Below are 69,440 nucleotides of genomic sequence, written 5' to 3' on the forward strand. Positions count from 1 at the left end.
CCAGCACTAACGCAGATTAAAGAACGTGACGACACGTCTCATACATCTGCTGCAGTGCGCAGGGAGCCTCCCAAGTTTCACTTTCATACTTTCACTTTCATTCATGACACAACGGTTTCTTAATGCACCAGTACACTGGATACCAACCGCTGTAAAACAATAATAATAGCTACGAAGAAGAAGACACAATGACTTCGGGTTTACTGAAGAGAAAGAACATAACACTATGTTTCAAATTCTGCGTTTATTTTTTAGAAAACCTAATGAAAACGAAGCTTCTCTTTATGTCGCCCTTATTGTTCTGCTGTTTACTCAACCATGGTAAGAGATTTATGCTTAATATCTTTCATTCTGTTTTCTAACGATTTGTGCTAACCGAAATTTTGGCTTTTTTGCTTAATTCAACCAGATAAATAATTATTCTCTTATGATTGTTCTTTTATATAAATTGTAAATAATTATTTTATTTCAAACGTTGCAGTCATGTTTCAGGTGACAACTTTTTTTTCCCCCATTTAAATTAATTTCTACTAATAAGTGATCTGATGTCAGCCACTGAAACATGATTAGAAGATGATTAAGATGAAGATGATTAAACTCCAAAACAGCATTACCTTCACTTATTACTAACCAGATTGACTTTATTTATTTTATCAGTTGTTTCTGAGAATTAACAGAGGTTTAGCTCTAGTAATAATTTTTTTTTTTTTTTTTTTTTTTACCTCACCTACCATCAGCTGAGCAGGAGCAGAGTTTGGGTCTGCGAAACCAAAACCAACTCAACCAACCCGTTACGGTCAAATATAGTGCTGCTAGTGTCGCATCCTGATAGGTAGCATATAGACCTATTGTAAGAACAGAGGTGTTGTGCCGAAATGTGTGACCTGGTGAAAAATGTGACATGGGATTACTCTTCAGCAAATGTTCATGAAGGACTGCACAGACATAAAGGAGACGCTGAAGTGGAATAGAGCAATATAGCACTGCTGTAAAACACTTCCAGACAAGCTAGATATTGTAACGATTATCTGAATGCTTGTAAACAGAAGAAATAAAACATCCATGCTTTGTAGGATGTCAGTGGGTTTCACTATTGTGATTTAGGTAAAAAAAAAAAATAATAATAATTAAGCAAAACAATTGGTGCTCCTGCCAGGGCTTTGATACTGCTAAAAAATTCTGACCTTTCATGTGCCTTTTATTCTTCTAACAGTTAAAGCATTTCTTTATATTTCTCAAGTGAACACAATAACATACATGTCTTGCACAACTACATGATAAATTGAATGCTGACAGGAAAATTATTTTTAATTCAAGCTTTATTTATCAATTTATTTCATAAAAAACCTATTGTTTTGCTACATGAGACATAAATCGATTAGGGTGTGCATGCTTTTGGACCCTAAAAAAGATTGCAGCACCATTTGTGTTACAATTATGGACTTCTGTTCCTTTTGTGTTCTCCTTATTTGGTCATGTTCCGTTCCTCGTTTTGTTAATTGATTACTCCCCACCTGTTTCCATTCCTCTGATTACGTTCCTTGAGTTTAAATACCCCGTCTGTTTAGTTCCAGTTTGTCTGCTATCGTTTGATGTTTGGTGATGTTGTTTTATGCTACGATGAGCTGTGTTTGGTTGTCTCCTGTGGATCATTAAAGTACCCTTTTCTTTATCTCCTTCATCGAGTGTTTTACTAGCACACCAGCCCATGTAACAGAATAGCGGACCAAAACAGTTTAGCAGCGTTTTTCTTTTTGTTTTTTTTTTTTTTTGTTTTCCCCCCTCTCGGAATGGATATCCCAGCAGTCCAACTCCTGTGCCTGGAGCTACTGGACCGTTCGCTGGAGGACCATACCAGGGACTTTTTCGATCTGGCGTGTCTTACGGACTTCCCTGACTGCTTGCTCTGTGCGTTCTACTATGCTGGCCTGAGCGAGCGGTGTAAGCCACGCCTCCCAGTGAACGGTCCCAGAGAGGATTTCGCCGCTTTCGTGGAGTGGGTGCTGGAGAAAAATGGATCCCTATTTACCATCTGCACCGCCGAAGAGGATCTCTCTATCTCCCACTCCCGAACCAGAGACCAGCCAGCCACCATCCCACTGCACGGAGCTAGAGCCCACCGCAGCCGCAGAGCACCAACATATAACAGAAACTCAACAACAACACTGACCAGGTGTGTGACACGTTAACAACCCGGCAACACCGTGGGACGATTGGTGGAGATCGAGGGTGTGGAGGAAAGCCCTGCCCACACTCCTGTGACTGAGGGTGAGCAGCATTTGGTTTCTGGGAAATATAGAGAGGAATTAATGGACCTGATAGACTGGTTTGGGGAGGCTATTCCCGATCCTCCTGTTTCTCCGCTGGTTCCGCCCAGCCCTGACCCTCCTGTTTCCCCCCTGGTCCCTCTCCCACACTCCTCCTAGACCTGTCCTCTGCCTCTTCCGCTGGTTCCGTCCAGCCCTGACCCTCCCTCTCCCACTGGTTCCGTCCAGCCTCCCCCTGACCTCCTGTCTCCGTTCCGTCCAGCTCCCTCTTTTCTCCGCTGGTTCCGTCCAGCCCTGACCCTCCTGTTTCTCCGCTGGTTCCGCCCAGCCCTGACCCTCCTGTTTCTCCGCTGGTTCCGTCCAGCCCTGACCCGTTCCCTTCTTCTCCGCTGGTTCCGTCCAGCCCTGATTCTCCTGTTTTTCTGCTGGTTCCGTCCAGCCCTGACCCTTCTGTTTCTCCGCTGGTTCCGTCCAGCCCTGACCCTTCTGTTTCTCCGCTGGTTCCGTCCAGCTCTGACCCTCCTGTTTTTCCGCTGGTTCCGTCCAGCCCTGATCCTTCTGTCTTTCCTCCCATCCTCCCTCTCTCATCTCCTCCTAGACCAGCCAGTTCCTCGACCTCATCTCCGCTGGTGCCAGTCAGTCCCGCAGCTCACCCTCAGTCCGCGCCATCTGGACGCGATGGTTCGCCGCAGGACTTCCAGTCTCCAGGTCCGCCTTGGCGTGTGGATTCCCTATCTCTGCCTCCAGCCTCCGACCCCTGGACTCCTCCTCGGTCCCTCGTCCCTCCGGCTCCCCCTTGGTCAGTCGTCGACCATCCGCCGCCTCGGGACTCCATTCCTCTGGCTTTGCCTCGTCACTCCATCCCTTCGGCTCTGTCAGGCTCCTCCTTCCCTTCGGCTCCACCTCCATCCTCAGTCACTCCGGCTCCGCAGTGGTCTTCCGGTGCCCCGCCTCCACCTTGGTTGCCTGAGCCTTCTACCCACCCTTGCACCCCCAGACACTCGGCCACACCCTGTCTCCGCCTCCTCCCTCCTCCATCTTGGGCTCCTCGTCCATCGGCTGAGTCTCCGTCAGTCGGCCCCCTGGTGTTGTCGGCTCCTCCTCCACCATGGCTCATCCCACCGTCGACTCCACCATGGGCCGCTATCCTGGCTGGCCTCTGGATGTCCATCTGGCTCCTGGCTCCTCCCTCCATCCACTCCACCCTGGTTCTATGCTCTTTCTTCTCCATTGCCTGCCCCTCGCCCACCTCCTGAACCCCCACCCTCCCTCCTCTGGACTATCTCTGTCGGTGCGAGGACGCACCGTTCCAGGAGGGGGCGAACTGTTACAATTATGGACTTCTGTTCCTTTTGTATTCTCCTTATTTGGTCATGTTCCGTTCCTCGTTTTGTTAATTGATTACTCCCCACCTGTTTCCATTCCTCTGATTACGTTCCTTGTGTTTAAATACCCCGTTTGTTTAGTTCCAGTTCGTCCGCTATCGTTTGATGACATTGTTTTATGCTACGATGATCTGTGTTTGGTTGTGCACCGGTTCTCCTGTGGATCATTAAAGTACCATTTTCTTTATCTCCTTCTAGCGTTTTACTAGCACACCAGCCCCTGTAACAATTTGTATTGTATGCATCTACAGATGTCAAATTTCTTTCTAGAAATGTTTGTGTCCTGCTGAAAAAAGGCAGTTGTTCAACTCTGGGATAGCATCAGGGTTTATTATTATTTATTTGAATCAATTAAATGATTTGTTAAAGCAATTTTCCTTTTTTCAGTTTGGGTCAGTCTCAACTAATTTTTCAATTTTTCAATTTTTTTTTTTTTTTTTTTTTTTTTTTCCTGTGTTTTACTAATAGCAAATGATGTAATATAATCTGTTTCTCCTTTTTATTTTCTCTCCATCTAGTGAACAAATTGTTTGACTTGTTTGTGTATTTATTACATATTCTAGAGATGTTAATTATATATTGTACATGTAATTTATAATTGTATTATAAAAAGTGGGAAATTGTATTGAAATGGTAAAATTACTGTAAATGGCTGGAACCATTACTGCCAGTATGTTACTGTGAAATTATTACTGTCCTATAGTATAAAACTATTATTTACTTGATTATTACTGAATGTTTTCACCTAGTGTAATATTTGTCTGAGTATTTCAGTTGTCTTCAGTATGAAGATGGATTTCAAAATCATATAGTCACTGGAAAGGGTTCAAATGTGCAGGAGATGCTGGAAAAATGTGTTTAACTGATCAGGACAAACAACACTCTTAAAAATAAATGTGCTTCACAATGCCATAGAATAACCTTTTTGTCTAAATAGTGCCATATAGAAGCATTAACATCTTAAGAACCTTTCTGTTACACAAAAGGTTCTTTGTGGTGAAAGAAGGTTATTCAGATTGTAAAAATGTAAGAAAGAGATGGTTCATTAAAGAACCTTTGACTGAATGTTTTTTTTTTTATGGAACCAAAAATGAAGAACCTTTTGAAGCTTCTTTATTTTTAAGAGTGAAGGGCCTCATGAACAATCATCACAAACATAACAGATTTTGATCTTGGTAGCGTCACCGTATTAAGAATCAATGTAAACTTGGTTCATTTGTGTATTATTATGGTACTTTTTTTAAGGGGAAGTATTTGATGTCTCAAACACATCTAATGCGGTTGCCATTAATGCAGAGGAATATAGCAGTTTTATTTCATAGAATCTGCATTCATTGGGAAGAAATGGGGAGTTGATTAAAATTATGATTATTTTTTTCTTCAGGTGCCTCTGGTGTTGATACAGACATAAAGTCAGTGTCTGTGATGGAGGGAGATTCAGTCACTCTACACACTGGTGTTGAAACAAACCAACAAGACAGAATTAGATGGTATTTCAATTACACTCGCATCGCTCAAATCACTGGAGATCTCAGTAAGACCTGTACAGATGTTCAGTGTAATAAAGGTACTGAGAGATTCAGAGACAGACTGAAGCTGGACAATCAGACTGGATCTCTGACCATCATGAACATCACAAACACAGACTCTGGACTTTATAAAGCACGCATGAGCAATGGCATCATTAAGAAATTCAATGTTACTGTCACTGGTGAGTATCATTTTAGTCATTCAGTGTTTTTTTTTTTTACTTGAACATGTTTCGAAAACTGATATAAATTGACCCAGTAAATGTTTTAATTGTGGCCTGTTTGAAGAAGTGAGCTTTGACTCAATATTACATTATTATTTAGATCAAAGCTATCATCTTTACATGCACATCAAACTGAAAGACAAATGACACACTGAGTCTTTGTCATTTTATGGATTTTTTGAACTTTTGAAAAAAAAAAACTGAAAAAAAAAAATATATAATAGTCATACAACTTTCTACTAAATGTCAGTCAAAAGTACTGGTAAAGTTGTTTATCATTCCATCTGTAGTAATAATGAGGGTCTGACTTTAGCTGTTTCAGATTCAACTGTTGCTGTTGCTGCTTCTGCTGTTGGTGCTGCTGTTCTGCTGGTTGCAGCTGCTTGTATGATTTGCTGTTGCTGCAGGAGATATACACAAGCAAGAAAACAAGGCAAGTAGTGCATATAGTTGATTTGACAAGCTGGAATAATGAGATTTATCAAAAAAAAAAAATTTCACTCATAAAATCTAACTTGCCAAAATCGTTTCGTTTTTTCATATATATATATCAAAATATGTTCAAATATGTATATTTACTGTATTTGACCAAAGTAAAATTCTATTGTTTTGTTCAAACAGGAAAAAACGACAAGGCACAATGATCCTGAACCGGTGAGATACTATGTACACAAAATCTGACTATGATTTAATTTTAAACCAAATTAGACCAAAACTATATATATATATATATATATATATATATATATATATATATATATATATATATATAATATATATATATATATATATATATATATATATATATATATATATATATATATATATATATATAGTGCTGCTATATAAAAAAGTCCTGAAAGTAGACAAAGAGGGGTATTGTGTTGTGTCCAGAATGAAGAACAGAGATCTTTACATTCAGCATATATCTGAGGGAAAACACATTTGTTTGACTATATTTTTCTTTTTCTTTCATAATTATGTTTTTTATCTTCTGGTGAAGTAATTTAAAGAGTTATTAACTATAATTTTGCCAGAAAAAGTTTTCGAATTTTTATCATATGTTAATGTAAAACATTTTATGTAATGTATCTTGTGTTTGTTTGTTTGCTGGTTTTTATTGTATTTGTTATACTTGTATATTTTCTTTTATTGTTTTTGCCATGAAAATAGCTTAAGATGCTGTCATGATATTAATATATATATATATATATATATATATATATATATATATATATATATATATATATATATATATATATATATATATATATACTATTCTACTTTATCTTCTGGAAATATGTTTTCTTTCTTTCAGGAGAAAGGTGCAGAAGCATCGCCCCTTATTCAGGCTGAAACTCTGCAGAAGGATGTTGCTGAAGGGCCATCCGTCGATCAGGTTGAGACCCTGCAGACGGGTGTTGCTAAAGGTCCACGCTGTAATCAGGCTGAGACCCCGCAGACGGGTGTTTCTAAAGGGGCACAGGGTAATCAGGCTGAGACCCCGCAGATGGGTGTTGCTAAAGTAAAACTCCGTAATCAGGCTGAGACCCCGCAGATGGGTGTTTCTAAAAGTCCACGCGGTAATCAGGCTGAGACCCCACAGACGGGTGTTTCTAAAGAGGCATGCGGTAATCAGGCTGAGACCCCGCAGACAGGTGTTTCTAAAAGTCCACGCTGTAATCAGGCTGAGACCCCACAGACGGGTGTTTCTAAAGAGGCACGCGGTAATCAGGCTGAGACCCCGCAGATGGGTGTTGCTAAAGGGGCACGCCCTAATCAGGGTGAGACCCCGCAGACGGGTGATGCTAAAGGGGCACGCCCTAATCAGGCTGAGACCCCGCAGACGGGTGTTGCTAAAGGTCCACACAATAATCAGGCTGAGACAGGGTGTTACTTGCAGTAAAACCTTGCAGGAGTCCTTAACAATTTTTAGTATGTAAAGGTTGATGGATTATTACAGCTGCAAAAAGGATCCAGAAAGGAACTGTATGTTTGCACTATTGATGTTTTTTAACCCATGCATGAAAGTTTCACCAATATAAATATTATATATTCGGGTCTTTAGTGATTTGGAACTATATATCTAACACGGATGGATCTCTATATGCTGTAACAGCATAAAAACTATCCTGATATTTTAAGAGTACAGCTTGAACAGATGATTTTACTTTCACTGTCATTATAAGAGTGTATTTAATCAGCACATTCAGTACCATATTCACAATCTCAACCATATACTCAAAACTATAATTTTCGGCGTCTTCAAAATCAATACTTTGATAATTGTCAATTTATTCTCCTGACATTGACACTTAATTTCCAGCGATATCGTTGACTTGATTGCAAAGATACTATTAAAACTGAACTGAGCTGGATGATGACATCACTGAATTCATTAATGAACTGCCTTTACTATTGTCCTTTTGCATTATTGACACACTACTGTATCTTCTTATTTAATACTGTAAAGCTGCTTTGACACCATCTGTATTGTTAAAAGCACTATATCAATTAAGGTGATTTGACTTGACAGAGCGGTGCAGCATAAGCTGCCAAATTCAAATCTGCAATCAAGCTTTGGCACTGAGCCTGAGACAGATTCTTTTTTTACGGCTATGCCCATTATAACCAATCTCACACGATTCTGTTGAGCCTATGAATGCAATGGCCAATCAGAGGCTTTCAGATGTGTCATTGCTGAAACACTGGTGTTTTGTTCAGTGTGCACGCTGACTGACTGAATTCTGCTCTCAGGTGAATTCTTTCATCAGAAACAACAAAGTGCAGATGTGCATACAGTGTAAATAGGGTATTTATTTCACAGTGTATCATGAATTATCTTGAGTCTCAAATATAAGTTAATGCATTTTGCACATTTATTAATATACAGTGGGTACGGAAAGTATTCAAACCCCCTTACATTTTTCACTCTTTGTTATATTGCAGCCATTTGCTAAAATCATTTAAGTTCTTTTTTTTTTTTTCCTCATTAATGTACAAACAGCACCCAATATTGACAGAAAAACACAGAATTGTTGACATTTTTGCAGATTTATTAAAAAAGAAAAAAACTGAAATATCACATGGTCCTAAGTATTCAGACCCTTTGCTCAGTATTTAGTAGAAGCACCCTTTTGATCTAATACAGCCATGATCCCCATAGATACAAAAGAAGCTGGATTTGGGATCCTGAATTCATTCCTCCTTGCAGATCCTCTCCAGTTCTGTCAGGTTGGATGGTAAACGTTGGTGGACAGCCATTTTCAGGTCTCTCCAGAGATGCTCAATTGGGTTTAAGGCAGGGCTCTGGCTGGGCCATTCAAGAACAGTCACGGAGTTGTTGTGAAGCCACCCCTTCGTTATTTTAGCTGTGTGCTTTGGGTCATTGTCTTGTTGGAAGGTGAACCAGTCCTGAGCACTCTGGAGAAGGTTTTCGTCCAGGATATCCCTGTACTTGGCCGCTTCATCTTTCCCTCGATTGCAACCAGTCGTCCTGTCCCTGCAGCTGAAAAACACCCCCCCAGCATGATGCTGCCACCACCATGCTTCACTGTTGGGACTGTATTGGACAGGTGATGAGCAGTGCCTGGTTTTCTCCACACATACCGCTTAGAACTTTTTGGCCTTAATTCTATCTTGGTCTCATCAGACCAGAGAATCTTATTTCTCTGTTTTTAAGCAAACTCCATGCGGGCTTTCATGTGTCTTGCACTGAGGAGAGGCTTCTGTCTGGCCACTCTGCCATAAAGCCCCGACTGGTGGAGGGCTGCAGTGATGGTTGACTTTCTACAACTTTCTCCCATCTCCTGACTGCATCTCTGGAGCTCAGCCACAGTGATCTTTGGGTTCTTCTTTACCTCTCTCACCAAGGCTCTTCTCCCCCGATAGCTCAGTTTGGCCGGACGGCCAGCTCTAGAAAGGGTTCTGGTCGTCACCAAACATCTTCCATTTAAGGATTATGGAGGCCACTGTGCTCTTAGGAACCTTAAGTGCAACAGATTTTTTTTGTAACCTTGGCCAGATCTGTGCCTTGCCACAATTCTGTCTCTGAGCTCTTCGGGCAGTTCCTTTGACCTCATGATTCTCATTTGCTCTGACATGCACTGTGAGCTGTAAGGTCTTATATAGACAGGTGTGTGGCTTTCCTAATCAAGTCCAATCAGTATAATCAAATACAGCTGGACTCAAATGAAGGTGTAGAACCATCTCAAGGATGATCAGAAGAAATGGACAGCACCTGAGTTAATATATATGTGTGTCACAGCAAAGGGTCTGAATACTTAGGACCATGTGATATTTCAGTTTTTCTTTTTTAATAAATCTGCAAAAATGTCAACATTTCTGTGTTTTTCTGTCAATATGGGGTGCTGTGTGTACATTAATGAGGAAAAAAATGAACTTAAATGATTTTAGCAAATGGCTGCAATATAACAAAGAGTGAAATTTAAGGGGGTCTGAATACTTTCTGTACCCACTGTATAATGGGCAATGGGCAAGTAGCCTAATGTTAGTGTAATCTATTAAAGTGGTCATATGATGTGATTTCAATTTTTCCTTTCTCTTTGGAGTGTTACAAGCTCTTGACGCATAAAGAAGATCTGTAAAGTTGCAAAGACTAAAGTCTCAAACCCAAAGAGATATTCTTTATAAAAGTTAAGGGTCAACCACACCCCTTAAAATGGCTCGTTTTACGACGCCCCCACACCTCTAAGTCACTATGTGGGAAGATTTGCATAACGACACCCAAATGTTCATGCAAAGAAAGAAGGCGTAACTTTTATTCTCTCTGTTGCTGCAACTTCCATGTTGTGGAGATGCTGTGTGTTTCATTGTGAAAGCAAAACTACTTTGTTTATTCTTCCAAAAGAGGACACGTCTAGAAATCAGTGGTTAAGTTGTATTTCAACACTGTTCCAGAACATTCCATTCCCAATTATTCCGATGTGTGCTGCACATTTTATAGAGGATGAGGACTGTTTCCTGAACCAGTAACTTGCAATGTGTCTGTGGCACAACGGCTGTTTCTATAAAGTTGGGCAGTTCAAACTTTGCAAGGACAGTCTGGTGCTTCTGACTCACAGCCTGTAGGTACGTTTTTTTTAATATTTTAATAGTTTGAGTTTTTAGCAGTAGAGTAGGCTTGTTGTTTCTCAGATCACAAATGCAGTCATTGTTTTATGTTTACACAGCGCGATACACAACGCAACGTGTAAAAAGACAGTATAAATCATTATAATCAGTAATTATGTCCCCAGTGGAAGCAACAAATGCCTCGTTTGTAAGGGGGCTTATTGGTTTTGTCTCGTCTAGTGATGTCCGGATCACGAACAAATCTTTCTATTTAACTGGATCTTCTTAGTGAACCGGTCGAACCAGTTCACCAAATCGAACTGAATCGTTTGAAACGGTTTGCGTCTCCACTACGCACTAATCCACAAATAACTTAAATTATTTGGTTTATAAACGTGCATTACATTCCCTCTGACGTGAAATAAACCAATATCCCGAGTTATTCAGTTACTCCTAACAGTACATTGACTGAACTGCTAAAAGAGAAACAATGATGGGATGTGCACGAGCAGAGCAGCTGAACTGAGTATCATGCTGCTGGCCTGGGAGACGGCATCACAGTAAGGGGCTTAACATTTCCGTCACACGCTTGAGGCATTCGGCCAATCACAACGAACTGAATAGCTGGCCAATCAGAGCACACCTCGCTTTTCAGACCGATGAGCTTTGTAAAAATCAATGCGCTTCAGAAGGCGGGGCATAGAGGAGAAACAATAATGTACATTATATGGAAAATAATGTTTTTTTTGTTGTTGTTGTTGTTGTTTTTTTTTTTTTTTTACCTTATACAACATAAACACATTTCATTACACCAAATACACAAAATAATGTTCTTTTTAGCAGCATCATATGACCCCTTTAACTATGCAAAAAAAAAAAAAAAAAAAATCTGTACCAGATATGGGTGTCATGTCATAAAATATTTTAATACAACTGTTGCATTTAACGTGAATTTAATAAAAATACATTGTAAGTTACTAATAACACTTTCATTGTACAGAAACTGAGCAAAGAATATTTACATGGTCAAAGAACATTTTCATTGACTTCAGTCTAAAGTTCAGGAACTCTCAGCAACCCCCATTATAATCAATGAAGTTGTTTACACTGTAAAATAAATACCCTATTTACACTGTATGCACACCTGCACTTTGTTGTTTCTGATGAAAGAATTCACCTGAGAGCAGAATTCAGTCAGTCAGCGTGCACACTGAACAAAACACCAGCGTTTCAGCGATGACTCATCTGAAAGCCTCTGATTGGCCATTGCATTCATAAGCTCAGCAGAATAGCGTGTTTGGTTATAATGCGCAGCGCTGTAAAATCAAATCTGTCTCAGGCTCAGTGCCAGCCAAAGTGTGGATGCAGATTTGAATTTGGCAGATTATGTTGCGCCGAACCAGCAGATTCAAAATCCACTTGATCCATCTGCTTAAAAATCCGAGGTGGCACAGTTGAAATCGCATTCCGGGAGGAATGGGATTTCAGCTGGGCCTCCTTCTGGTCTTGTATCCTGATGACTCAATGTCATAATAGTATAATAGTTTAAGTATATGTTTCTTGCTTAACAATAATTAAATACCTGATGACTCAATAACTGCAATTCATTGATACACAATGACATGATGTTTCAGTGATTATTACCACAGACATAAAACAAAAGAATATCATCAGCAAAACTTTAAATGGCTTGAATGGCTTTAGTGCAGAGCAATTACAGTGTGTAATACATGCAAGTGTCACTGTCATTTGATATTTGATGTGGTGAATAAACTGACAATTATCAAAGTATTGATTTTGAAGATGCCGAAAATTATAGTTTTGAGAATATGGTTGAGATTGCGAATAGGTTACTGAACGTGCTGGTTAAATACACTAGAGCATATAGAGATCCATCCGTGTTAGATATATAGTTCCAAATCACTAAAGACCCGAATATATAATAATCATATAGGTGAAACATTCATGCATGGGTTAAAAAACATCAATAGTGGAAACACACAGTTATTTTCTGGATCCTTTCCGTGCGAATAACAAAATTCTGCTTTATAATTGAATCGTTAAGCTCTGAATTGTAATTGAATCATGAGGCAAGTGAAGATTTGAACCTCCAGTATATACACTATAATACACCGGGAAGCCTCACTTGTTTAGTCAATTATAAACTGGTGTTTTCAAAATTCCACAGCCAATATTTAAACTTTGTGTTTTGGTTTGTGTGTTGTGCATGTATGTATTGTGGTGGAATGAATGAGGACACATTCCAAAACCAATTTGCAGTGCACACGTCCCCAGAGGGTGTTTACTGAACATAAAAGAAAATCATAAAGTGGGAAGTACTGTGCTTCGGGACTGATGAAGTGCTGAAGGTGCAGAGTTGATCTGAGGCTTTCCAGTGTTGGAAGAGCAGTGCTGATCGGTCAATCCTCACTTGAATCCGAAGAAACCGAGACAAAAAGAAAACACACAATAATAGTTTCCCCCACAGAAAAAAAATATCACAGCCTTTCCTTCTTTTGCTCTGTTTATATTATCTCTTCTTAACAAAGCACAGGTGGGGCCGATCAGCATCTGCTTCTGCCTGCTAATTGAATGATGAGAAGTAATTACAGGGCGACGGTGAAGCACACTCACAAAGCTCATCACAGGATGTACTCTATGTACTCTATGTATGTATTTATTTATTTATGTGTGTGTGTCAAAGATTTGTGTTCAAACAAATGTTGAAAGTTCATATTCTGCTCATTTGTATATTGTACATATTCACTGTGTGAATGACTGTTAAATAAATTAGAGTTTCAGTCTATACCTCCACCTCCTGTTTAATCCAATTTTTCTCACAGTTCTCATGGTTTCTCACAGACTCAACAAAATTATTATTATTATGAGGGGCTCTTTGTAGGGAGTGCAAACTTTCCTCAAACACTAACTAGTTGGATGGAATTTTTCATGTTAGCTAGAATACGTATTATACTGTATATTGGCTGCTACTCTTATATTTACACTTACACTACTTCAGCTATTTATATCGTACTCTTTGCACTATTGTCACTATTAAACAGAACTGTGTACTGGTTGGCTCTGCACTAGGCCTTACTGTACCAATTGTCTGTCCTAGTAGTCATTGTACTGCCTTGTGCTGTCTGCACGTTTATCTAGTCCCTTATAGTTAGTTGTTGTGCTGTGTGGTCCCGGAGAAACAGTGTTCTATGTACTTGTATATGGTTGAAATTACTTGACTTGACTTGACTAGTGAATCTTAGTGTTTAGGCTGTCGACAACTACAATAAATATGTTGTGTGTTTTTGAGAGTATACTAGACAATAAACATTATCCTGGCTAGTATACACTAGAACATAAAATATCAAATATCATTAGAGTATCAAAAGAATATCATTGTTTTTATGTATTTATTTATTTGAAGATAGTTTTGTTTAAATATTATTTCTATAGCTCTGGTGTGAATGCAGAAAGATGCTAATTGCATATTATACACAGTCAGAGTCTGTAAACACTTGGATGCTTGTCTTTTTCTCTTCTTAATTTCTGTCACCATAGAAAACTGGGATAAAGGTTTAGGCCAAAATCAAGTCCTCAATTATACAAATGTATATCAATTATATACATTTGACAAACAGTATAACTGTCTTAATAATCAGGGCATGCAGTGCTCTCTTACTCTCTTTTTTGTGTCTGTGAAAGCTATATAATGTTTGAATTCACACAGATAATTAATGTCTGTCACCAAAATAATAAAACGCCAAAACAAAATAAATAAAAATAAAGTAAATTAAAGTAAGGTTCAATTTTTAGACAAAACCAATTATTATGTACTAACACTATCAAGTTAAATTTTTGTAAACCATGCACTAACACTATCAAACAGCAAACAGCACACACACAGCACTTTACAACCAGCACTAATAGAGATTAAAGAACATGACGACACGTCTCATACATCTGCTGCAGTGCGCAGGGATCCTCCCAAGTTATAGTTTTACTTTCATTCGTGACACAACGGTTTCTTAAAGCACCAGTACACTGGATACCAGCCGCTGTGAAACAATAATAATAGCTAAGAAGTAGAAGACGCAATGGCTTCGGGTTTACTGAAGAGAAAGAACTTAGCACTTTGTTTCAAAATCTGCATTTATTTTTTAGAAAACCTAATGAAAAGGAAGCTGCTCTTTGGTTCGCCATTATTGTTCTGCTGTTTGCTCGACCATGGTAAGACATTTAGGCTTAATAGCTTTCTTTCGGTGTTCTAACGATTTGTGGTAACTGAAATTTGCGGTTAAAATGGTGTTTTCAGTAAACAGTAGACTACAAACATGCGATTCGTGGGCACAACAGAAGCTATCATAAAAACCTAATTTACAACTGCGTCAGGGATTAAATTGTAAATCATAACGGGTAACATCATGCAGGAGCAACAGGCCTTCGGTTTGTCTTCTGCTTTAACAGTATCCTGTAAACTGCATTGACGAGTTAAATTGGAAAACATTGTGACAAAAACTTAATTCAGCACCATCCAAGAAGTAATTTACCTGGCTGTTACTAATACTGTGGAAAAGAAATATATGTATTATAAATGTTACAATTAGGCTATTTTACTCAGTAAATATTGATAAAATACACCTTTATGGCATTCCATAGTTTATTATTATTATTATTACTATTTCTATAGCCCTGGCAATAAGGAGCATGATTTGGCATTATTATATTATTATTATTATTATTATTATTATTATTATTATCATTATTATTATTATTATTACTATTTCTATAGCCCTAGCAAAAAGGAAAATAACTACCCAACAACAACACAATTTAATTTAAAAACAAAACATACTTTATGTGAAAATAACTAATAAAGAAGGTGCTACCAGCAATGAGCAGGGTTGCCAGGTCTGCAAAGGCAAACCAGCCAAATTCTTATATTTGACAGTAATGCATATAATTTGTATTTTGCAGTAATTTATGTATTTATTTATTTTGTATTTTATTTTATTTTTTGCACAACCATGTCAAGGAATTTATGGCGATATTTTTGTCTGTAGTACACCTCAAAACATTGTTCAGACGTTTTATTTCATGACATTTGTCTGTTTTTCTTTTTGTTTGTTTGTTTGTTTTTTTGTCCTTAAAACACTCTTTTGTGTAATTATTTCTTACACATCTCATCCCAAGCATCTCATCTTTAAGAGGAAGTATTTGATGTGTCAAACACACCTAATGCTTTTGCCAATAATACAGAGGAACAGAGCAGTTTTATTTCATAGAATCAGCATTCATTGGGAAGAAATGGTGAATTGATTAAAATTATGATTAATTTCTTCTTCAGGTGCCTCTGGTGTTGATACAGACATAATGTCAGTGTCTGTGATGGAGGGAGATTCAGTCACTCTACACACTGGTGTTGAAACAAACCAACAAGACAGAATAAGATGGTATTTCAATTACACTCGCATCGCTCAAATCACTGGAGATCTCAGTTTTATCTGTACAGATGTTCAGTGTAATGAAGGTACTGAGAGATTCAGAGACAGACTGAAGCTGAATCATCAGACTGGATCTCTGACCATCCTAAAAACACAAACCACTGACTCTGGAGTTTATAAAGTACAGATGAGCAATGACATCATAAAGAAATTCAAAGTTACTGTCACTGGTGAGTATCATTTTAGTCAATTATTATTATTATTATTATTACCACAATTATTAAAAATAATCAAATATTATCACCAATTCACTTGAATATATTTAGAAAAATGATATAAATGGACCCAGTAAAGGTTTTGTGTAATTATTTCTTACACATCTCATCCCAAGCCTCTGTTGTTAATTCCAAATAATCAAATAAAAACAACACATTAAAAAAAACAACTAATTCCGACTGGTCCACCTCTGATGATTGTGCCAGGGTAGTTTTACACATTTTAGACATTTTCATTCACATTTTAGAAAACTGCAATCAGTGATTGTATGCACATTTTAGAAAACATAAAAAAAAAAAAAAGAATATATAATTAAAATAACTTTTCCAAAATACAAGTTGTGTATGATGTGTTAGAAGTGTTACTGAATATATTACATGTGCCATAAAGAAAATGTGGGAGTACAATGTAATATCAATGTAACAATTTATAATGAATATCCCATTTACAGCTTAAAATCATGTTTCCACACTTAATTCACATCTTTACATTTTATTTGCATGATGAATTCCATGTGTTCAAATCTTTTTTATTATTATTTTTTCACACTTTGAGAAAGTCCCTTAATTTGCTCTGCGAATGTCTAACGTAATTCCAACATAAAACCAACTTTACCTCACCTACCATCAGCCAGCAGGATCAGAGTCTGGATCTGCGAAAACAAAACCAACCCTACCAACCCGTTACGGTCAAATATAGTGCTGCTAGTATTGCATCCTGATAGGTAGCATATAGGCCTATTGTAAGAACAGAGGTGTTGTGCCGAAATGTGTGACCTGGTGAAAAATGTGACCAGGGGTTGCTTTTCAGCAAATGTTCACAAAGGAGTGACAGACATAGAGGAGACGCTGAAGTGGAATAGAGCAATATAGCACTGCTGTTAAACACTTCCAGACAAGCTAGATATTGTAACGATTATCTGAATGCTTGTAAACAGAACACATAAAACATTCATGCTTTGTAGGATGTCAGTGGGTTTCACTATTGTGATTTAGGTAAAAAAATAATCATTAAGTAAGACAAGATCAACTTGAAATTAGTGCTCCTGCCAGGGCGTTACGGTTCAAAAATGTCAGAACTTCCATGCGACATTTATTGTTCTATTACAGTTAAAGCACCACTTTATATTTCTCAAGTGAACACACTAACATACCTATCTTTCACAACTACATGACAAATTGAGTTTATTTATCAATTTATTTAAAAGCCAAACCTATTGTTTTGCTACACAAGACATTAATTGATAAAAAGTTGCATGCATGACATTTGGACCCTCCAAAAGATTGCAGCACCATTTGAATTGAATGCATCTACAGATGTCAAATTTATTTCTAAAAATGTTTGTGGTCTGCTGAAGAAAGGCAATGTACACATTTGGCATAGCATTTAATAATAATTGTTTTATTATTATTAATTTAATTTTTTTTTTTTTTTTTTTTTAGCATACTGAATGTTTTTTTCCAGCGTTCAAATCTTCAGTTGTCTTCAGTATGAAGATGGATCTCAAAATTATACAGTCACTGGAAAGCGTTCAAATATTCAATACAGGGAGATGCACTGGAAAACTGCTCAGTTATCACAAACATATTTTGATCTCGGTAGCAACACAGTATTAAGAATCAAGGTTCAAACTTTTGAACTGGTTCATTTGTGTATTATTGTAGTATTCTCATTAAGGCAAAGTGGATGACATCTCAAACACACCTAATGGTGTTGCCATTAATGCAGAGGAACAGAGCAGTTTTATTTCATATAATCCGCATTCATTGGGAAGAAATGGGGAATCGATTCAGAAATGTGATTCATTTCTTCTTCAGGTGCCTCTGGTGATGATACAGACAGAGTTTCAGTATCAGTGATGGAAGGAGATTCAGTCACTCTACACACTGGTGTTGAAACAAACCAACAAGACAGAATTAGATGGTATTTCGGTGACACTCGCATCGCTCAAATCAGTGGATATCTCAGTAAGATCTGTACAGATGTTCAGTGTAATGAAGATACTGAGAGATTCAGAGACAGACTGAAGCTGGATCATCAGACTGGATCTCTGACCATCATGAACACCGGCATCACAGACTCTGGAGTTTATAAACTACTGATGAGCAACGATATTATAAAGACATTCAGTGTTACTGTCACTGGTGAGTATCATTTTAGTTATTCAGTGCTTTTTCTTTTTAACCATTTTAGAAAACTTTTAGATTGTCCCAGTATTTGTTTTCACTGTAGCCTGTTTGAAGAAGTGAGTTTTTGACTCAATATTACATTATAATTTAGACCAAATCTGTCATGTTTTTACATGCACATCAAACTGACAATTAACACACTGAGTCTTTGTCACCTTATGGATTTTAAACTTTTAAAGTTTGCTGTTAACAGAAAAAAAAAAGTTATAGTATTAGTCAGTTTTCTTGTAAACACTGCTGTTTCTGTTGCGGTTTAAGCTGCTGTTCCTTACAAAACAACATCATACAACTTTCTACTAAATGTCAGTCAAAAGTACTGGTAAAGTTGTTAATCATACCATCTCTAGAAATAATGAGTGTCTGACTTTAGCTGTTTCAGATTCAACTGCTGCTGCTTCTGCTGTTGGTGCTGCTGTTCTGCTGGTTGCAGCTGCTTGTATGATGTAATGTTGCCGCTGGAGATCTACACAAGCAAGATGCAAAGAAAGCAAGTATTGCATACAGCTGATTCAACATGCTGGAATAATGAGATTTACTGTGTGAAAGAACAAACAAAAAAAAACATATTATTTAACAAAAAACAAAATAAAAACAATCAAATTATTTAACAAACTTTTTGTTAAAACAGAAGAAATGACACAGGAGATGGATCCTGACCTGGTGAGACACTATGTACACAAAATCTGACTGTGATATTTGTGACAGGAGTTTGTTTTGGGAGTTTGAAACAGCTTGCTTTGAACTACCATTGTTCTGTGATGATTCTGATATAGGTGGGTTTGAGCCTGTCCTCCAACAAAAAACGACCATATAGGTCTTTTGTGCAAGCACCTTATTACGACCTATATTTACGTTTTAAAGTTAAGCGGCCTCTAGCGGGTGTAAAAATAATAACAGTATCGCATTGTGTCTGTCGTCATGATGAAATGACATATAACGTCATTACCAATCAAAACGCACGTTTATTTAAATGCAATTTGTGGATTTTTTACACCGATCTCACAGTAATTCGTACATATTTTACTAGGTGGCTTATTCGTTCGAATGACCACACCTAACCCCTCCCCCTAAACCTAACCCTCACAGAAATCATGCTAAATTATGATTTATTGAGCATATACATTTTACGTGCACGTCCGGTCTCTGGGATCGAACCCATGATAGCATGATTGCATATCAAGGTATAACACAATAATCTACCAACTGAGCTACACGAAACGCAAATCACAGTGCAAATAAAAGAGTACAAAACATTAATATGAAAACGACCTTTTGCTGATAGGTGGCGCAATTGTAGTATACGCTCTGATGGGTCGTATTTCAGGGATTTGGACAAACGACCTATACGAGCGTATTAGTTGGAGGACAGGTTGGTGGGTTTGACTCTGGGGCTTCTTTGACATCAAAATCGTCTTCAGTACATTTATTCTGTTCAGTCCCTCATGGTCAGACATCCGTGAATTAAAACATGAATACCCTGGAGAGCTGCTTTTTAGAAATTGAAGATGTCATTCTGTCAAACTGAAAGTGACACTGACACTGTTTTTAATGTTCAATAGTGTAAAGCTGCTTGCTTTAAAGCTCTTTTGTACAAATTGCTATATAAATGCCAAATTGCAGCCTGTCCAAACATATCCACATCGCTATGATAAGATGCTTTCTCAGCCCTTTCTCTCAGCCCAAACATATCCACATCGCTATGATAACACACCACATAAACACATATCAACCAAACATATCCACATCGCTATGATAAGATGCTTTCTTAACTGCTGTTTTCTCAGCATACCCATAAACAAAGAATGATTAAAATGATATTAAAGGAAAGTGCACAGCACATATTTACATATTAATGTAAATGCCACTCTCAGCAGCGCAGGCGGCATCAGAATGTTTGCAAATAGTATATCGCTGGTCACATATTTCAAACTTATTTTTACTCCTAAAGTGAATAAGGAAAAGAACTTAAGTATATTGGGGCATATTGGTTTCTGAATGAATGTATGTTTGCTTTAATTTAAAATCATCATATAGAAAAACTAATAATACTTTACTTCTTTAAGAGAGCAGATCAATAACAATGTACTATACCCCCCACACCCAAACATTTGTTTTACCTTCTGTAAATCTGTTTTCTTTCTTTCAGGAGATTGGTGGAGAACCAATGACCCTTATTCATGGTGAGAGTCTACAGATGGTTGTTGTTGAGAGGACATCCCTTGATCAGATTGATACAATGAAGATGGGTGCTGCTGAAGGGGCATCCACTGATCAGATTGAGAATATTTAGACGAATGCTGCTGGAGAGGTATCTGTTGATAAGAATGAGACCAGACTGAGGGGTTCTGCTTGAGGGGCATCAGCTGATCAGACTGAGACCCCATGGATTAGTGTTGCTGAAGGGGCACATGATAATAAGGCTGAGACAAGGTGTTACCTGCAGTAAAACCATGGTAAAGGGATTATTACAGCCATCAAGACAGGAACAGTGTGTTTCCAGTACTGCTGATCTTTAACTCTTAAATGCATGAATGTTTTATAAGGAGTGAAATTATTTCCTCACAAATCCAAAATGTCAGGAACTCGCACAAAACAGATGCTGTGCAACAAAACAATGAGACTAATCTTGAGAAGAGATCTCCAAAGAGAGCCAACAACATCACCCCCCTTGCTCATTTATGACCCCCTTCTCCCCCCTGCCCTCTCTGCCTCTCCCTCTCACTCTTTTCCCCCAAAATGTTTCATTACCACATATCATGTATCTTGGGAATCTGTTGTTTTTTTCCCCTTCATGTTTGGTATCGTTCTAAAGGTCTCTGTGTAGTTTGTAAAATGGTCTCAGTCACTTATATACTTATTATATTCATATATAGAAAGATTGAAAATATATATATATTTATATTCTGTTATATTACACGTCCCTTTGAATGAGGGGTGTGGCACAGACATATATAGTATATTGCTATTTGATTTGATATATATATATATATCAGATATATATATAAAACTGTTTTGTCTGCACGAGCAACATGACATTTTCATCATAGTTGTGTTTAGGGGATATGCATGAGCAACATGACATGTTTAAATTAATCTACACCCCACCTCCAGCAGCACGGGGGTGTTGGAATATTTGAGCCTTTTAAACTTCTTTTTGCCCAAATTGAAGAACGAAAACGAACTTCGCTTTGAAGTATATCAGCCTTTTCAAGTGTGTGCATTTGAACACAGAACTGTTGCAGTGTTTGGCCCCAAATTGAAGGTTTTCGTTTCCACGAAAACGAAAACTTCATGTTGTTTGAAGTATCATCAGGGCCTTAATTAGTGAAGAGGATATGTGTATCCTGATTAAAGCTTTAATATAGTACATCAAACTCACACACTCATACTTTTAGATACGCTGTTCTTTGTAAATGCTACTGCTTCTGTCAGCTTTTAATTGCTTTTATCCTGATTAAAGCTTTAATATAATACAGCAAACGCACACATGTCCATGTTTAGCGCTTGTTAAAATAAGTGTCTTATGTGAAAATAAGTGTATAAATGGAACAGTTCATTGTTGGAGCTGATAATCTGAATGAGAGAGAGAGAGAGAGAGAGATGCAGAGCAGAGTGTGTGTAGAGCAGGGGGACAGGGATGAGAACAGCTGCTTCAGAACATTGATTATGAAACTTGGATCCATTAGAATCGTTAGATGACAGAATCGCAATTCATATATGAATAGATTTTTACATGCACCCCTAGATTTCTTCCTCTCCTCTAAAGCAGCACAGCATGGCCTCGCCCCCTTTGTTGCATGTTCCCAAGGGGCGGGGTTTGTCTGGGTTTGTAATGTCACAAACCTGGGAAGTAACTCATTGTAAAAGACGATATCTCGGTTTGCATTGAACTTTCAGCGCCGCAACTTTGCAGACATTGTTTATGCTCAAACATCAACATTACACACTAACTAACTTTAAAAAAGTGAAATTGTAATCAACCACCCCTTTAAGAGTCTGTACAATCATGGCTGTCTCCTGCATTTTTCAGAAGTTAATTCAGTTGAACAGTGCAGTTGTCATTCAAGTACAGAACACCGGTCTGCCATGACTGATGGCATCTTTGACACTAGTTACCAGCAGCTACTGGCTGAACTATGCAAAACTGTTTCACTCAATAAGGTTCTCTACACCATTCTAAGAAGTTTCTATTGAAGCCCTGCATATTGTAAAAAATATTGCTCATGGATCCTGTTTCACATAATTATATGTAAGAGCTAAGGAAGATTTTTTTATTTTTTTTTTTTTGATGATGATTTTAATGCAAATTCCAAAATGGCAAAAAAAAAAAAAAATCTAAAAAGACCAATCTTGTGATTTTTAGCCAAACTGTTCAGAAGTTAAGATCTAAAATGTCTATTTTTATATGTTTGACCACTAGATGGCACTGTGCTGAAACTGCGCATATATCCTCAGGCCATGAGTGGTATAACACAGTCCAAATTTGGTTGAATACGCTAAAGCATTGCAAAAATATAGCCTCTTGACCATTTTGCCACAGTTTTCGTTACATTTGTTGATGTGCTTTACAAGAACATCTTTTAAAATAAAAAAAATCAATATCCCATCATCAACATAAAATGAACATAACCCAAACCCATAAAAATAAAAAAAAAAAAAAAAATAAAATAAATCAATAAAAAAAAAATCTCATTTGTTTTCATTTTTGTTTTTTGCATTTTCTGTAATCATTGATTCAACTCATTGCTTATTTTATTAATATAACATTTTATTGTCATTCTTATGACACAATTTTTAAATTGACAGATAATAGATCCCAGCAGATGGCACCATTTATCATTTAAATCTGTACTAACTGCTAGAAAGGTTTGAATATATTAATATTATCATCAATATATTAGAATCTATTGTGTGCATCTCAGACACATAATTTTCACTTGCTGGATGATAATATGTATGTGAACCGTTACACACCAGTGTATAATGGTACGCGTATCGTGTACCATACGGTTCACAGGCAAATTCCAAATGGAAGGAATCATCCCTATCACCATGGAGTGGGGACTAGTTTAGAGTGAGCAGGGCATGTGTGTGCCATTATGTAGTCGTTTGGAATGCACTTGTACCTCATTATCTTCAGCTACCACATTACCCACAACAATGAAGCACGGTGTCCATAGTTCCCGTGAGAACACAACATCTCATAAAATCAGTATATATCATAAATGCAAATAAACATACATTGTTGTTTTATATGTTGAAAAGTGTTATACGTTTGAAAAGTTTATATATATATATATACGGCAAGGGTATATATATATATAATATATATATATATATATATATATATATATATTTATAAACTAATATGTATAAAACTTTTTAAAATATAAAATGTCTATTTTTTTATGCCGGTGTCCATCAGCGAATCTGATGACGGGAACAGTCAGGGCATTTTATTTTTATTTTTTTAATAGAACTCCAACTGTATTTGTCTATTAGAAGAAAGTCATATACACCCAGGATGTATTGAGGGTAAGTAAATAATGCTGCAAATTAAATTTTTGGGTGAACTTTCCCTTTAAGGTGGGCTCTTTTGACCGGTAAATGAGCACTCATCGGATATCCCTTTTCCACATGTTGATATGATTCTTTATGGTCTTAATGAAATGTCTATAACATACTTTGGTTAATATTTCTCAATGGTAGTATAAAACAACACCTTTTTTTTTTACCTTGCTAAATACAGCTCTGCACACAGCAAGCCATTTTAGTGAATCCATATTCTAATGACAATTAATTTCACCCACCCTTACCCCCATTTACTTGCAGAACATGATAACATTCTCTTGAGACTGTTTATTTCAGCCACATTTAGCTGCATTTAGCCACAGAAATTGCTAACTGTCATGTTATTAGGAAAGGCAATTTGCAAAGATTCATAAAATAAACTTATACTCACTTCTGTAGGTGAAGCTGGATCACAAATGATTCACTTGAACATAGAAACATTAAGGTACAATCCCTTCAAAAACAAACATAATCCACTGTACCTTCAGCGGCTCAGATGTCGGGAGTAAATAATGCACATGGATATAGCCATGTTCATTGCTATATCCAACAACAAAACACTTAATTCAGTTAGGCAGAGCCGATCTTGCCTAAATGCAAAACAGAAAAAACACAAAACATGAATGTTTTTTGAATTTGGCCAGTGGTTATGAAAACATGAATGATCATTTATTTTAATGTGGTGCGCTGTCGCCCTTTATATGTAAAAATCAGACAAATCATGTAATGTGAATGTCCTACAATCTTGCTCGAGTGAACTTGCCATAACCTTCTGTCACCAATCCATCCTGCAATCTGAACAAAGCAGCAATTGAATGTTACCCCAGATAGTGATCCGACGACTTCAAAAAATTTTAAAAATTGTGTAGTGTGAACTTGGCATTACTGCTCAGGAGTTGTTTTACCAGCAACGGCAAAACACAGTATAAATGAAAGTGAGTAAAATTGGTTTAAGAAACTGTATTTCTATTGAATTTTGGTGTATTTGTTTCGTGTTTTGCCTTTGGACATCAGCGGTGTTATGCTACTGAAGAAATTAATTTTGATAGCAGTGTTTCTCCTTTAAGTAAGTTAGCTGACTCCCCAAAAACTGATAAAACCTTTAAATATTTCAATTATTATTATTAACCACACATTTGCATAATACCATATATTTTACAACAGTGAATCGTACATTGAATGTATTCTTAAAATGATTCTAAGGCATTGTCAGACAAAGAAAAAGGATCTTTATAAAATAGGATGTGATATAGACAAGAATAGGTCTTCTGCAAACTCTGCTAATGCTGGAACTGAAACCTGCACTGCGTGAGAATGTATTAGACTCAAACTTCAAAGTTCGTCAAAAGAGTTTCCTATTAAAAATGATCAAATTAAAACATACTTAAAAAAGATTGAAGTTTAATCACTCATGCTGACAGGCGCAAACAAAAAAAAAAAATCATAACATTCAACAAACAAAAAAAAAAAAAGTATAAGATATAATAAATCATTTAAAATAAAGAACATACTGTATATGTATAGGAAAACTGAAAATGCAGACATAACAGGAATATGGCCAATAATATATTAATATTAGCATGAAGTGAATAATTTCCTGAATGAATTTATGGCATAGAGTAGTTTGATTCTTTTTCTTTCTCCCTTTAAACGTTCATTTATTGTCATTTCTGTTTATGGTTAGTTGTATTTTATTCATTTCAGATTAATTCTTACCCACAGATACACAATTAAAATTAAAATCACTTAACAGTAAAATTGCTTCTTCTGGAACTACATTGAAAAAGTTTTTTGCACACTGACATGCATCTGACATTGCTGAAACGATAAAGAGACACACAACATGATCTTACCAACTTATGGGCATTTCTTTTGTAGAACGTTGGCTCATGTATCATGACAACATGAGTGATCTCATCTTCACAAATCTGAACTGTTTGAACAAAAGGTGGTTGGATTAATGGATTAGAAAATCATTAATATATATACACACAGTTTGTTATTTTATGTCTGCCAAGCTGAATCATTGATGCACACAATTAATTAGAGATATTTAATAAAGCAATTTTAAAATTCCAATGACATGAATACATAAAATTTTAACACCATCCAAGTAAAACACTATTTAGAAACTGCATGAATAAAGAGAGCTGCTCAGGGCAGATCATTGCAAAAACCAATAACCACACATACTGTACTATTTAGAAACTGAATGGTATCACATTAATGAATTATATTTAATTATAATGAATTATCAATTGATGAAAATCAGTAGGTTATATTTGCCTTCTTGGCCAGTTTTTCTACATTTCCAGCAGATGCAGAAGATCCCAAATCCAGCGATAATCAACAGAGATCCAGCAGCAGCAACAGCAGCAGAGATCAACACTGTCAGATAAATTGATGTAAGTTATTGAGTCTGATCCACAAAAATAGACAGAGGTCAGCCCAAAGAATTAACTTTAATATCAGCACTCCCATACCTGCACATGTGTGACAGAGTTGACTGATGTCCAGATGTTGAGTCTGGTTGCTGATGGGATTGTTGATCACACAGCTGTAGCTGTTTTTATCCTGATATTCCACCTCCAGAGGTAGAGAGAGACTGATGCTGAGATCAGACACACTGATGCTGGACAATAAACTGTTTCCTTTGTACCAGGAGAGAGTCACATGACTCACATTCACCACTGAACACACCAATGAACAATATGATGATGATGAACAGTGATGATGAAGAACATTGTGAAGAGTTACTGGTGATTACAGGAACAGGCAGCTGAGCTGAAAACATAAGACAATAAACAGAAATATGGATACAAATAAACAACTTTTTTTATGGTTTAGTTTGTTTTTATACAATCTGTCCCCTCTAACTAGTTTTATACATGAATATGTGTATGGCATGACAAATGATCTCTACTTACCGTAGACAGAAACACTGAATGTTTTTGATGACAGTTTCGCTCTACGTATCTGTTGTTCATAGACTCCAGCGTGTTTAGTCGTGGTGTTTGTGATGGTCAGAGATCCAGTCTGATGATCCACCTTCAGTCTGTCTCTGAATCTCTCATCAGGAACATCATATGTTGAAAAGTTTTGTTTCTCATTGCTGATTTTAACTATGAGAGACTTTTCAGCTCCATATTTCCATGTAATGTCATCACCTCCATGTAATTCAGTAACATTAGTTTTTAAAGTGACAGAATCTCCCCTCCATCACTGACACAGACTGTATTTCATTTGTTTCTGCACCAAACACACCTGATGAACATGAAGAGGTTTTGTCACAGATTAAAGTTCCTGTTGGTTTACAAATCCTGAAATAAGATGTTATTATAATTTACAGATGAACTAAAGAACATTACAGCAGCATCAGAGGGACAAAATGAAAGGTGAGACATACTCTATCAAAAATAGGTTTGTGTTACCCATGGAATTTTAAATTGTTTAAAAGTTATTTGCTGTGGAGCAAAATCAAAGTGTAAACTTACACAGTTTAATTGTGCTGAATATTTTTAATCTGTAGTAAATTAGACACTTAGTATAATGTCAGTTTAAAAAAAAAAAGTAACAAATTTGAATGATGGTTTATTTGGTACAGACAGTAGCAGATGACAATTGCTGCAGCTCAAAAAAACATAAGCTATAAAAATGTTTTTATAACTTACCAATCTGACAGCACCAGCACAGACAGAACAAAGCAAATATGTCAAACATTTTCTTCAACGGTTCAGTTTCTGATCTAAGAAGACTATCCTCTTAAAACACTCAAGCTATTTGTGAATCCTCCCACTTCTGTGTGGGAACCTCCTCGTTCACACTCTGCATTTGTGTATGATATAATGTTATATGGCCCTTAGGAGTTGAACTGTTCTTAATGGGTAAAAATATTTTTATCATTTAAAATAAGCCTACTTTTTTAAGGTAGTTGCTTTACTGTGTTAAATGGCTAAAAGTATTAGAATATTGTGTGAGCTGTGGATAAACTTCATTTCATGGTAAAACTGAACAAAAGTCTTGTGATTTTTAAATGGTTGTGTATATTATACAGTTCTTAATGTTAGTGAATGGAAAAAATCAAAAATACAAAGTTAAAGCTGTCTGACCTCACACACTTTTGCTTTCACTGATGTTCATCTTCTGAGTCAAACTGAGAGCTGCTATCTTTAAAATGGACATGTGTGAGTCCATTAAATGCATGAACCAGACACTGATATCATTCACATAATAATGGGCGAGTCAAACTGTAAATGTAAAAAAAAAAAAAAAAAAAAAAAAAACGGTAATGCATTAAGATTCTATACAAATGTGGCTGTCACATGCATATTTCAAAAGCTCATTCAGTTGGATAGTTTTTATTTGACTATGCCATTTTTAGACACTGTAATCTATCTTTAATTGAGTTGTTATTGTTCAAAGAGGCACCAGGGGGCAGCACAATGATCAAGCAGACCTGTGTCTTTATTTTGTGCATTCATTATGTATTTATAGCGCACCCTATCGGTAAGAGTAGTGCTATTATTAGAGATGTGTTTTTCTGCTTTTGCTTACAACAGACTAAATCGTGTGAGATACTATACAGTGCACTCGATATTCCTTTATATTTTGTAAAAAGAATAAAACTGGAACAGTAAATGACAGGTAAATGACAAAAGGTGTGATTAATATTTAATAATGAGCGTTAGGTAAATTTCCATGTCATAAGCTAAAGAAAGAAAATTTTACTTGAGTTTCTGAAAAAACAAAAATATGATACAGACAAAACAGTGGAATCAAAAAATAAAATAAAATCCAATAAAAACTCTAACTACAAAAAAACACTAGATAAAAACCTCCAGTATGAGCTCTAATGGCAAAAATCCAGTAGATACAGTCTTTTTGATCATCGCTTTTTGGGGACATTTTCATACACAGCGTCAGTCTTTGATTTCTGCAAGGAAACACAAAATCAATCAATCAGGAAACTTGCTGATGTAACAGAACTACTTTATAACTGACTTCAGTAGGACTACTTGTAAAATTCTCAGTAGAGCATCATTTTTCCAACAATTTTAGTTGATCTTGTTCGTTAAGATGATTTTTAATGTGCAACAACATAAGCTAACATAGACCAGCAACAGGATATGACGTCAAAAATCTTCATCACAAATTCTGAAGGTTTCTTACAAAAGCGAAATGGCTTTGAATGATTGTCTTTCACACAAATGCAACACCAAAGATACTTGCTGCAGCTCGGCTACAGATCAACCAATGACTGCTAAAGCTGCATTTGACCTCAGATGATCATGAACCGCAGAGCAGCTGCAGCTCGTGGTCAAAGCACAGATTAACAGCTTTGTGTTCTTCTTTCCTTACTGTGCAAATCTAATAGTAGAAAACCGACTTTGTAAAGGATATTTCAGGATGACAAACCAATTTATTTATAAGTAGAACTGTTTAGAAACCATGATTTAAATTAGTAGGCCACAGACACATCAGGAGCTGGCTTTATAGCGGTTTTACATATAGGTTACAACTTATAACACCTAATTCATGATATGTGTAAATAAATCTCCTTTCTGTCAGACAGCAGCAGGTCAAAAAATATAAACGGGTTGTCTATAAACTAAAGATGCATAATGAGGCAACTACACAACTTCACTGATTATAATGTAAAAACTTACACTAAGGAACAAAGTACACAGGCTTAGTGTACACAGCAAAAAAAATTATTTTTTTAAACTATTCTTTTGATGTGGTCTTTACTGCAGGTAACGGTCGGGCCGATAGTCCACCCACGTCTGTTCACTGACCATCTGATGCTGCAAACTTCAATCAGACTGACTGCAACACGTCTTTTTGCAACACATAATGTTCTTACCGTTTTTCGTGTTGCTGGTTTACACAATGCTGAATCAGTTCTGTCTTCCTCTTGAGTCAGAGCTGCATTAACAATAATACAGACATGTTAAAATGACACTAGTATCAAAATGTGTGTTTTAAAGATAAATATTCATGCAGCTTGTTCTCCTGACCTGTTTTTCTACATTTCCTGCAGATGCAGAAGATCACAACTGAAACAATCAACAGAGATCCAGCAGCAGAAGGAATCAACACTATGTAAAATAAAGGTAGGCCCTGATCTGGAATCGACAAATTGAACCACGTGTCAGTAAATCTGTTTGTCTGATCTACAAGAAACACTGAAACATCAACACTGTATAACTAAGAGATAATCTTAATCACATTAATATCAGCACCAACAAACCTGGACATGGCAGACAGAGTTGAGTGATGTTGAGATGTGTGGTCTGGTTTCTGATGTGATTGAGCACACAGCTGTAGCTGTTTTTATCCTGATATTCCACCTCCAGAGGTAGAGAGAGACTGATGCTGAGATCAGACACACTGATGCTGGACAATAAACTGTTTCCTTTGTACCAGGAGAGAGTCACATCACTCACATTCACCACTGAACACACCAATGAACAATTCTGCTGTGATGATGATGAAGAGCAATCTCTGGTAATGTTAGGAGTGGGTAGAAGAGCTGAAAAACATGAGTGAAAAAAATAAAATTCTAAATCTAAAAATCAGTTTTATTTTCGGTGTAGTGTATTGACGGTCTGTGAGTGTTATATTTTAGGCATAATGTTGATTACCACAAAATTTATTTCCATTTGCCCCACGGAAAAGCAGCAGTCTGGGTTACAATGAGGCACTGAATGGGGTTACAATGAGGCACTGAATGGGGGTGATTCGTAAATGTTAAAATAAAAACTGTTTCAACAGTAGCTACAGTAAACCTGTTGTGTGTGAAGTTGTATATAATTGTACAACTTGTTTGCCCCGACTAATTATTTTGTGTTAATCAACAATGCCACAAATGCTAATTTAGATTAACTTCTAAATATGTTTAGGATGAGACAAATGATCTCCACCTACCATAGACAGAAACACTGAATGTTTTTGATGTCAGTTTTGCTCCATTTATCTCTAGTTGATATTCTCCAGCATGTTCAGTTGTGATGTTTGTGATGGTCAGAGATCCAGTTTGATTCTCCAGCTTCAGTCTGTCTCTGAATCTCTCATCAGGAACGTCAAATGTTGAAAAGATTTGTTTCTCAATGCTGATTTTAACTATGAGAGACTTTTCAGCTCCAAATGTCCACAGTATGTCATCGTCGTATTGTATTTCAGTTACACCAGTCTGCAAAGTGACAGAATCTCCATCCATCACCAACACTGACTGTATTTTATTTGTTTCAGCGCCAAACACACCTGATGAACATACACGAACAGATTAAGACTTCTGTTGGTTTACTGAAATCAACTGTAGTTGGAAATTATACATTATTTGCTTTTTGAATAATTAATTTTTATTTTGTTGTTGTTCAATTACTCCAGAATTATTTTTCACACACACACACACACACATACACACACACACACACATATATATATATGTATATATATATATATATATATATATCTATATATATATATATATAGCTATATATGGCTATTTGTGTTTCTACGTCCAGTAACAATCCTTGAAATTATATATATATATATATATATATATATATATATAAATATATATAAATCAAGACAAAACCTGACTTGCAACATTTCTTTGATGTTTTCAGACGTGTAAATCACAATCCAAAGTAGATCTTAATTAACTTGCTTTGATCTATCTGAGACCAAATTAAAACTAACAAAAACAATAAAAAAAACACTAAATTACAAAGAAAAAAAAATGCTTTTATAACTTACCAGTCAGACTCCACCAGCACAAAGAGAATAAAATAAACATTGTTGTTCAGTGAAAAGTCTGAACTAAGAAGACTATCTGCTGATAACAGCCAGACTGGTGTGAATCCTCCCACGACAGAGTTTGACCCTCCTAGTTCTTATGATCAGAACGCATGTTATTTAGTTACATAAAAAAATATATATTTATATATTATATATATATATATATATATATATATATATATATATATATATATATATATATATATATATATATATATATATTCTGGCTCATATTAAGACTTTAACCAAAAAAAAAAAATTTCTTTTTTTTTTTTTCATATTCTTTAACATTAAAAATGTAGTTGTATGATAATAAAAAATGTAAATTAAAAATAAAAATGTAGAAGAACATTTTAATAATCTATAATAAAAAAATATAAAAAATCTTCTTTTTTGTGTGATAATTTAATCTATCATATAAATTAATATGAATTATCTATATATCGATGAGTGTATGTATGGAAAAACAAAATGGAAAAAAGTTAAAACAATCTGCAATCTCTCATTGCCAGTCTTACTGAGGTGTGACACAAGCAGCTCATCTTCTGAGTCAAACTGAAACTGCTGTAGGTTTTCTTCAGAAGAGTGGTTTGATCTGCCGGGTGGACAAACATCTTGTATGTGGCCATTTGTTTGATGTGTGTTCAGCTTGTAGGTGAAGGGCTTCTTCCTGCCCTGATGTTATGAAACTGAGTGTATAAACCAGACACTTTATACAATATTTTTTTTTTTTCCTTTAATTTTTAAACTTTTTTTTTTTTTACACAGCCTTGGGCTCAATGAATAAGAAACACAAAAACAACCAAAACACACACTGAACTGTAAACTTTCACTAGCACTTGGGATGCTTGTCTTCCTCTCTTCTTAAACAACCGTCTCTGTCTCTCTAAACAACTGGAATAATGGTTTTGGCCAAAATCACACTACACACTAAATGTTACAGCCATTATTTAAATTTGACACAATATTACTGACTAACTAATAACAAACTAAAGTGGTCTCTTACTTTTGTTTGTGTCTGTGAAAGCATAACAGCATTTAAATTTATCCAGATAATAATGTCCATAACCAAAATAACGAAAAGCCAAATTATAGGCCTACTGTACAGTAGCCCATATATATATTAATGTAAGAAATATAACATTCAGAATTAATATTTAGAAGAACAATTTTCGAATAACAATTATATACTGGGAACTTTTCAAAAAGAAGCCTTTTTTGTAAACCATATAAAATAAGCAATTAAAAAAAAATACATTCCAGGGAGGCTCCCATAAGCATTTTCGTCACCGCACTGCTGTGCTTTCACTTTCACTCTCGAAAGGTCGTCCTGTTTAATGAAAAGCAACATGTCACTTTACAAAAATATGCTTTTCATTGAAAACGTGGGGAAAATGAAGCTTGTCTTTATTTCGCTTCTCGTATTGTTCTGGTGTTTACTCGACCATGGTAAGACATTTATATCTCTCTTCCGGTGTTCTTGTGCTAAACGCAAATTGCGGTTAAAAGGTCATGTTTTCAGTAAAAATAATATTAAACTTACGTAGCATGCTTCGCGAGTCACAACAAAAGCTGTCAAATGTCGTGTAGCGCCTGTTTACACCTCACTTCATGCGTTATTTTCTCTGATCGGATATCCGATCGTGAAAAAGGCGAGGTGCTCTCTAAAACACTTTTGATTCTGATTTAAATTCGAATTCATTGTGGAGCACTGCACAGCACGCAACAACATCTGGCACAAATGCAGGGCTCAGTTCATTTGCTGGTGGTTCAATTCGGATGTAATCAGGGCTGGATTGGTAATCGGGCATACCGGGCATTTTCCCGGTGGGCCGACGCACCGGGGCCGACATAATGTTTGTTTGTTTGTTTGTTTGTTTGTTTAAGTGCAAGGTGTATAGAGACGTGTTTTAGAATCTGAATTTCTTTGAACTTGAGCGCCGTGTTTTAGAATGATGTAGGCTATTATGCACGAGAATTAGGCGCGAGAAGCTGCTAGACCCGAGACGAGAGCGCCGCATTCAAGACGTCCGGTAGCGCATTTACATTGAAATACAATGGAAAAGTACAGCAGTGGAATGAAAAATGCGTTCTGAGTGAATCAACCCATTAAAAATAAACTTAGCAAATACAGATGGCAGAGTATTGAATAAAACAAAATCGCATAGCCACCAAATTAAAAAAAAATTGACATCCAGGAAATAAAAATTTGAGCAGTTTTAGGCAGCAGTTTTACCATTAATATAGACACAAATAAGTGATACCACCACAACCACCAGAAATACTTAATTGTGTCTGCTTTGCAATGAAACTTTTTTTTTTTTTTTTAATAAACCATTATATTTCATAATTAATCTATTTTCACACTTATCTTGGGTGAGGGGGTGGGATAGTTCGCCCCCGGCCTAGTTTATATGTTTGAAAATGATTAACAGTTGAAAATATTAGAAGTTAAGAGAAGTAATCAAATGCAATCAGTTGCATTACTTTAGTAATTGAAATAGTTACACTACTTATTACAGTTTAGATAGGGTAACTTGTAATCTGTAACTTATTACATTTCCAAAGTAACCTTCCCAACACTGTATATATATATATTGGGTGTGTTGGGTGTGTATTGTATTTATATATTTATGCATTATTATTTATAAACTGTATATTGAATTTGAATATATATATATTGGGTGTGTTGGGTGTGTATTGTATTTATATATTTATGCATTATTATTTATAAACTGTATATTGAATTTGATATTTTAATACATTTTAATACATTAAGCCATATTAAGTGTTTATGTTTTTCTACGGGAGGAAAACACTTAATGAGAGACTTTTTGCATTGCATTCGTATTCTGCTGTTCTGTGGATTTGCAGATCTTGTCTTTTTCTTGCAGGACCCTGTACATTATAGTACAAAGTTAGTTTTAATCATTTTATCACCACCAACGCCTCTTGTCTCCATTGGCAACACGCACAATTTGCTATAGTTAAACCATTTTAACCACAAAATAACCATGGTTTTGCTACACTAACCATAGTTTAACCATGGTATGTGTAGTAAAAAATTGAAAAAACAAATTTAAATGAAACAATAAATCATCATAAAATAAAAATATTAAATACATAATCATTATGAAATTTTATTAACAAATAATTAAAACAAACAACAAATTGTACAACAATTTTTGTATAAAATAAAAATATTCCATGCATAATGATCAGCTATTTAGTATTCCTGATAAGTAATATTCATTATGAAGTTGAATACACACAATACATAAGCTCATAAGTTTACACACCACTTCAAGTTTGACAAAATAAGTAGGATTATATTGTGACTGATTTTGAGACTCAAACTATTACACATAGTGAACTTGTGCTCTAGATGGAAACATGTAAGTGTAATTTTTCTTGATGCATTGTTTATTTCACGAGCATCAGTAAATGTTTTTACCTTTTTAATAGATTTGTTTTTTGAGTCCTTTAATCATCCTCATGGTGAAAAGATGGCTCTCATCTGGTTCATTTGTGTAAATTAAGTTGTTTTGTGGATTATAAACATCTATTGCATGAAATAATGACTAAATGTAAATGTAAATAGCTTATTGGGACACTACTAAATCAAAAATAGCATGCAGGTTTTGGAATACCTCTTACTTTGTTAAAATGAACATTGTGAATTTTTGCAAGGGTTATATTAACAGAGCAAAACTGTGTATGATTCAGGATGTGGTTTGTATGTTTGTCTGATGAGTGTATGTGTACATCAATGATGTTCTTCTGCTGTTTGTTTGCATGTGTTACATTATGAATCTAGCCAGATCTCTCAACCTTCATGATCTATAGAAAAACATTTTCACTGCATTTTCCTTTGGTGTAATTTTATTTGACTTATAATTAACTGTTCACTTCTTCTTCAGGTGTGTTTGGCGAGTCAGTGTCAGCAATGGAGGGAGATCCAGTCACTCTACACACTGGTGTTACAACAAACCAACAAGAAAAGATTAGATGGCATTTCTATGACACTCGCATCGCTCAAATCACTGGAGATCTCAGTAAGATCTGTACAGATGTTCAGTGTAATGAAGGTACTGAGAGATTCAGAGACAGACTGAAGCTGGATCATCAGACTGGATCTCTGACCATCATGAACATCAGAACCACAGACTCTGGGCTTTATCATCTGAAGGTCCTCGGCAGCAGCAGCAGAAGTGAAATGATCTTCAATGTTACCATCTATAGTGAGTCATTATGTTTAAAATCAAGTCTTATACTTTGAAATCACATCATTAATGTGTTTATATCTACAGTACAAATATCATGACAGCAGTACAGTAGCTGTAGAGAAGCTACTGTATCATCACATCTCTTTGAACCAACCACTGAACAAATCTGGCAATGCATATATGTTACTAAGCCATCATCTGAGTCAAGTGCACATAAGTAAAAAAATAAATAAAATGTTTTCTTTGTGCTCAAAATGTTATTTCTGCTATACAGAACACAAATTTGACAGCCAAGCACTCTTTACTGTCATTATAGCATAAAAATGTATCTTGTCACAGGAGAAGGATGCAGCAGATCCATTATATTTCTATTCATATCTTAAAGCATCAATTACATTGTTTCGTTACTCCATCACAAAGAATAGGACAGTTTTTTCCCCAAGGCTGGCATATATTTTCAGCTGTTCTCAATGGGAGTGTCATGTTTTTTAAAACACCTCTCAGGGAGTGTGTGCACCAATGGGAAGTGTCATGTTTTTTAAAACACCACTAACATCCACGAGCTGAACAAAGCTCAACTTTGGATAAAACTCAGTGCTCATCACTGTCCTCAATGGGTTGAGAATGTCAACTTTGGATTTCAGCACATCCTGCTACTCCTATGACTAAACAACAATAGAGAAGTTAATATTGCTTGTCTCCGAGGATTAATGTCCACATCCTGCTACTCCTATGACTAAACAACAATAGAGAATAAAAATTCCTTTCCCCAGAATAAAAATCTCTACCATATGAAACTGCTGGTCTACCATATTATAGGAAAAATAATGCTTGGAGAAACAACATTTCAGCATTCGAAAAACTCAACGCAAAAAAAAATATTTCGTATCATACCACAGCATCTCAATGGAAAAAAAAGGTTTCGCTCTCAAGCACTCACAGTTGAGTGTTTTTAGCCTTTGGTGGACACACGGCCTTATAGTCCTCCTGACTGAAAATGGAGGATTCCATAATTGGTTCCGAGGCAGGGGATTCTGGGAAATGCAGTCCGATTGGAAACAATCAGAGTGGTGATGGAGCACTCTGGTGGTGAGTGAGAAGAACGACAGGGATCTTATTTATAACATAAACATAATCATAACATCTGGAGAAAAATAGCACAGACACTGGACAAAAATTAAGCTTTTTAGAGTGCATGTGTCGACTGCCTGTTTTCGCACACACTAAATAGAGTATACAAGGTCCAGAAAGTAATGAGAATATTTTAAAATGTATATATATATTTGAATGAAAAATGTTACAATTAAACATTGTCTCCTTCAAAGTATGCACCTTGTGAGTGTGCACAATGCTCACATCGATTTTTTTTTTTTTTTTATCGCATCCCTGGAAGTCATCAAGTGGGATGGTGTTTAGTGACTGCGTAGTGGCTCTTTGGATGTTATCAACACTACCAAAATGGTGTGCTTTCAAACCGTTATTCATCTTTGGGAAAATGAAAAAGTTGCAAGGAGCCAAATTGTTGCTGTAGGGTGGATGTGTTTTTCAGCCAAAAGCACTGAGGATTGGTGTGTTGTGGTGAGCTTTCCTCACCATTTCCAAAGTTTCTGATGCACTTTTACCCAATTTCACACAAAATTTCATCATGTTCCACTGTTCCAAACTCACTTGCATTTTTCTTAATACGAGGCACTTAAACAAGGTGTCACAAAAAAGAATGTCTTGACTCTGACAGGGCTGGAATTCATCTGATCAGTGTTCTAACGTAGACCTGCAGCCCACCCCAAGTGACCTCCACACCCCAGCTTCTTCCTTCACAGACCCCATCTGGAGAAAAGGAACTTCATTCTCATTACTTTCTGGACACACCTCATACTTTGAAAGGCTAGGCAGACTTCGTGCATAGGCTAGCATTGTGTAAAAAAAAAAAATGAAGTATACTTTGAGCTTTAGTTCAGTAACCATAATGTTTACACCGCCTCTGCATTTTACTCCCAGTTATTCTCGGCATGGTGACAGTAGAGGTTTCAGACAATGAATGAGAAAAAATCATCAGTTGTCGCTGTGAAAGGAAGGGGAAGTTATTTTGATTAAAGATTATAAGGCACATGAGATCATCTTAATGGATAATATTCATTATTAATTTGAGTATAAAAATGCTTTGTTGTGTAAATGCACAGATTAGGGGGAAGTAACATTTGAAATAGGATGTGGTTTATGTTCAGTAAGTTGCATAAGATCATTCATGACACTCATGTATGCCTGTCTGTCTGAATGCGCAAATCTATGATGTTCTTCTGCTGTTTGTTTGCATGTGTTACATTATGAATCCAGACACATTTCTGTACCTACAAACTTTTTGGCTCATAATTATCTGTTCATTTCTCCTTCAGGTTTTTTCGCTGTTGGTGAAGATGGAGTGTTAGTGTTTTTGATGGAGGGAGATTCAGTCACTTTTCAAACTAGAGTTAAAGCAAACCAACAAGACAGAATTAGATGGTATTTTAATAGCACTCGCATCGCTGAAATCACTGGAGATCAGTGTAAGATCTGTACAGATGTTCAGTGTAATGAAGGTACTGAGAGATTCAAAGACAGACTGAAGCTGGATCATCAGACTGGATCTCTGACCATCATGAACACCAGAACCACAGATGCTGGACTTTACCACCTCAAGATCACTAGCATAAACAATGAGATGGACAAGACCTTCATTTTTGCCATCCGTGGTGAGTCATTAAGCAAGTACATTTCTCTTGTTCATGCAAATCCCATCATTAATGTTTTTTTTTTTCTTTTTCTATTCACTTGTATATTAATTCACATACAGCATATAGATAATTTCTTCAAAAACACAATATGTAGATTTTCCATTGGTTAGTTGTTAGTTTTATCAGTTTTATTCTGTTCAAGATGTCAGGGTCTTACATCATCTCTGATCACCTTCTGTTATCATGTGTTTAAATCCACCTATACTAGTTCACCAGGAATCCAAACTGCACATAATTTGATGTAAAATGTGATTGATAGTACAAGATGTGGATAAATGTTGCTTTTTAGACTTAAAGTCAAGAGAGTGTGTTTTATTGTTTTCATATCCACAGTTATTATGCTGTGTCTTTAACCCGAAAAAAAAAAATATATATCCTCCAGTCAGCTGTTGGTTTGTTTCTCAGGTGTTTCTGCAGCTGAACGAAATGAAACAAAGTCAGTGAAGGAGGGAGAATCTGTCACTTTACATCCTGGTAAAATAAAAAACCCAAATGATTGTAAGATGTGGTATTTTAAAGACATTTTTATCTTTCATATCACTGGAGATCAGAGTAAGATCTGTACAGATGCTCAGTGTAAAGAGAGATTCAGAGACAGACTGAAGCTGGATCATCAGACTGGATCTCTGAACATCACAAACACCAGAACCACAGACTCTGGAGATTATAAACTACTGATCATCAGCAGCAGATTCAGCATCTTCAGGAGCTTCAGTGTTACCATCACTGGTGAGTATCATTTAGTCATTCAGAGCAATTTTACAAAACAGTTTGAGATGCTTAAATTTTCTCAGTATATGATTCCATCTTTGATCATCTGTTACCTTAACATGCATGTCAAACTAGCGGGTAGTCGTCACAATAAGTTTTATGTCACACTATGAATTTTACAATTTTTGAGTGTATTGTTAAAAATAAAATAATGTTAGTCATTATTCTTGTCAGAGTCACTGTTTTAGTTGCTGTCATTTATTAACATTATACAATATTTAATACAAAGTTGTAAATGTCAGTCAAAAGTCTTTTTTTTTTTTTTTTTAGCCAATCTCTATAATAACTGTCTGTCTTCAGGTGTTCCAGCTCCAGGTCTGTCTTCAACTGCTGCAGGAGGAATATGCACTACTGTTGTTCTTGTTCTGCTGGTGGCTGCAGTTTTTGGGATTTACCATTGGCACACATCAAGAAAAACTGGCAAGTATTACAGCTGATTTTACAAAAGGAAAACATGTATTGTGCGCACAGAATCTTTTAAATATGTTAAGGTGTTTTTCTGCTAATTGACAAAATTAAGTTTTGTTTTTTAATTATTCATTATTATTTTTAATACAGAAACCAGGGCGGAGCTCAGTCATCAACTAGAGGCCCTTTCTCATAATGGCAATGCACCGAATGATGTTGCTAATGGAGCATCCACTGTCCATTCACCACCATAAATGTTTACTCAACTTTGACGACTTCCACCTCTGAGAATCCCAGACTTGAAAAGAGTCCATTACATGGATTCAGAACCAAAGTTCAGCATATGTACATTTTCCAGTCACTACGTCAAAGACTACAAAAATACAAAGACAAAGGTTCACTCCTATACTTATGGATGGAATAATCTGCAATGTGAATATGGCGAAATATTCCCGCCTTCAAACTCAGACCACCATATAAAACTAAAGACATACAAAAAGACAATACTATAAACCCACAAAAGAAATACGAGACTATAGACCTGGAAAAAGCCACTGCTATAATGCCACCTGAGAAATACTGTTTTTTCCTTGATGGCATTTCGAAGAAGAGAGCTGTCAGTAGACCTTTCAAGTAAATATTCAGTCTCCTCCACTGACCAGTTCCTAAGACAAAAACATACAGATGTTTGTAGGACATTTGCAAACGTGCATAATGCATATGTTTGACACTGAGAAGATAGTCGCGCCTTAAGCATTTACATGTTTACTTTTTTCCTATTAATCTGATTATTTCGGACCTACACAACCCCTTTTAGTGTGATCAAAATTACATTCACATCGATTAAGGTGTTTACAGGAAGGCTTGTCAGTCCAACTGAGCCATCAGTCAGATTACCTACAGAATATTTGTTTTCATGTAAATGTGATCTTGACATATCAGATGTTTTGTTTACATTAATTTATTACTGGCTGTGAACATAAAAATCTTTTAATGAGCATTTTAAGGCAATGACTGACCTGAAACTGTACTACCGATACTGTAGAAAGACTGATAATATTTCATCTTCACAATTTTAGCACTGGCATCTTGACAACACTATCACAGCCAACAGGGAATGTTTTCAAAACTTTAGCTAGAGAGGAACATTGATGTTGAAAAACCATTATGTTGAGTTTTGAATGCTGGTGTTTTACACCTAATTTAACCAGCAAGCCTCTTTTATTCGGCCAGCTTTGTCAACTCTAATCTGACATTTTTAACAGGAATCTTTGAGAAATATGAGGAATATATCCAAGCTGATGTATGATTGTTTGGCTAACAAACCCTTATGGTTATAAAGGTGGTTCAAATCCAGCAAAGTTTTATCCATGTAATATCATCACTGTGTCATTGATCAAACTATGAATCTCAGGAACTGAACTTGTAAGAACTGCACTTTTTTTTTTTTTATTATTATGATTGTGACTGGCTGCTGTTTGCTAGTGTTAATCATCTGAATCATGTTTTAGTCACATTTCACAAACACATTTGTGTTATTTATTATAGATTTCAGATGTTTGTTACTTCCACTGTATGTCTTGATTGTTGGAATGTCCTGAGGGTGTTTTTTTTTTTTTTTTTTTACAAATGTGTTAAGTGTCACATTCTGCCATTTGAGATGCTGATTAGGTTTTTTACTTCCAAGTCCGTGCATTTCACATGAGGAGGAATATGGAGACCTGGGGGGCGTTTAAGGTGAATGTTCACTACTTCACATTATCTGTTTTTTCCATTTTCTTATTTTCTCAGTTTTTTAAGCACATTGAGCTGTTTTGTATTTTATTGCTATTTGACCTTATTTAATGTTTGGTTTCCCAATGTCTTTGTATTGCAGAATGTCATCACTGGGTGATGAAAATGATCTCCTGCACTTGAACTGTCAGGAACCTGCCCTGACAGTCTTGTCTTTGTTCAATGTTTCACTGTTTGTTTTGTGTCTAAGCACATGGTTCAGTCTCTGTTTGTGTCTGCCACATGCTCCTCTCGTCCCACCTCCTGGTTTCCCTTGGTCACGCCCCCTTGTTTAGCCCTTGTCTGCTTGATTGTTTTCACCTGATCCTCATGTGTGCCGATCTATATATTGGGTTTCCTTTCCTTGTGTCTCTGCTGGTTCGTTTTTGGTGTTTACCTGTCTCTTGGCCCAGAAATTTTCCCTTTGATCTTGAGCATTATTTTTTGATCTCTTATTTAGATATTTATATCCTTTTTGGTCTTTAGTTTTGTCTAGCTTAATAAGAATGGAAAGAAAAAGAAATTTGTGTATTCTAATCTAGTTTTGTTTCTCATTTGATTTAGATTTTCTTCTACTCTTGTTTAAGTGATTCCAGTTTTGGATCTTGGCTTCTTGTTTTTACTCTTTGATTATATCTTTGGGTAGCTTTGGTTATTTATTTTGCATTGTTCTTATTGTTTTCAATTGTCTTACTGTTGTGGCATTGAGTCTCGTCTTGTTTGTCTTGTCTTACCCTATCTCAGAATCCCTGGCCACTGAACCCCACTGCTTGGAAGCAGCTCACCTCTCTCACATGTCAAGACTCTGGTCCCGTGAGCCCCTACCTGGCGGCTAGACTAGTGACATTAGAGTTTAACTTAAAGCTACGGGTTTCCTGTGTGTCTGCCTGGTCCTTCCTCTTGAGCTGCCTCCTCTGTGCTTGAGCCTGTGGTCATCTCGGACTGTCTCTGAGGCCATCCCTCCTGCCTGTATTGTTGTCTGCCCTGCCCCTCTGTTTGAACTGTTTCACTGCAAATTCTTCCAGCTGTTCCAGTCTATGTTTTGTTAATAAAATACCCTTGTCTGCTCATTCTGCATTTGGGTCCCATTTCCTGCGCAGATCCGTGACATGAACAGTATGTGTGACAGTTTAAATCTGTATGTCCGAACAAAGAAAATTACCTCTAATTGTGCTACTCTTTCTTTCTCAGGTTTATCAGAGCCATTTCTAGAGTCATCTGTTCAAAGAGCTCCTTAACTGCCTATTGACCACTGAAGTGTGAGGTTCTTAGAAAAGCAATAGGATTCAGAAATGTCATTATGGTGCCTATTTTTGTAATGGACATTTTATAAGAAAAAAATTCTGTATCAGAGCTGTAGTACTGTAATAGGCCAAACTCCTCAAAAGCCTGTAACACAAGCTGTGTAAGTGCCACAAGATGTGTTTCGAGAAGAATAACTTGACTTTTAGTTGTTTTGCATTTTTTTTTCTAATAAACACTGAAATATTTTGCCTATATAAAGGCTAAATTCTTAGGATGAAAAAAAAAAATCTTGAAAGATCTATATGTTCATGTGATAATGACATTAAAACAGACTGGGTTCAAAAGCTGGAATCTGAATTTTGTTGTAATTTTAGAGTTTGTTACCAGATATAACTGAGCTAAGCTAAAACTCAATAGCTTTGAAATTATTTTCAAATGCATGCTAGTCACACTTACAAACAGAAAACAGCCACACTTTCATTCAGAACCTGTTCAACCCAACAGCTCAAACCATGTTTTTTATACTTCATATTTCATAAATGAGATGTATAAATGAGGGCCCAGATCATGTCCAATGCTGGACAAATGCTAGCTCCATTTTGATTGGATCTTAGTGGACTAACATAAGCAAACTGTAAAGTACCATCAGATAAAGATGCCAGGACAACAGCCAGGCTCCTCTTAGAGGGCAAGAAGAAGACCTTTGGTACCAAGCCCGGGAAGGACAGGACTGCTCGTTGTTCAAAATGCAGTTTCTTCCCTTAACCAACCTAGAGACTGATTCCTAAGATTTTGGCCTGTGACGGCCATAAAAATTCATTAGGACCCCTGGACACAGTGGATGAAACAAAGAGAGATCACAGAGATCCATCCAAATCCATTCATAACTATGTTTTCAAACCTTAAAACTAATGCATACTACAACACATCCATTTCATTCTTATTCAGATAAATACATATTTTCATTGACAGCTAAGTGTAATATACACAAACTCTGTTAATGGACAAATGTGTGCCTGCATGACATTTCAAACTTTTATGTTTGGACTTAATGCATTCATGCACTCTTAAAAATAAAGGTGCTTCATGATGCCATAGAAGGACCTTTATGTCTAAATGGTTCCATAAAGAACCTTTAACATCTGTTTCACAAAAGGTTCTTTGTGGCAAAAAAAAGATTTTTCAGATTATAAAAAGGTAAGAAATAGATGGTTCTTTGTTTAATTAAAAATGGTTCTTCTATGGCATCACTGCGAAGAACCTTTTAAGCACTTATTTTTAAGAGTGTAACATTGCTAAAAGTATTCTAGATTTGGTTTGGTAAGATATTAATGCATTGGTAAATCTTTAGTGACACTTTTCTAAATGTGTGTTTGGACTATGCAAATAAGTTCCACAGGAAGAAAGAAGGGTGGGCCATACCATGTCCCCCCATTCTGATGGAAACAGCCAAATTGCAAACTCCTTCTCGTCAGAATGGTATAAAGATACCCTTAAAAGACACTTCTTGTTCTGAGTCTCAGTCCTGCAAGGAAAGGGATAACACATTTATAATAATCATATATATATAATTATTCCATGTTACCGCCACATTTACCGGCTTAGTCATGGTGAAAGTGAAACTTGAACAATGCATAGTGCTTAAAGCCATGTTAAAATTAAATGTTTACAGCAACATGAATCTGTTACAAAGCATATAGACTGAGTATTTTCTAGAAGCAAGGATAAAATAACATTTTGTGTATCCACCCTAACAAAACGATGAAATGTGGTATTTTATTCAGTAAAATAAGTTTAATCTTACCATATCCAAAAACTCGCTGACTCTGCTGTTATTTAATGGATTAAATGCACTAGAATTGTATATGTGGAGACACATTTTTCATTTAAATATTCATATTAATTAAGGATTTATTGACTTTTAATGCATTATTTCGAAATGTACAGAAATCCATGCTTTCATATGTCCTTTAGTTATGATTATTTCATTTATTCACTATACTATTTATTACTAATGTCTCATTTCAGTTTTAGTTTGACTCTAGTTTTGTATTTATTCCAGTTTATATGAAAAGGTTCTTGTAGCTTGGATTAAAATTCATATATAGACTGAATCCTTTTCACTGAACATAAGTTTGAAAAGTTGTGGGAAGCGTGGTGGTGGTGACGATGAAGGTGAGCAACCGTGGATGGTGTATTTAGGCATCAAAATTCATAAAAGTTCTATTATTTTGTGAAGATTACCTTGATGGACAAAATGTGTAATTTTCATGAACTATGATTGAACACAGAGCTTATTTTTGGAAAAATCCTACTGGCTTTTTGTCGAGGGAACCAGTGTGATGCTAAAAGCCGATCCACCTACAAAGTGACGTCACAAAGTTCCCCCACTGTATTGCTGTAACTAAAAAAGGTCATTTCAGGTCATTTCGAGGTAATAAATATAGTATATGAATAATCCAGTGCTAATTGACATAAGATTTAATACAGTATAGAAACTATTCTGCCTTATTATGTGTTTTTATAAACCAATCCATTAGGAAATGAAAATTAGGTTATTAGGAAAATACAGAAAAAAAATATTATAGAATACAATTTATTGGTTATTCATTTTTTTTCTTTACATTTCTGTCCCCCTCATTTCTGAAATGTTGGCTATGCCCTTATGTTTGCAGTACAGAAAACTGGGGCGGAGGACTGGCATCTGTTTTTAAAAACATTTTTTGTTTCACAAGCTTTGATGTTCAACTTTTCTCAATGGACCTGATGGACCTCACTGGTGGTGGCAGTGGTTTATCGTCCACCAAAAAACATATAAAACCTTTATTGCTGAGTTCTCAAAAACAAAAAAAAAAAAAAAAAAAAAAAAAAAAAAAAAAAAACCTATTTATTTTATTTTATTTTATTTTATTTTATTTTATTTTTTATTTTGCGGGTGGGGGGGGTATTCTCTAAAAGAAATTTTAATTGTTGGGGATTTAATATGCTTGTGATTTTTGTTCATTTCATTATTTTTAGATATTTTTATTTAATTTTCATTTGGTGATTTTGGTTTTTATTTTACTTTTTTTTGTGGGGTGGCGGGGGGTATTACTCCTTAATTAGATTGGATTTTAATTGTTGGGGACTTTAATATTCATGTTTGTTGTAACTCCACAGTATCAGCAAATGATTTCTCAAAGAAACAACACAAAATAATACCAACACATTATAATTGAAATAACCAACACATGCTCATAACAAAATTCCATACTATTTCAGATGTTCATATTGGTGATTTGAGTTTTTCAGCTCACAAGCCTATTATGTTTACTGTTCATATTTCCTACTTATGTCCCTTACTGTTACCACACACTGAGTTCACTATTTCCACCGTCGAGCCAGAAGCTCCGCTGCACTTCACTAAAACTCGCCCTTTACATGCCTCTCAGGAACGTCACTCAACCCGAGACCAAAATAAAACATTTCGAGCAACAAAAGAAAAAGCAGCCGTTGTGCATGCACACAAAAAAATCAACCTAACTGGAACTAGTGCAATCTCAAAACGTACACAATAAAAGCGGCCGTTTTGCATGCTTTGTTAAATATTTATTTATATGATAGTGTTGAATGCTGAACTGAAGTATATGAACAGCATTCTGACGTATGAGTCTTTTTTCTCTAGATGGGTGAGTACTGAGGGGAGGGTAGTTGAGATGGCATCATCGGTTGAGCGGCTGGACCGGTATGCAAACTGGAAGGGGTCCAGGGAGGGGGGAGGCCAGACTTGATATGGTACATGACTAGCCGTTCAAAGCACTTAATGAAAATAGGATAGCATTCTGACGAGCTGCATCACTGTGTGGTATGGTGCCTGCAACGCATCCTGCCGGAAGACCCTTCAACGCATAGTGAGAGCAGCTGAGAAGATCATTGGTGTCTCTCTCCCCTCCCTCCAGGACATTTACGAAACCCTTCTCACTCATAAAGCCCTCTGCATCGTAGGTGATCCCACTCACCCATCACACAGCTTCTTCAGTCTGCTGCCATCAGGGAGGAGACTGTGGAGTCTCCAGGCCAGGACTAACAGACTGAAGGACAGCTCAATTCACCAGGCTGTCAGGAAGCTGAGCTCGCTCGCGACCTTGCCCCAACCCCGACGAATTTCCAAAAACACCAGTAATCCTAGGACTTCAATATCTTGAATTCTGTTTTTAATCCAACAGGCAATATCTGTCTTGCAGAGTCTCCATCTTTGTGAGAAGATTTTTTTGGGAAAAAAAAAATAGAAGCAATTAGACAGTCCATTATTTCTTTTACTGATGACCCTTCAGATCTTCTGAATCTTACTAGGTTTTTAAATTCATTTGAGCCAATTACCATGCAGGGTTTTAATAGATTCAGTCATCAAACTGAAGCCTTCTACGTCTTGATAGTTGTGGGGCCGGCCTGGATTCTTACAACTGTAAATAAGAGCCTGCTTTCTGGGTTTGTTCCAGCTTATTGTAAACATGCAATTGAAACTCCTCTCCGGGTCCTCACTGCCAAACCTCGTTCTTGTTCTGAGTGGGTCTCGAACTCGGGTCTCCAGCCTAATCTGGATACAACTGTTTTATCACATTTTAGGCCAATCTCAAATTTACCTTTTATTGCTAAAATTTTTCAGATTTGTGTTATTACAGTTACAGATTTTTTTGGAAACAAATAATTCTCTTGAAAATTCCAGTCTGGATTTAGGAAAAACCATAGTACTGAGTCTGCTCTTTTAAGAGTATTAAATTACATTTTGCTACTTGTTGACTCTGGGAACTCAGTAATTTTAGTGCTTTTAGATTTGAGTACAGCATTCGATACAGTTGATCATGGCATTCTTTTTAATCGTGCCTTGAAAAGTGTGTGGGCATCCAAGGAAGTGTCCTAAGCTGGTTCAGATCTTATCTTAGTATCAGAACTTTTTCAGTAGGTATTGGTCGTGCTGTTTCATCTGTTTTCCTCAAGGCTCTATTTTGGCTCCCATCTTGTTTTCACTTTACATGCTTCCACTAGGTTCAATTTTTAGGAAGCATGGATGCGCCTGGCTTGTTTTTTTTTTTTATTTTTAGGGAAGCATGGAGTGTTCTTTAATTTACCAAATATATGTACTCTAACTATAAAAAAAAAAAAAAAGTACCTTTAAAACACAATGACAAGAAGGTTTAGAAAACAAAGCTAAAAAGGGGGTCTTTGGACCCTCTGTGGGTAAAGAAAAATGTCATTTAAACTTTTATAAAGAAATTGCATTTAAATGAGGGAAAGATAGAAGTAATTGTCTTTGGACCCTCTGTGGGTAAAGAAAAATGTCATTTAAACTTTTATAGCAAACCAACGGTGATCAATTTGGGAGTTATTTTTGATTCCTCCCTTAACCCATTTGTGCCCAAATTTTTCTGAATGGTTTCATGCATATAGTCATGTTAATAGTGTCATATGTGAATATGTTCTGCATTCATTTAGGTTTTAGTTTATTTTCTTGAAAATTGTATTAGAATGTGCGCCACAACTATAGTTGCCGGTGAGGTGCAAACAAATATGTTGTATTCAACCCTTCAGTGAAAAAACATGTAATAGGAAAGAGGAGGAGAACATTTGATGCAAACCCCCCCAAAAAGTGTTGCATCTAGCTTATAATCTCTTGAATATGATAAAAACAACAAATTCCATTTGTCTTAAAATGGTGGAACATAGTGCAGCAAAAAAGAGCAGCCATTAAGGTGACCGAACAGGGAATAATTTAACAAAAAATAAATAAAAAATAAATAAATAAAAATAAACTAGAATTAAGAAAATATTACATCTATATGATAAAAAGTGTATACCTGAAAGGAAATATTATGCATTATTAACTGTTTGTTTACCAAAATATCTTTCTTTTGTGCTCACAAAAGAAAGAAACTCATAGCGTTTTGCAACTTGAAGATAGACACATGTGACACAACTTTCTTATTTTTGTTGCACTTCCCTTATGAAGCAGTTTTTAGTATAATAGCCTACATGTACGGCAGTGAAGGTCACACGTAGATGTATACATTTACATATGATAGACAAAGAAAAGAAAAAGGTAAGTACTAGTATTAAATAGTGCAGGCTAAGAAAAGATGAGTCTTTAGATGAAAATGAGTTCAGCTGTTCAATTGAGATCGGAGGTCATTCCACCAGCTGCAAATATAGCAGTCCAGTCTGAAAAGTCAGTGAGAGTGATTTTGAACCTTCTTTAGGAGCACCATTTGATCCAATTCACTTGGTAGAGCCTAAACTTCTGGAGGGCTTATAAGTACTGAACTAATGAGCTTAAGGTGGCTGTTGGCTGTAGTGGTCGCATTTTGTAGGCAAGCATCAGTACCTTGAATTTAATGCGAGCGGCTACTGGTAGCCAGTGTAACCTGATGAGGAGAGGAGTATACATTTACATAAACATATTTGCATACTATACTTTGTGATGTAAATATGTCAAATATCAAAATAGGCACAAATTGATTAGGTCAAATGGATTAACCCTGACAAAAGTCCTTGATATTCATGAAATTAATGATATTCATTTTAAAATATATGATTATTTAAATAAGTATCATTTGTCGGCTACACCCATGATTGTTTGTTTATTTATTTACTTATTATTGAATATGCAGGTATTTTAATTCTTAGAAGTGTGTTAAATGAAAATAAAGAAATAAAAATAAATAGAATTAAGAAAATATTACATCTATATAATAAAAAAATGTATACCTAAAGGAAAATTACAGATTTTTAGGCCCATAGTATTCAGTGGCTGACTGTAGTAGGTGATTTCACATAATAATGTAAATATTCACTCATTACTTGTCTGAATTTCAACATTATAATGGCCAATTAGAATGAAATGCATCCAAACTGGTTATACTATAGTTAAACTATAGTTGCCGCTTGGACATTTGACTAAGTATACAAAAAACTATAGATAGCAAAAACATTTGATAAGTCTACTGGAAGATTTGTTTTGTTTGGATGATTCTAGAGACCTTCATGATTATGATTATGTATATATATATATATATGTCAACAAAAAATACTTATTAGTAATATGCTAATTTCATTTCTTTGGGAGGGTTTGTCTTCGCCATGCTTCCTGGAAGTAGGGGTAAGGAACTTGACAGCCTCATGTGTCAGGAAGGAAGTGAATAGCTTTTTTTTTTTCTTTAAAATCCTTTATTTGGTTGTTTGCTTGCATGTCATTGAGAAATAAAACATGGATAACATCTAGAAAAATACTTACAAAAGGAAAATGACAACTATAAACTGCGGCAACTATAGTTGCTGGTGGGCTTGACCAACATATAACCTCAGTATAATTCATGTTTTTTCCATCTTAAACTTCTGTCAAAAGTTAGATCTTTTCTATATTTTAAGCCAGATTTTTAACAGGGGTTTGTAAACAAGAACACATTACTCAGATTTTGAAAATTAGCCCATAAATTACTCACCCTCAAGTCATCCTAGGTGTATATGACTTTCTTCCTTCAGATGAATCCAGTCGGAGTTGATCTTTCAAGCTTTTTAATGGCAGTCAGCAGGTGTTGCAGTGCATCAGTCCAAAATAAGTTAAATAAAAAGCACCTATCCATGAAAAAGTGTCTCACACGGCCCTGGGAGATGAACAAAGGCCTCCTGTAGTGAATCTATGTGTTTTTGTAAAAAAAAAATAACCATATTTAAAATGTAATAATCACATTAATATAGCTTGCACTCACTGTTGTACACGGAAGCAATTTCAGGCAGATGATGTATGAGGTTGGCGTTGCCAGGGGCGCAGATGGGATTTTTTAACTGGGGGGGACCAAGCTGTCCAGCAGTCAAGTTTTTTCAGTCCAGAAAAATCACCAGCTCTGTCTCAAAAAAATTTAATATCATAGAAAAGGTCTTTATTTTTTTGTAAAAGCAAACTTTCTTATATTCTAGATTCATTGCACACAAACTGAAATATTTCAAGAGTTTTTTTTTTTTTTATTTTAATTCTGATGGTTACGACTTACGGATTCGAACCAGAAAAAATGTCAGAAGCATCTCACCTGGAGTAAGGAGGAAAAGAACTGGACTGTTGCTCAGTGGTTCACAGTCCTCTTTTCAGATTGAAAGTAAATTTAGCATTTCATTTGGGAAATCAAGGTCTGGAGTCTGGAGGAAGACTGGACGTCACATCCAGTGTGAATTTTCTGAAGTCAGTGATGATTTGGGTTTCCGTCACATTGCCATTTCATCTGCTGGTGTTGGTTCATTGTTTTATCAAGTCCAAAGTCAATGCAGCCGTCTACCAGGAGATTTTGGAGCATTTTATGCTTCCATCTGCTGACAAGCTTTATGGAGATGCTGATTTCATTTCGCAGCAGGACTTTAGCACCTGCCCACAGTGCCAAAACCACTTCCAAGTTGTTTGCTGACCATGATATTACTGTGCTTGACTGGCCAGCAAACTCACCTGACCTGAACCTCACAGAGAATCTACGAGGTATTGTGAAGAGGAAGATAAGTAACATCTGACAAACAATACAGGGGAGCCGAAGGCAGCTGGGCTTCAATTCATAAAGCCCCAACCAAGTTTTGAGTGCATAATTAAACCTACTTTGGAGATCTTGAACATTTCTGTTTTGTAAATCTTTTTTTGATTGATGTTTGAGAAACTATTCAAATTTTTTGAGGTACTGAATTTTTTATTTTTCATAACCATCAGAATTAAAACAAAAAAAAAAAACTCTTGAAATATTTCAGTTTGTGTGCAATGAATCTAGAATATAAGAAAGTTTGATTTTTTGAATTAAATTACAAAAAATAAAGAACTTTTCTATGACATTCAAATTTATTGAGATAAAGAAACGAGCTATAAAAACAGAAACCCGCTGCAAATACTCACAACACAAACAAATGAAACGTGCTCAACATGCAAATAAAGAAACATGCAAGTGAAGATGACACAAGCATATTCAAACAAAAGCCAACATGGATAAGTTGTGTGAAACAAAGCAAAATCAACATTACTCACCTATCAAAAAGAAACAAAGCAACTTCGGCATCTGATTCGGGCCCTTCCCACTCCTTGAGTTTCTCTCCACCGAAGGAAAGCTGCTCCGATATTTACGCGGGTCCTACCTCCTGCCTGATTGTAAACCCTTATTTTTAATGTTTTGTTTCTCTGATATTTTCCTCTTTTTTATCCGCCATCTCTCTCAATCTGTAGTCTCTCAAAATGTGTCTAATATGCTAATTTGGATAAAAGCGTCTGTTAAATGACTAAATGTAAATGTAATGTAATCTGCAGGCCTGGGCGTTGCGTATGCACCACTCAGAAGTGACGAACAGTATATACATACTGTATCTGAAAAATGAGTTGAATTTGTATCTCTATTGTATTTGTCTTATTGTGCTTCTTATATATATACAGTACAGGTCAAAAGTTTGGAAACATTACTATTTTTAATGTTTTTGAAAGAAGTCTCTTCTGCTCATCAAGCCTGCATTTATTTGATCAAAAATACAGAAAAAAACAGTAATATTGTGAAATATTATTACAACTTAAAATAATAGTTTTCTATTTGAATATACTTTAAAAAAATAATTTATTCCCTGTGATGCAAAAGTTGAATTTTCAGCATCATTACTCCAGCCTTCAGTGTCACATGTAACATCCAGTCTATCACATGATCATTTAGAAATCATTCTAATATTCTGATTTATTATGAGTGTTGGAAACAGTTCTGCTAGCTAATATATTTGATGAATAAAAGGTTAAAAAGAACTGCATTTATTCAACAAAAAAAAAACTAATCTAATAATATATATTCTAATAATATATTTTCTTTACTATCACTTTTTATCAATTTAACACATCCTTGCTGAATAAAAGTATTGATTTTATTTAAAAAAAAGAAAGAAAAAAAAAAATTACTGACCCCAAATTACTGACCAGTAGTGTATATTGTTATTACAAAATATTTATATTTTAAAAACATAGCTTCTTTTTTTTTACTTTTTATTCATCAAAGTATCCTAAAAAAAGTATCACATGTTCTGAAAAAATATTAAGCAGCAGAAACTGTTTCAAACTTTGATAATGAATCATCATATTAGAATGATTACTAAAAGGATCATGTGATAATGATACTAAAAATTCAGCTTTGCATCACAGAAATAAAATGATTAATTAAAGTATAATACATTTAAAAACAATTATTTTAAATTGTAATAATATATTTCACAATATTACATTTTTTTTCTGTATTTTTGATCAAATAAATGCAGGCTTGATGAGCAGAAGAAACTTCTTTTCAAAAACACATTAAAAATAGTAATGTTTCCAAACTTTTGACCTGTACTATATATATATATATATATATATATATATATATATCATAATATTTTCCCCTCATGTTCCAGAGATGAATGGTTAACTCTCTGTGTGTGTGTGTGTGTGTTTTAAGTTGCTCCCTTTTTCACTACTTTTAAAGGGATAATTCACCAAAAAATGAAAATTGTCATAATTTATTCAGTCAAGTTTTTCCAAATTCAGTCCTTGATTCAAATTTCTCATAAGCTTAATTGATTTTGTCTAAAGAGAGAAGAATTAATGATTATTTTAGTTTAAAGACTATAAAAATAGCTACCAAAATAAATTTTGGTAACTACAGTTTGGCTAAAACTATTGACTAAAAGTAATGACTAAAAGTTGACAAAAATGCAATGACTTTTCGTCGACTAAAACTATGAAAGACTCAAATAACAAAAATAACAATAATACTATTAAGCATTTTCGTCTCAAGATAAAGACTAAGACTAAATCAAAAATGCCTGCCAAAATAAACACTGCTGTACATTCTGCGAAGATTATCAAAGAGAACAAGTATTTTTTGTGTGTGTGTTTGTTCAACTGAATCACTAATCCTGTTGCTTTCTTTGAATCTTCTTTCTTACAGCGGGATGGTGTGGTGTAAAACTTATCCCTGAACAGGCTGAGATGCTGAAAGCTGAACGTATGGAAAGTATTGATGCTGAAAGTAGGAATCCATAGTAACAGTAGGGTGTTAAAATTGAACGTTCACTCCATCACATCATATTCACATCATCACGTATAGCTGTGCTATGTATGTCCAGTTTGATTTGTATATATTGTAAATAAAAAAAAAATGTGTGTTTTATTTTAACAGTCACATCCCAATTCCAAGTGTTCATGTGGGCATAAGACAGCAAATGCGTGTAGAATTTTTGATGAACCAATGGGACACAGTTATACAACTTAGAAATAAAGTTATATTGCAAAGCTTTCCTCAAGAGCTGATAATTTATTTATTTGTTTATTTATTTATTTATTTATTTATTTATTGGGCACATGTTCCTGAATGGGATGAATGACGCTCTGAAGCAGTACTAGATAGTGTGGGTTTAGTGTGTATTAAAGGTACTGGGCTTTGCCATTTTTCGGAACTGGGACAGTTTTGCACTAACTACCTGTCACCATAAGCTTCCTCATAAGTGTGGGTATTATTGCCACATGCTTTCTGCTGCCAATAAAGCAGCAAACCCAACACACACACTGTTGTTATTTTTGACTACACTTGGGGGCAGTATTCATCTGCTCGTGGACTGTTGATAAGGAACCTAAAACTGACAAGAGGACAACTGACCACCATTACTCATCATACCCAAAGATGATTGTTCTCGGTCAGCTCATTCATAAAAACAAAACACCTTATTTGAACAATTCATCAAAAACAATTTTTTATGATATTTTTTAATTTATTAATTATTTCATACCTCATCTGTTCATTTAGCATATTTTAAGCTGATGTTTAATAAATTAAAAGTTACATGCCAGGTCAAATAGTTTTAAGATTGTATTTATTTTATTTATTGTGTATATATAATCTGTTTGTGTAATCCCTTTACATTCTAACCCTAGACAGGAATGTTTTTATTAGGTAAGATCCTCAATCCTTAGCATTGTTAACACTGTGTTAAAAGCTTGTTAATTTTACAATTGTTCAAAGCTTTCTATTTTGACAGTAAAGGCTATTTTTGGAAAAGTGAACACTTAGAACACTAGATCACGCTCCGGTGGAAAAGTATACTGCATTTAGTATCTACATTTATGCATGGAAATGTATAAAAATACCATTGCAATTTTGCAAACAGACAAAGTTCTTAGTCAAGTGAAACTGTCGGAATTGGTTATCAGACACCATTATCATTAAAAATAAATAATGTTAAAAAAAATCTTAAAATCTCAGATGACAAGGGCACATTTTATTCATTTAAATTTTATATTGCATATGCCATTCTTTTCTTCTTCTTCTACACTAATAAAGGTGTACAAAAGATAGTATATTTTCATTTTCTTTAAAAACATGAGTGTTCTTTTAAAATAGTACAGACATGCTGTATAGGAAAATGAGTCATCCCTCTAAAAGTGCTGTTTTATTGTTCAGGGTGTTTTCTTTGGGTTAAATCATAGGAAGTGAGGTGGTAGCCCAGATTTTAAGAGTCTATACTTATATGCTCGCCATATGCAAAAGTTCAACGTTTATATATAGGCTTTAAAATGTAGCTTCGTTTATGTATAATCTGATAAATGATTATAACACATTCATGTTAACAATTTTATTTTATTTCAACGATTAAAAAAGTGAATGGAACATCAAACCCTCCGTTTTATGCCCTCCCTCATCTCTGCAATTGCTACAGGCGAGTCTCGGTTTTTTTTTTTTTTTTTTTTTTTTTTTTCTTTTCTTTTTACTTCAATCGTCTTCGCCATTTTTGTAGAAAAGAGCGTCGGCGCAAGAAAATAATTTTTTTAAAAGAACAATGAATTCCACAGAATATTCGTTAATTTTCAGAGGACTGAAGTTCTATTTTTTGCACATAGCGAGTGTTTTACTTCTGCGTGGTAAGACCTCTCTTCCGATCAGGAATCCGTGACAATAATTATTTCATGATTATTACAGTTGCTGTATTGTTGTAGTTTTGTACATGTTTGTGACTACATCAACTAAAACAGTAATCGCGTCGTTTTAAACAGATAAATCTCCTGTTAAGAATGCTAGCTCTTTTCTGTGTTTTCAGAATATTTTCAGTCCCTGTAGCATTCAGGAATGCACGAGCCCATGGGAAGAAAACAAGTCAAGTCTCTGTCCACGAACTTCTTCCAAGTGTATTGTTACATCAGTAGATTATATAGATGTATTGTGAGGGGTGGTATAATGGTTTATCCAATAGGATATGCATTACATATGTGCATTAAATATATAGACAGGGATATGGTCAGGAAGTTCTGGACATAGTAAGAGTGTTTCTGGCATAGGGATCTTCCCAGATGCACTCTGTACATCAGGCAGACTCACTAACTGTGATTATAAAGACCCCCACCACAGAGAGAACACAGAAGGGAGAAGGAAGTAAGGGACAGAACAAAAAAGTCAAAAGAGAAAAGAGAGAGAGAGATAACACAGAAGGGAGAAGGAAAGAGAAAGGGAGACAGAAGGAAGGAGGGAGCAAAGCACAGACAGACAAACTCACAGGAATATCTGGCAGAGAGTGTGATATAATCTAAGATCTCCATTAATATTTAAGAGGAACATTAGAGATATATAGAGGATCATATTTGATTGCTGTTTTAAAAATTAATAGTAAATGCCATTTATTGTATAGCTTCAGTTGTTATTTTTTAAAGAATAGAACTACGCAACAAAGTTGATTTTTTTTATTTTTTTACTTTTGCACTGGATGATCAGTGTAAATTATTCTGCCCTTTGATTTATAATTAGACCTAAATATTTATTTTCGCTGCAGGTGCATCAGGTGTTGATACAGATGGAGTGTCAGTGTTTGTGATGGAGGGAGATTCTGTCACTCTGCACACTGATGTTTCAAAAACCCAACAAGAGAGAATTAAATGGTATTTTAATGACACGTGTGTGGCTGAAATTAATGGTGATCTCAGTAAAATCTGTGCAAATGATAAATGTCATGATGATAAAGAAAGACTCAGAGATGGAATAAGGCTGGATCATCAGACTGGATCTCTGACCATCACAAATATCAGAAACACAGACTCTGGACTCTATAAACTACATATCATGAACAACAGCAGCAGCATTAGGGAAAAGGTATTCATGGTTACTGTCCATGGTGAGTCATTTTATGAATTTTTAAAATCAGGTTATGTTTTAATCCTATCATTAATATGTTTATTATATCTGTGACAGTCACTGCTATTTATTCCCAGTAAATAGGCCATATCCTTAAAACCAAATTTGCTGTGAAAGTGGAATTTGTAGAAATATCCTACTTTGCTTCATAACACAGACATGCTTTCCATTAGTGAACCGATAGTTTGAACACTTTTGGTTCATAAAACAGTAGTGGTGTTCTGGAGATAAACAATTTCTCATGATAGTTCTTATAGTCTGTTTAAATGCGTGCACACGCACACACACACACACACACACACACTCACACACCATACCTGCAAACTAGTCGCTTTTCGGTGGAATTCACCGCTTTGAATCAAAATATGTAATTTATGTGAATTGTCTAGGCGGGGGAGTGGGGTCTGGGTGGAGAACAAGGGATTGCAAGCTCATAGACAGGAGTGTGTTCGACCAAATTCTCTTTGCCTTTCTAGGTTTGACTTGATGAAGCAATGCGCAGACCGATCGCTGTATGACATCAAAGCACCATGATAGCTACAGTACAGAGAGCAGATGGCTCCGCATGCTTTCGAATTGCTCAGGCGGTAATTTGATGTCCGATCGGTCACAGCTGGTGCCCTGTTAGATTTAGCTACCTCCCATTAAAACAGTGGGTAGTACAATTCAACAACAAAAAAATGTTACCTGTAAAATTAAGATTTATTAACGTCTACATCTACCCCAACCCTAAACCTACCCTTACAGTAATGCAAATACAGTAAATATGTGTTATATTCGTGGATGTGGCTAAAAGGGATACAGCTACAGAAAACCAACAATAAATATTTTTTTCTTACTATTAGATTGTTTTTTTTTATTAAAATCTACATCTACCCCAACCTTAACCTGCCCTTACATTAATACAGATAGGCCTACATTAAATATTGTTGTTCAAGGATGCAATATTGATGTGTGTATGCGCAGAAAACCCTGGTCATCTGACGGGTAGGATAAAATGTCAGGACACCTGTCACGCGCCTCATTTTTGAATGAATCAGCCATTTGAAATAATGACTAAAGACTTGCTCATTAAAACAGTAATTTACCGTTATCCACTGGTGGTTTGCTTTCATATTTAAAAGTATTGCATTTTTCCCAACTATGTTCAAAAACATTTTATAAAACATTTATAATCTTATAAAATTATTAATGTATTTGAAATTTTGTGATGTAAATGCATGTATGGCAACTCAGCTTCATTAAACAGTTTGTGTAAATACATCTCATGCCACTTCAGATGTAGCTTCTGTTTCCTCTGCGCACTCTAATGTCAACATTAAAATTTGAGAAATATGAACACCGATGACAACAGAGTTGCACAGTCCAAAACTTTTGTGGAATAAATGTGCTTTTTACTTGAAGCAAATGTTGTCATTTTCCTTTATTTTGTTGTCAGAGTGCACCAGAACCCTTTATTTACATGTTAAATTCTCAAAATTTTTCTTCCGGAGGTCATAGGGGTCATATTCCCAACTGTCACCTTTTTGACCTATTGTGAGTTTGCAGGTATGCACACACACACTAGCATATATAGATGATCTGGTATAAGTATTATAATTATACTGTAACATTTGTTTAAAAGCATCAAATGTGGACAAATGTTTCAGCAGGTGTTGGTTTGTGTTTCAGGTGTTCCTGCTGCAGAAATAGATACGGTAAAAACTAAATCAGTGATGGAGGGAGAATCTGTTACCTTAGACACTCATATGCTAAAAAAATCTAATGATTTTATAGCATGGTATTTTAATGACATTCTCATCATTGAAATCAATGGACATCTCAGATATGTCTGTACAGATGTTCAGTGTAATAAAGGTACTGAGAGATTCAGAGACAGACTGAAACTGGACAATCAGACTGGATCTCTGACCATCATGAACACCAGAATCACAGACTCTGGAGATTATCATCTAGAGATCTTCAGCAGCAACTTCAGCATTAGCTACATTAGGAGCTTCAGTGTTACTGTCAATGGTGAGTATCATTTACTTTAACCACACCTAAACTTTAAACCTTTAAACTAAAACTGTCTTATTCTCCATTTCACCTCTGCTCTGATTGTTTCCTAATCTACCCTTCGAATAAACCTGACGCTGTGTGCTGTTAATATTGTGAGAAATTGCTTGGGATGTACCTCATTTGTTTGTTGCTTTGGATAAATTTAATAAATGACCTATACATATACAAACCCGATTCCAAAAAAGTTGGGACACTGTACAAATTGTGAGCAAAAAAGGAATGGAATACATTACAAATCTCATAAACTTATATTTTATTCACAATAGAATATAGATAACATATAAAATGTTGAAAGTGAGACATTTTGAAATGTCATGCCAAATATTGGCTCATTTTGGATTTCATGAGAGCTACACATTCCAAAAAAGATGGGACATGTAGCAATAAGAGGCCGGAAAAATAAGGAACAGCTGGAGGAGCAATTTGCAACTTATTAGGTCAATTGGCAACATGATTGGGTATAAAAAGAGCCTCTCAGAGTGGCAGTGTCTCTCAGAAGTCAAGATGGGCAGAAGATCACCAATTCCCCCAATGCTGTGGCGAAAAATAGTGGGAGCAATTTCAGAAAGGAGTTTCTCAGAGAAAAATTGAAAAGAGTTTGAAGTTATCATCATCTACAGTGCATAATATCATCCAAAGATTCAGAGAATCTTTCACCATTGCCAGCTAAAAACTCTACTGTAAGGTCAAAAAAGAAGCCATATGGCTAAAAACATGAAAAAAGAAGCGGGCTATCTCCAGAAGCACGTAGGCGTTTCTCTGGGCCAAGGCTCATTTAAAATGGACTGTGGCAAAGTGGGAAAACTGTTCTGTGGTCAGACGAATCAAAATTTGAAGTTCTTTTTGGAAAACTGGGACGCCATGTCATCCGGACCTAAAGAGGACAAGGAAAACCCAAGTTGTAATCAGCTCTCAGTTCAAAAGCCTGCATCTCTGATGGTATGGGGTTGCATGAGTGCGTGTGGCAAGGGCAGCTTACACATCTGGAAATGCATCATCAATGCTGAAAGGTATATCCAAGTTCTAGAACAACATATGCTCCCATCCTTGCATTTTCCAACATGACAATGCCAGACCACATACTGCAACAATTACAACATCATGGCTGCGTAGAAGAAGGATCCGGGTACTGAAATGGCCAGCCTGCAGTCCCAGATCTTTCACCCATAGAAAACATTTGACGCATCATAAAGAGGAAGATGCAACAAAGAAGACCTAGACAGTTGAGCAACTAGAAGCCTGTATTAGACAAGAATGGGACAACATGCCGATTCCTAAACTTGAGCAACTGGTCTCCTCAGTCCCCAGATGTTTGCAGACTGTTATAAAAAGAAGAGGGGACGCCACATAGTGGTAAACATGGCCTTGTCCCAACTTTTTTGAGATGTGTTGATGCCATGAAATTTAAAATCAATTTATTTTTTCCCTAAAATATTTACATTTTCTGAGTTTAAACATTTGATATGTCATCTATGTTGAATTCTGAATAAAATATTGAAATTTGAAACTTCCACATCATTGCAATCTGTTTTTATTCACAGTTTGTACAGTGTTCCAACTTTTTTGGAATCGGGTTTGTACAGGGCATGCTATAAACCTGTTAGTAATGTCAAAATATGCTAGCATCATATTAGCAATGTGCTAAAATCTGTAAACAGTGTGTTGAATAATGCTTAAAACTTTAGCTGCTTTATAATAGAATTAAGTTTTTGATTTATTCATTGAATCACTGCTTTAACATCACTGTAAAAGCTGCTTTAAAACTATGTTATATAAATCAATATACAAATAAAGATGATTTGACTTGATGGTTCATTTCTTCTTTAGGTGTTTTGGGTGTTTTGACCGATGGAGGGTCGGTGTTTGTGATGGAGGGAGATTCAGTCACTCTACACACTGGTGTTAAAAAAAGCCAAAACGACAGAATTGTATGGTATTTTAATGACACTTTCATTGCTCAAATCAATGGAAATCTAAAAAGGATTTCTAGTGTTACAGACAGACTGGTGCTGGACAGTCAGACTGGATCTCTGACCATCACAAACATCACAACCACTGACTCTGGAGTCTATGAACTACAGGTCATCAGCAGCAGAATCAGTCAAAAGATTTTCAGTGTTTCAGTCCATGGTGAGTCATTTAATAAATCAATGTTTAACGTAAGATTATGCACATTTGATATAAAAAACTTTTTTTTTTTTTTTTTTTTTTTTTTATGTGATTTTTTTTGTTGTTGTTGTTGTTCACTGGAGATGCAAAGTGCAAGATTTGATATGAAATAAAAAAGAGCATGTGTAATCACTTTCATAGCTACAGTTCAGGAAACAGTAGCTGTTGATTTGCATTTCAGATGTTCCTGGTGCAGAGACACATAACATAAAGACAATGCCAGTGGCGGAGGGAGAATCTGTCACTTTAGATCCTGGTGTAATTAAAAAACCAAATGACTTGATGACATGGTATTTTAATGGCATGTGCCTTGCTGAAGTCAGTGGAGATCTCAGTTTTATCTGTCCAGATGTTCAGTGTAATGAAGGTACTAAGAGATTCAGAGACAGACTGAAGCTGGATCATCAGACTGGCTCTCTGACCATCATGAACATCAGAAACACAGACTCTGGAGTTTATAAACTGGAGATAAACAGCACCAATAGCAGCATTCGTCGCCGGCGCAGCAGCAGTATCAGCATCAGAAGCTTTAAGAGCTTCAGTGTTGCTGTCATTGGTGAGTATCATTTATTTGGTTTATTTGACAAATTGTAAAAAAAAAAAATTGTTTGACTTTATAACATTTTGACTAATTCAGACAATATTTGGTTTACTGGGGATTAGCACTGTGAAACCTTTTTTTAGTCGCTGATCTTCAGAAACATTTATCAGTTCATTCAATATCATACAGCAGACTATCCAAGTATAAAGGTATACATATCATTTTAAAATATCACCAAAGTCACTATAATATCTAGGGAATATATATGTATGCCTTTATTGTTACAGAATCAGGTCTGTCTGCAGCAGGAATATATGCTTGTGTTGGCATCTTTCTGCTGGTTTCTGTAGCTGTATCCGCTGGTGTGATTTTCTGTCGCCATAATGACTCTACACAACCAGGACAGAATGTAAGTATTACACTCAAACATCTGATTTATATAGAAACACGAGGTTGTAAATCAGTTTACATGCACAAAAACAGTACTAACAATATGGGCCGGATGTACTGACAGCCGCAAGTGCAAATCTCTTTTGGTGTTATAAATGTACTGTCAGGATGTAAAGAAATTATAAATGAAAAGGCGTGGACACAGTTATTGGTGTGTCTGACTTTAATTTCACACACACATTTTATTGGAGGAGAGTGTTTAAAATGAATCATGCAAGGTGGTTCCCTAAGGTTTGCGGTAGTTAGTTTACTGGTATTTGTGCCATTATACAACTCCCCAAAAAGCATGTCTGAACACATTTTTCACTTGACATGCTGTGTCAGGCACAGCATAGGAAAAAAGGGAGAATTTTTTTTTTTTTTTTTTTTTCACTCATGTTGATTTATTTGTAATGCCAGAGGAAAATGTTGCCTGCACATATTGTTAGCCAACCAAACAGTGCAAATGTAATATTTTCAATATATATATATACAACGACATGAAATATTTTACCTCAAGACAGTATGAGGTTTAGAAGACTTCCAGTGCAATAGAATTCATCTACAAGATACATTTTTGGGTCACCAAAAATGGCTGTCAAAGGATTCAAGGGAAATATTAAGTTTGGGAAAAGAAACCATCAGTACTGTTAATAAATGTTAGAAAAAGAAAAAAAAAACACACACACACCAAAAATCCTCCAGCTTTTTGCATAAAAATAAATAAAAATCACTATAAATCACTATAGTTATGACAAGTCAAAATGCTGAGAATGCCATACAAAAAAATTAAAAAAATGGTGTAATCCTATCACTGCCGTCAGTAAGAGCCATCTCCATCTCTGAGATAGTGACAGTGTGAGAGGTCAAAATGCTGAGAATGCCCTCCAAAGATGTTTGCAAGAAGAGCTGTAAATTCCTCTGACAAACTTCAACTCAGTGTATCTGGCCCAATCTTTACAAAATGTGTTTCACGAATGCAAAACAGTATTTGCAAATATACTGTACAAGTGTACACACAACGTTTTGAATGCTTTACATTTTTAAATAGCTTGTTAAATCTACATGTCATCACATGCATGGATGTGTTCTACTTTACACCCACGTAACATCTGATTTTAAGCAGTGTATTTCAGCGCGATGACAATGCAGTACAAATATTTGTTTAAGACTTAATGTATTTATTTAAAGAAACATCCAATATTTAAGATGCAGTGTTTGGGAAAAGAAACCATCAGTGTTGTTAATTTCACTCACCTTCTGTGAATCTGTTTTCAGGAGCATCATGTTGAACACTCGTCCCCTAATATGACTGAGATGCCATTGATGACTGTTGCCAATGAATCATCGCCTAATCGGACATCAACGTAACATTAATTATAACATTGATCATTTCATTGATGGGTGATCTGATGATTTTATACCATGATCTTTTATGTTCTCATAATAATGTTAAAATGTTGACTGCCTACTAGATGGCTGCGCTGACTGGACAAGTTTTATCACATGCCTCTATCATGTGTCCTTCATGTGTGCTGACCTATCTGAAAAACAATCCATTGTGAGCTAGCAGAAGGGCTGTGCGATGAATCATTCGACCTTGGGTTCCAGCGGATATGAAAATTTGATAATTAAGATAAAATGATCATTGTTCCGCATGCCTTTGCTTTACGTTGAAGCAGTGTGGTTTCGCCCCTGAAAGTGTGCTTTGATCTCTTTGTGAAAACAAAACTGGCATATGGTCCAGGTCATTGAAAGTTGAAATAGAAGTGTCAAGAACTCAAGTTAAGAATTAATGATCTTAACCGTTTCATGTTTGGTATCAATTTTACGGTCTCAGTGTGATTAGAAATATGATCTCAGTTCCATATCAATAGAACAGATCAAAAATAAAGATCTAGAATCTGAGGAAATTCTGTTCTACTGGTGTGGGGTGTGCCCCTGGTCTTTGCCAGATGTTGTTTTTCTACCTCAGGTTAGATTTGACTTTCAGGTCACCTCAGGTCCCAGCAAAAGTCTGGTAAAGCTTTTATTATGCTAAATGTATGATTGCTTTGTTCTGATTTGGGTATTTAAAGAGGATTGGCAAAACATTCAAGGAAGCATCTGTAAATAAAACTTCCCGCACGATGGCCATGCGTTTCTCTATTTGCCAGGTATGCAGACTCTTTGAAGTTATTTTAGTATAAATTTTTATTCTACGTTTTGTGTTTCATGCTGATCACTTGTGTAACCAAATTGTTATGCATTTTCTCTGTATTCTCATTATGGATTGATTGAATTTATTCTGTTTGATTCTTTTTTGAATATTCCTGGCAAAATAAATGTTCATTTTTTATTTATTCTGGAATTTCTTGTAATCATTATTACTAGCAGATTAAAATTGCAGTCTGGTGTTTCCAGAAATCTGTGTCCAGGACGGATCATACCAAAGTACCAATGAATGTAGCCGGGCTCATCATTAGGGACCTTCTGATTTCTGACTGTCACTGACTTGACAAGTAGTAGTTTTCGTGGTTATAAACAGAATATACTTTTTGTGATGTGCAAGCAGAACCAACCCTAATTAAAAAGAATAATAAACAACCTGCAAACTTACACTAATGAAATAACTGAAAAATTTATGTCTATAAAATAACGAAGCGATGCCAGGTCATTACTGAATGACTGAAAGTATGAGATTTCCAGAATAATCAAATATCTAAAATGATACACTATTGATATTTGTGATTAGTTTTTAATTAGAAACTATATTAAAAATTTTCAACAAAAACTTCATAAAAGTCCTACACGCAGAATACCTTCAACCAGGCCGCTATACTCCACTTTCTCAATGATTCCTCCTTTTTTTTTTTTTTTTTTAGTAATGTACTACACCGAACCGATCCGGACCCGTCTATTATTTCAAAAGCGGACCCTGACCCGTCAAGATCCGAGGCCGCCTACCCGGACACCGACCTGGACCGGCTATTTGAAAGCTGGACCCAAACCCGCCGGGAAGACACAGACCCAAATGGAAATCGTTTGTAACATGCTTCCACCTTCATTGCTATAACAAGTCAATAAACGAGTCAAAACATTTTTACCACACGACCATGTGTGCTTTAAAAGATGCGATGTGCCAGTTTTTCCTGAATCAAACTTCAACAGTGGTCACACGTCTTACACTTAATTGCACTCACTTTTTTCTGGCTTTCGTCTATAATATGCATGAAGGATGCACAGACAGAAGAGGTGCCCTTAGGTTTTACCTCTTTACTTTTCAAAAGCGTTGTTTGTTAGCTTTTTTCGCACATCGCTCATGAACGTATCCATTATTACCGTGCGTGCACTTGCATTTACTCTGAGTCTGCGCGCTCTGCTTCTGACGGCAGTGAGGCTCAATTTGTGTGGATTTCCAACTTGTGTTCCAACTTTGCAAGGAGAGTCTGGCTCTTCTGACTCACAGACTGTAAGTATGTTTACATATTTAAAAAAAAATTGCCACTGACGATTCAAACACGAGTTTTGAGCAGTGTCCTTTCTCCAGACATGGTTTTATGTTTACACAGTGCGATATGTAATGCAACACGTAAAAAGACAGTATAAGTCATTATAATCAGTAATTGTGTCCCCACTTGTTGCAACAAATTCTTTGTTTATAATGGGTTTTATTTTATTTTATTTTTTATTTTATTGTTTTTGTCTTTGTTGCACTGGAATGTAATTTAATTTAATTTCATTCACATGTGTTTCATAAACACATAATCCTTTCTGGATTACAATCTGCCATCAGAATTATACATTTAATTATTCCAGCTGCTGTGAGAAAAGGCTATAAACGATCTTCCACCTGCAGGACCCTCAAATGCGATAGCCTAGTAGCCAGGACAACTTCTTTATGTTTAAAAATGTGATGTAATGAGGCAGTGCCATGCTCCAATTTCCTGCGAAAACCTATACGTACCACTTTAATTAGAAAACATTATTATAAGCTTACCACTGTGAATCGGGCTAAAGTAAGGCAATAGTTTTGAACACTGGATGGTTATGTACTTGCTCAAATATTGATTTCAGATCATTTTTTACCAAAACAGTTACGGACTGCAGCTTTAAGTTTTCAGAAAGATGTTGAAATATTGCAAATTATCAGCATGCAAGCAGGTTTTATTGTACTGTTAAAAATATTTTTTTTACCTTTCAATTTGAGTGGAAAAGTTTACATTTTTTTCAGATATTTTTAATAATATAATTAGATTTTTTTTCTTTAAAATGAACCCACATAAAGCTCTTTCATCTAATAAATGCTATTAATACAGATCTAATTCTATAAAAACCTTTCTCACAGGCCACCAGGGGGCCCCATGTCAGGAGTTTATACAGCAATCATGGGAGTAAAGCCTTGGTCACACTGCACTTTTTTTGTTGTTGTTGTTCCATTGACTTCCATTCATACGCATGCAAATGCATCAGACCGGAAACGCAAGCCCATGCAAAAAGTTTTCACATTTTGCTGCATTTCAAAGTTCAAACTGGTGTGACTCTGGTTTGCGAATCCGCATCACGTGACACCGTGAGACCAACAGTATAAGTCATTATAATCAGTAATGCAACACGTAAAAAGACAGTATAAGTCATTATAATCAGTAATTGTGTCCCCACTTGTTGCACAAAATCCTTGTTTATAATGTTTTTTTTTTTTTTTTTTTTTTTGTTTTTGTCTTTGTGCACTGGAATGTAATTTTCTAATTTCATTTCATTCACATGTGTTTCATAAAACACATAATCCTTTCTGGATTACAATCTGCCAACCCTCAAATGCGATATTCCAGCTGCTGTGAGAAAAGGCTATAAACGATCTTCCACCTGCAGGATCCGCAAATGCGATAGCCTAGTTGCCAGGACAACTTCTTTATGTTTAAAAATGTGATGTAATGACGCAGTGCCGTGCTCAAATTTCCTGTGAAAACCTATCCGTACCACTTTAATTAGAAAACATTATTATAAGCTAACCACTGTGAATCGGGCCTAAAGTAAGGCCATAGTTTTTGAACACTGGATGGTTATGGTACTTGCTCAAATATTGATTGGAAAAGTTTACTTTACCAAAACAGTTACGGACTGCAGCTTTAAGTTTTCAGAAAGATGTTGAAATATTGCAAATTATCAGCATGCAAGCAGGTTTTATTGTACTGTTAAAAATATTTTTTTTACCTTTCAATTTGAGTGGAAAAGTTTAAAATAATTAGATTTTTTTTCTTTAAAATGAACCCACATAAAGCACTTTCATCTAATAAATGCTATTAATACAGATCTAATTCTCTCATAATGTCTCAGTTGTGTGAGTTGCTACTAAATTATTTTTGAGTTTGTTGCAAGAAACAATTGGAGATTTCCCACTTGATGAGAGATTTTAATGTGTTATAATTCAGCTGATTTCATTTAAGCCAGTTAAAGCATTGTTTCTGCTTGACTGCCTTTCCTGTTGTCTTCTTTCATTAGTAATTTTCTGGTTAACAGGATTATTAAGATTACTTTTACATATATGTCCTTCAGCTGAGACATTACGAGGTCATACTCTATGGTCATTTCTCAAAAGAGTAGAGGTGTGACTTCTCGCAAGCCTCTCATCATGGCCTCCTTCCCCATACACATTCATCACTCTGTCTGGCTTCATCCTCTGTCATGCCTCCTCTCCACCAGTGTTATGAGTTCTGTCACACATGGCTGCATCAGATCATCCAGGGAGATGCTGCATTACTGGTTGGTGAGGAGATACCCCTAACAATTTTTTGCCTTGAAAAAAAGAGTTGTTCCATGACTTGATACGCATGGATCCAATGAAAAATAAGAGCAGAGTCCAAGTGATTTCACACACATCATGTGGGCCAGCCATGATTCAATCAAAACGTGAGCCAGATTTGAGCCAACACACATTGCATGCAGAAAAAATTGCAGTAGGCATAGGAAAGTCAAATGGTTAGGAGTCAGACTCATAACCCAAAGGCTGTGGGTTCGAACTAGCAGGGGATTGTAGGTGGGGAGAGTGAATCCGCATCATTTCCCACCTTCAATAAACCACCACTGACCCTTGAGCAAGGCACCAACCCCTCAACTGAGGACCAATGGCAGACTGCTGTGTGTGATGCACATGGGAACCATGCAGAGACTCCGGTGCATGACGTCTGGCCAATTAAAAGAATGTAAAATCATGGCTAAAATTTTAGCACCGCTAGTTCAGGAAAGTGGAGTGAGATTGTATGTTCCTTTATTTTACAAGGCATCAAAAGCCACCACACACAGAAATATGCTTTTGAAAGGGCCTCTCTTTCACTGAATAATTGCAATGTACCTTTTTCAACTCAATGGACTGAGGCTGGGGTCAAGGCATCAAAAGCCACCACACACAGAAATGTCAAGGAATTACTTGTTGATTTATGTGTGCATTTAAGTTTTTTTTAAACTGACACTGGGTCCACTGCACTTTTTTTTTGTTGTTGTTGTTCCATTGACTTCCATTCATACGCATGCAAATGCATCAGACCGGAAACGCAAGCCCATGCAAAAAGTTTTCACATTTTGCTGCATTTCAAAGTTCAAACTTGGTGAACTCTGGTCTGCGAATCCGCATCATGTGACACCGTGAGACCAATGGCAGATCGATACATCACAGCATGACCTCATATCTGAATTAAAAGAATGTACATTTAAAACTGCGGCGCTGCAGGAAAGTGGAATAGTATTTTATTACTATACAATTTATATTAATTATTTTTATGTGTTGAATTTAAGTTTTTTTTTAAAAGACACTGCAGAGCATGACGTCATATCACGATAGTTGCAGTGTCCGAACAAATTTCTCATGCTCAAAGTGTAGTGTGACCATGGTTTAAGGCGAGATGATGGAGATGACAACAGCAGAGCTGAGCTGGAGAGTTCTCTAAGAAACGTTCCATATGAATTAATTAAAAAGTTACGTGGACACGAGGATGTGTGTGCGCATTCGAACACAATTTCAAAACCAGCACTCAGCAACTCTGGTCCACGCGAAATCGAAAGCGAAACTAAAAAGGATGTGTGTGCGCATTCGAACACAATTTCAATACCAGCAGTTGAGAGCGGGCTG

General features: G+C 35.9%; 3 protein-coding genes and 2 long non-coding RNA genes across 6 annotated transcripts; 4 read left to right on the top strand and 1 right to left on the bottom strand.

The window, feature by feature from the left end:
• The first annotated feature begins 14,391 nt into the window (after positions 1 to 14,391).
• LOC109092747 lies at positions 14,392 to 26,496 on the top strand. Of its 2 annotated transcripts, XM_042749706.1 has the most exons (5): positions 14,392 to 14,705; positions 15,823 to 16,149; positions 18,013 to 18,339; positions 20,531 to 20,564; positions 26,271 to 26,496. In XM_042749706.1, the coding sequence occupies exons 1-5, from the start codon at positions 14,573 to 14,575 to the stop codon at positions 26,299 to 26,301; spliced, it is 852 nt and encodes a 283-aa protein (XP_042605640.1). In that variant the 5' UTR covers positions 14,392 to 14,572; the 3' UTR covers positions 26,302 to 26,496. The 2 variants fall into 2 exon arrangements, with proteins under 2 accessions (XP_042605640.1, XP_042605639.1); XM_042749705.1 differs by lacking the exons at positions 20,531 to 20,564; positions 26,271 to 26,496 and adding an exon at positions 18,755 to 18,871 and having other exon boundaries at positions 14,394 to 14,705.
• A 2,298-nt stretch (positions 26,497 to 28,794) lies between these two features.
• LOC109092746 lies at positions 28,795 to 30,336 on the bottom strand. Its single transcript, XR_006158025.1, has 3 exons — positions 29,973 to 30,336; positions 29,819 to 29,880; positions 28,795 to 28,888 (listed from the first exon to the last, which is right to left on the bottom strand). It is a non-coding gene; the product is annotated as an uncharacterized LOC109092746 (long non-coding RNA).
• A 2,689-nt stretch (positions 30,337 to 33,025) lies between these two features.
• LOC122141705 lies at positions 33,026 to 40,299 on the top strand. The gene is made up of 6 exons (XM_042749704.1): positions 33,026 to 33,207; positions 35,679 to 35,999; positions 38,378 to 38,713; positions 39,161 to 39,484; positions 39,827 to 39,946; positions 40,085 to 40,299. Exons 1-6 carry the CDS (start codon positions 33,096 to 33,098, stop codon positions 40,186 to 40,188), a joined length of 1,317 nt encoding a protein of 438 aa, XP_042605638.1. The 5' UTR covers positions 33,026 to 33,095; the 3' UTR covers positions 40,189 to 40,299.
• A 168-nt stretch (positions 40,300 to 40,467) lies between these two features.
• On the top strand, positions 40,468 to 43,303 carry LOC122141708. Its single transcript, XR_006158022.1, has 2 exons — positions 40,468 to 41,671; positions 41,811 to 43,303. It is a non-coding gene; the product is annotated as an uncharacterized LOC122141708 (long non-coding RNA).
• A 12,426-nt stretch (positions 43,304 to 55,729) lies between these two features.
• LOC109098163 (carcinoembryonic antigen-related cell adhesion molecule 1-like) lies at positions 55,730 to 64,693 on the top strand. Its single transcript, XM_042749670.1, has 7 exons — positions 55,730 to 55,874; positions 56,777 to 57,115; positions 58,807 to 59,151; positions 61,024 to 61,326; positions 61,547 to 61,921; positions 62,194 to 62,315; positions 63,614 to 64,693. The coding sequence occupies exons 1-7, from the start codon at positions 55,793 to 55,795 to the stop codon at positions 63,704 to 63,706; spliced, it is 1,659 nt and encodes a 552-aa protein (XP_042605604.1). The 5' UTR covers positions 55,730 to 55,792; the 3' UTR covers positions 63,707 to 64,693.
• The last annotated feature ends 4,747 nt before the right edge of the window (positions 64,694 to 69,440 follow it).

Source organism: Cyprinus carpio, chromosome B22 (genome assembly GCF_018340385.1).
Source record: "Cyprinus carpio isolate SPL01 chromosome B22, ASM1834038v1, whole genome shotgun sequence".
In the NCBI taxonomy this organism is placed as follows: domain Eukaryota; kingdom Metazoa; phylum Chordata; class Actinopteri; order Cypriniformes; family Cyprinidae; genus Cyprinus; species Cyprinus carpio.

What these genes read in the sequence shown, in the direction of transcription:
- LOC109092747 (XM_042749705.1), top strand. Translation starts at nt 14,573, where the DNA reads ATGGCTTCGGGTTTACTGAAGAGAAAGAACTTAGCACTTTGTTTCAAA. An exon ending in CTGCTGTTTGCTCGACCATG is followed by an intron (nt 14,706 to 15,822) that starts GTAAGACATTTA and finishes TTTCTTCTTCAG; the next exon opens with GTGCCTCTGGTGTTGATACA. An exon ending in ATTCAAAGTTACTGTCACTG is followed by an intron (nt 16,150 to 18,012) that starts GTGAGTATCATT and finishes TTTCTTCTTCAG; the next exon opens with GTGCCTCTGGTGATGATACA.
- LOC122141705 (XM_042749704.1), top strand. Translation starts at nt 33,096, where the DNA reads ATGAAAAGCAACATGTCACTTTACAAAAATATGCTTTTCATTGAAAAC. An exon ending in CTTCATTTTTGCCATCCGTG is followed by an intron (nt 38,714 to 39,160) that starts GTGAGTCATTAA and finishes TTTGTTTCTCAG; the next exon opens with GTGTTTCTGCAGCTGAACGA. An exon ending in GCACACATCAAGAAAAACTG is followed by an intron (nt 39,947 to 40,084) that starts GCAAGTATTACA and finishes TTTTTAATACAG; the next exon opens with AAACCAGGGCGGAGCTCAGT.
- LOC109098163 (XM_042749670.1), top strand. Translation starts at nt 55,793, where the DNA reads ATGAATTCCACAGAATATTCGTTAATTTTCAGAGGACTGAAGTTCTAT. An exon ending in ATTCATGGTTACTGTCCATG is followed by an intron (nt 57,116 to 58,806) that starts GTGAGTCATTTT and finishes TTTGTGTTTCAG; the next exon opens with GTGTTCCTGCTGCAGAAATA. An exon ending in CTACACAACCAGGACAGAAT is followed by an intron (nt 62,316 to 63,613) that starts GTAAGTATTACA and finishes ATCTGTTTTCAG; the next exon opens with GAGCATCATGTTGAACACTC.